This window comes from Theropithecus gelada, chromosome 3 (assembly GCF_003255815.1).
Source record: "Theropithecus gelada isolate Dixy chromosome 3, Tgel_1.0, whole genome shotgun sequence".
Lineage (NCBI taxonomy): Eukaryota > Metazoa > Chordata > Mammalia > Primates > Cercopithecidae > Theropithecus > Theropithecus gelada.
This window is the reverse complement of record NC_037670.1, coordinates 134,328,878-134,400,966: the sequence shown is the minus strand read 5'-3', so window position 1 is coordinate 134,400,966 and position 72,089 is coordinate 134,328,878. Positions and strand designations below refer to the sequence as shown.

The following is a 72,089-nucleotide window of genomic DNA, read 5'->3' as shown; positions in this document are numbered from 1 at the left end:
TAAAGAGTAGGAGTAGCTATACTTAGCCGAAATATATTTCAAGACATAAACTATGAGAAGATACAAAGACGGTCATTATATAATGATAAAGTGGTCAATTCAGCAAGAGGATATTACAATTTTAAACATATATGCACCCAACACTGGAGCATCCAGATATATAAAGCAAGTATTATTAGAGTTAAAGAGACAGACTCTAACACAATAATAGCGGCGACATCGATTTCAGCATTGGATAGATCATCCAGACAGAAAATTAACAAAGAAACAGACTTAGTCTGCACTATAGACTAAATGGACCTAATAGATATACACAGAACATTTCATCCAATGGCTACAGAATACACATTCTTCTCCTTAGGACATGGGCTATTCTCAAGGATAGACCATGGGATATATCACAAAACAAGTCTTAAAAAATTCAAAAAACTTGAAATTATATCAAGTATCTTATTCTGTGACCACAATGAAAACTAGAAATCATTAAGAAAAGAAATTTTGGAAACTATACAAAGACATGAAAATTCAGCCATATGCTCCTGAATGGATCAATAAAGTAAGTAAGAAGAAAATTAAAGCATTTTTTGAAGCAAATGATAATGGAAACACAACCTACAAAAACCTTTAAGATACACCAAAAGCAGTACTAAGAGGAAAGTTTATAGGTATAAGAGCCTGTATCAACAAAGTAGAAAAACTTCAAATAAACAACCTAACAATGCATCTTAAAGGACAAAAACAGCAAGAGTAAACAAAATTTAAAATTCATAGGAAAAAAGAAATTATAAATTCGGAAGATAAATAAATGAAATAGAAATGAAAAAGCAATGAAAAAGAAAGCAATGCAGAAATGAATGAAATAGAAATGAAGAAAACAATGCAGAAGATTAATGAACTAAAAGGATGTTTTTGGGAAACATAAACAAAATTGACAAATCTTTAGCCAGACTAACTAATAAAAAAGAGAGAAGGCCCAAATAAATAAATGGAGAGATCATAAAGGAGGTATTACAATTGGTACTACAGAAATTCAAAGGGTCATTGGGGCTACTGAGAAACTATATGCCAATAAATTGGGAAGTCTAGAAGAAATGTACGAATTGCTAGATACATACAACCTACAAAGACTGAACCATGAAAAAAATCCAAAACCTGAACAGAGAAATATAACAAGTAACAAGATCAGAGCTGTAATAAAAAGTCTCCCAGTAAAGAAAAGCCTGGGACCTGATGGCTTCACTGCTGAATTCTGCCTAATATTTAAAGAAAATGAATGCCAATCCTACTCAAATTATTCTGAAAAATAAAGTAGAAAGGAACACTTCCAAAGTCATTCTACAAGGCCAGTGTTACCCTGATACAAAACCAGACAAGGACACATGAAAAAAGAAAACTACAGACCAATATCACTGATGAACATTGATGCAAAAATCGTCAACAAAATACTAGCAAATTGAAGTCAACAACATATTAAAAAGTTCATTCAACATGACCAAGTGGGATTTACTCGAGGGATGCAAGAAAGTTTCAACATATGCAAATCAATTAATGTGATACATCGTATTAACAGAATGAAAGACAAAAACCATATAATTATTTGAATTGATGCTGAAAAAGCATTTGTTAAAATTCAGCATTCTGTTATGATAACAACTCTAAAAACATGGGTATAGAAAGACCACATCTCAGCACAATAAATGTCATGTATCACAGGCCTGTCATACTGAATGGGAAAAAACTGACAGCCTGTCCTTTACGACCTGGAACATAACAAGGATGCCCACTTTCAACACTGTTATTCAACATAGTACTGGAAGACAAGAAAAAAAATAAAGGGCATCAAAATTAGGAAAGAGAAAGTCAAATTATCTTTGTTTGCAGACAACGTGATCTTATATTTAAAAAAATACCTAGAGACTGCACGAACAATTATAAGATTTGACAAAGGAAGCCAGTAAATTTGCAGGTACAAAATCAGCATACTAAAATCAGGAGCATTTCTATATGCCAACAGTGAACAATCTGAAAAAGAAATCAAGAAAGTGATTCCATTTTATAATAGCTACAAATAAAGTAAAATACCTGGGAATTAACTTATGCAAAGATATGAAAGATCTCTACAAGAAAAATTATAAAATATAGAAAAGGACAAAAAAATTGAAAGATATTTCTTGATCATAAATTGGAAAAATAAATATTGTAAAAATGTCTGTACTAAAGATTCAATGCAGTCTCTATTAAAATACCAATGATGTTCTTCATAAAATATAGTAAAACACAATTCTAAAATGTATACGGAATCACAAAAGACTCAGAATACCCAAAACTATTTTAAACTATAAAGAAAAAAAAAACTGGAGGAATCACATTATACTTCAAATTATACTTCAGAGATATAGTAACCAAAATAGCATGATGCTGGCATAAAACCAGACCCTTAGATCAGTGGAACAGAATAGAAAACCCAGGAACAAATCCATACACCTACAATGAACTGATTTTTTATAAAGTTGCCATGAACATACAGTGGTGAAAAGACAGTCTCTTCAATAAATGGTGCTGGGAAAACTGGATATGCATATGCAGAAGAATGAACCTAGACTCTTATCTCTTGCTTGTAAAGATCAAATCATAAAGAATTAAGGACTTAAATTTAAAACCTCAAACTATGTAACAACTACAAGAAAACATGGGAGAAATTCTTCAGGACATTGGTCTGGGCAAAGATTTCTTGAGCAATATCCCAGAAGCGCAGTCAACTAAAGTAAAAATGGACAAATAGGATTACATCAAGTTAAAAAGTATCTGTATAATGAAAGAAACAATCAACAAAGTAAAGAGACAGCCCACAGAATGGGAGAAAATATTTGCAAGCTATCTGTCTGGCAAGGGATTAATAACAGAATATGTAAGGAGCTCAAACAAATCAATAAGAGAAAATCTAATAATCTGATTTAAATTGGGCAAAGATTTGAATAGGCATTTCTGAAAAGAAGATGTACAAATGACAAACAGGTATATGGAAATGTGCTCAACATCATTGATCATCAAAGAAATGCAAATCAAAACTACAACGAGATAGCATTTCACTCCAATTGAAATGACTTTTATCCAAAAGACAGGCAATAGTAAATGCTGGAGAGGATATTATATAAAAGGAGTCCTTGTACCCTGTTGGTGGGAATGCAAATCAGTACAAACAATATGGAGAACAGTTTGGAGGTTCATCAGAAAACTAAAAATACTGCTGCCATATGCTCCAGCATCCCACTGCTAGGTAGATATATAAAAGAAAGGAAATCAGCATATTGAAGATATATCTGCACTCCTGAGCTTGTTGCAGTACTGTTTACAATAGCCAAGATTGAAAGCAACCTAAACATCCATCAACAGTTAAATGGATAAAGAAAATATAGTACATATATACAATGAAGTACTATTCAGCCATAAAAAAAAAAAAAATATTAGGTCCTGTCATTTGCAACAACATGGAGGGAGCTAGAGGTCATTATGTTAATTGAAATAAGCCAGGCACAGAAATACAAACTTCACACATTCTCACTTATTTGTGGGAGCTAAAAATTAAAACTATTGAACTCATGAAGATAGAGAGAAGGATGGTGTACCAGAGGCTGGGAAGGTAGTGAGGGAGGTGGGAGAAAAGTAGGAATGATTAATGAGTACATTAATATACTCACATAGAATGAATAAGATCTAGTAGTTGATAGCATAACAGTGTGACTACAGTCAACAATATTTTATTGTACATTTTAAAATAACCAAGAGTTGTAATTAGATTGTTTATAACACAAAAATGGATAAGTACTTGAGGTGATGGATACCCCATTTACCCTTATGTGATGATTACACATTATATGCCTGTATCAAAATATCTCACATACCCCATAAATATATATACCTTTTATGTACCCACAAAAATTAAAAGTAAAAAAATTAAATATACTAAAAAACTAAAGTGATTAAAAGAGTATGGAACTGACATAAAGACAGTCACAGTGACCAGTGAAAGAAAACAGGGAAAGAAAAAGTAAACTCATGTGTATACAGTCAAGTGATCTTTGATGGAATTGCCAAGAATACACAATGGGGAAAGGATATTCTTTTCAACAGATGGTACTGGGAAATTGAATGTCTCCATGCCAAAAAAAAAAAAAAAAAAAAAAAAGAAATTGGACCCGTAACTTGCACCACACAAACAAATCAACTCAAAATGGACTAAAGACTTAAAAGTAAGACCTGAATCCATAAAACTCTTTGAGAAAAAGATGGGGGAAGTGCTTCTTGACATTTGTCTTGGTAATAACACCAGAAGCATAAAAGACATTTGTCTTGGGCATAACACCAGAAGCATAAAAAAAAGCAAATCTAGACAAGTAAAATTATATCAAATGAAGAAGCTTCTGCACAGCAAAGAAAACAGTCCAAGTGAAAAGGCAGCCTACAGAATGGGAAAATATTGTAAGTTCATGTATCTGATAAGGGGTTATATCTAAAATACATAAAGGACTGCAACACTCAATAGCAAATATGTGTGTCAAAAGATAAGTGATGGTGAGGATGTGAAAAAAATTGAAACCCTTGTACATGGTGGGAATATAAAATGGTGCAGCTACTATGTAAAACAGTGTGGTGGTTCCTCAAAAAATTAAAAACAAAACTACTATATGATTTGACAATTCCATATCCAAAGGAAATGGAGTCAGTATCTTGAAGAGATATCTGTGCTCCCACATTCATAGCAACATTATTCACAATAGCCAAGATATGAAAACAACAAAATGTCCATGGGCAAATGAACAAAATAAATATACACTTTGGGAGGCCGAGGCGGGCGGATCACAAGGTCAGGAGATCGAGACCATGGTGAAACCCCGTCTCTACTAAAAATAGAAAAAATTAGCCGGGCGCAGTGGCGGGCGCCTGTAGTCCCAGCTACTCGGGAGGCTGAGGCAGGAGAATGGCGTGAACCCGGGAGGCGGAGCTTGCAGTGAGCCGAGATTGCGCCACTGCACTCCAGCCTGGGCGACAGAGCAAGACTCCGTCTCAAAAAAAAAAAAAAAAAATATATATATATATATATATATATATAGTATATGCATACAATGGAATATTATTCTGCCTTAGAAGAAAATCCTGCCATTTGCAATAGAGTGGATGAACCTGGAGGATATTATACTAGTGATATGCTATCCACAGAAAGTCAAATACTGCATGATCCCATTTATATGAGTCATCTAAAATTGTCAAACTCATAGAAACAGAGGTTAGAATGGTTAGAAAGGGCTAAAGGGGAGGGAGAAATGGGGAGTTGTTCAATGGGTGTAAAGTTTTAGTTATGTAAGATGTATACATTCTAGAGATCTGTAGTACATTGTATTGCCAGTACTTTAACATTGCTGTATTGTACACTTAAAAATGTGTGAAGCAAGTAGATTTCAAGTATTCTTACACACACACACACACACACACACACACAAATTAAACAACCAAAAAAAAAAAGATGCATGAGAAAAATTTTGGAAGTGAGGGATGTATATTGCCTTTATTGTGGTGATGGTTTCATGGGTGTATGCATATGTTCAAATCCACTAAATTGAATACATTAAATATATGGAGTTTTATTTTACAACAACTACACATTAAATAAAGCTGTTTTTTTTAAAAAAAAAAACTCAACTGTAAAAATTTCAGTTAGATATGGACAAAAGATAAAAGAGACATTTCAGTGAAGAAACATTTCAAATGGCAAATAAAAGAAGGGAAGATTCTCCATCATTAACCACTAGGGAAATGTAAATTAATACCACAATGACAGATCACTATCTATGTATTAAAATGACTGAAATTTAAAAAAATATATAGTAACAAAACCAAATACTCGTGAAGATGTGGAGGAAATGGATTACTCTTACCATGTTTGTGGAAATGTAAAATTGTATAGGCACTTTGGGTAGCATTTTGGCAGCTTCTTTAAAAACTAAACATTCAACTACTATATAACTGAGCAGCTGTAAGCCTGGGTATTTATATCAGGGATATGAACACTTATGCTTCTACAAAAACTTGTAGAGAAATATTTACTGCAATTTCCCTCATAATAGCCAAAATGTGGAAACATTAATGTGTGAATAGACTTTGGTTCACTCATATCATAAAATATCACTGGGTAATAAAAAGTAATGACCTATGGTTGTACAAACAAGCCTAGATGAATCTCTAGAGAACTAAGCTAAGTGTGAAAAGGCAATCTCAAAAAATTACAGATTGTTTGATTTTATTTATATAACGTTCTTGAAATGACAAAATCATAGAGCTGGATAACATAGTAGTCATTGCCAGGGATTAAGGGTGTTGGACAAGGAGGTAGATACGGCTATAAAAGGGAGGGATTCTTGTATAGCTGAAAGTGCTTTGTATTTTAACCATAAAAATGTCAGTATACTGGCTGTATATAAAAACTGCATTACAGTTTTTCAAGTTGTTGCCATTGGGGGAAATTGGTTGAAGGATACAAATGTTCTCTTTGCTTCATTTCTTCAACTGTATTTTAAAATAAAGCTAACTCAACATATAAAGCTTAATTTCAAAACAATTTTAAAAACAACTGCTCATCAAAATATACCATAAAGAAAGTTATGAAACAAAACTCTATCTGGGATAAGTTGCTTGCAATGGTAATAACTGACAAAGTATTGTACTCCAAGTATATAAAATATTTCTACTAATCAATCAGTAAAAGGCAAATGACAATAGGAAATTGACATAGGCACAAATAGTCAAGTCACTAAGGAAACATGAAAGTCTCATAAAATAAATCGATGCCCGGGCTTATTGATAGTAAGGATGCTATTTAGTAATAAAAGCTTTGACTTTACCTCATCAGATTGTCAAAGCAATGTTTTTCATTGTTAAATGTTGGTGAGGATATAAAGAAAGAAAGATTCACATACACTGAAGGTAGGAGTACAGTTTGCTAGCAACACGACAGAAAACAAATTTGTATTACCTGATAAATTTAAATATGCACACACCCTCCAAGTCCAAAATTCCACTCCATAGATACTCTAGAGAAACTTTTGCACATGTCAGAAAATATAGACATGTTTATAGCATCACTGTAAGTAAAAAGAAAATTAAAAACCAAAAAAATCAAACAATTCATACCTATTGACAGTAAAACTAAGAATAAATTGCAATACATTCTTACAATTGAGTGCTGTATGACACTGAAAATCATTGAACTGTACAAGACCTGGATGGATCTCAAAAAAATAATGTTGATTAAAATAAAAGTACCAGAAGTATATACACTGTATGATTTCATTTTTAAAAATCAGGCTAAACTAAATGATACACTGTTTAGGAGCACACACAGGTACAGTAAAATTATAAAGAGAAGCCAGATAATAACTTATACAAAATTCAGAAAGGAGAGGACAATCATGAGGAAAAAAAATTGGCATTTTTAATACTTAGTTTCACCATTATTTCTTAAACTTTCTCAATTATTAAAGTTTTTGAACATTTGTAAAATTATAAATTATAATCATCTTGTTTAAATGGGTGCAGACTATTATAACTTGACATTTCTTGTATCTTTTAATATTTTTGCTGTTTGTTTTATTTAGAATTCTCAACAAATCATTTTTCTGTAGCCATGTGTGCATTTCTATTAATCAAAAGTTCATCCTCTTTTAACAATCTGTCATTTCTTTTTTGACTACAACAGATGAAATATGTTCTGACTGAATCACAGTAGTGGAATGCTCTCTGTGTGAAAATCTAACATATTTTATATGGGGCTGTAATTCATTATCTAAAAAACAACTTTATGATACGTGGAGTGGAGAAGTACAATAAATGCCGATATTATCTTGGAAGATTTGAAACATTAATATACTCTTTCAGAACTTTGATTTATTTTAATTTATGCCAAATCATATCATAAAATCAAAATTTCAAGGACCAATGCATTAACCAGAACTTAGAAGAGTATTGTCCACAGGATATAAAATAGATAAGCCTAGAAAAAGAAGGAGTGTTTTGGGGGTATGTTTGTGTGTGGCTTTGTGTGTATTTCTGTTAATTTTGTTTTGTTTGCTTATTTGTTTTGTGGTTTTCTTGTCCATTGGTGTACAGGATTCTTAGTAAATATATTGCTTGGTTTATTTGGTTTATTTCTTGGATCACTCTAAAATGTTTCTTTTTGTGAATAATGTCAACAGCGAAGTAGGAGATTTGAAATATGTTTACTTACTTGTTTTTAATTAGGAAATTGCATATTGTCACTCTGATCCTTCTAAAGTCTTTAAAAAAATACCTCTCTCAATGGTAGCTGCAAATCAGCATAAATATTAAATCCAGATTCTGTGATTACCTCCTCCAGCTTATAAGAAATTAGCCCAAGCTCATGTAGTGTTAATAAACAGTAGTGACAGGGAGGAGTGGGAGCCTTGTTTAATGTGCTTTTTCTCTCTAAGAATAGAAAAGAACATGTGGATTGGAGATACGAATTTTCATTTGCTCTTTTAGGTACACATTTTATATTCTTTGTGTTGAGATTTGTTAGACATTGTAAAAACCCTGAGAGAAAGCCCAACTCACTCTATTTTTGTCTAATAGGTTGCATGTTCACTAAACTTTTACATTCCTTAAAAAGAGTTTAACTTTATTACTTTAAAGTATGCCCATACATTTCTTGCATTATTTCTGACTTAAATCCAAACTATACTCATCCTTCAAAGTAAAAGTTTTAACAATGATTATTCTCCTGTCAGCCTCTTAATTGTAACATTTCTAAACACTCCTCTGTTCTCAAGTGTTGTTGATTTGCATAACTTCAAGTAGTAGTTTTTAACCTTCTTCTTATCTATGCAAGTATTTGATTATTAAGATTTTTCTAACCTCCCAGAAGTGACTGTTGTCTCTCTCTGAGCCTCTATATCAACTTTGGAAAGATAAGGAGGTGCTCAGACTTCTGCACAATTTGATATGGCCCTTACTCCTGCTCCTCTACCCCAATATTCACAGTCTTACCAGAATTACAACCTTGCAGTCATCAAAACTAACATGATTCGTTGTTTACTCATCTTTCTATCAGTCATCTCAAGAAGACAAGGATTCCCAGGTCATCTTCATCTCCCACAATCCCATTTCTAGAAGGTTTCATGTTCAGGGAGGAATCTCCCACCCCCATCACCCTCCTCTCTCTGAGCACTCCCTGGGTTATTTTTCCCCTATCATGTATCACTCTCTGGCATACAATTATTTATCTCCCGACTGGACCCCCTCCTGGAGTGTAAGCTCCCTTAATCCAGAGATCTTTTTTTCCCCTTCTCTCTCACCTAAGACAATTCCAAACAAACTTAGATACTAAATAACTATTTGTTAGATGAAGGCATAATGAATGAATGTATGAACTAGAAAAAAAATACTGTGCTGCTTTGGCACAGATTTGGAATTAGAATTTCTTTTATTTTAGCCTATTATTTTATCATGAGAAGACAATTTTCATTTTGTTATCTTTGTTAGGATGTTTAATGCTATTAGTTTGCTCCCTGATTATGAGAATACTTACAGCTTTGATTAGATGAGTTCTTTGTAACTATCTTTTACCAATTGGAATTTTCTTTAGACAATTCTAATAACTATACAAAGATTGGTGGAACAGAAACTCACTGTTCCTACTGAATTAGGTCTTCTCGATTGCCCTTCTCCTGAAGCATATTGTGTGTGTACTTCCCCAGCTTTGAACACCAATGAAGTTAATCTTACGATTAAACTTGTTTCCAAGTATTTTGGTGGGCTGAGTGTAAAGGCTCACTCACCCTTGTTATATATTACATAGCTATTATTATCATCTTTATTTTACTAATGGGGGAATTGGAGTTTGGGGCATATATTCTAGGCACCTTCATCTGGAAATAATGAGCATGGGTAAAAGAGGAATGTATATGCATAGAAAGTGACAAGATTCACGTTGAATTTGTAGTGCTGTATTCCAAAAGGGACTGTTGAACTCTTCTTACATTAAACAAAAATAAAAATAAACTTTAACAAAAATTAAGAAAAACAATAATCATTTCTACAATTTGTATGTTGTGAGTGCTTTATAATTGGATGATGATGGTGATGATGAAATGACATAAGGCTGTGGAATGCAGTAACTCAAATATGCATATGGGTTTATATCTAGGTATGATGTATAATTATGTATTTTATTTATCATCTATCTATCTATCTATCTATCATCTATATAGTTATATATAGTTATTTATGATACTGAATCAGACTACTGTCTTTAAAGCTTAGACTGAAGGACTCAGGCTAGAAACTTATTGTAACAGAGGCAATGTAAATGGTTTAATACTTGTGTAGTATGTGTCAATTTGACAGAAACAAGAGTTCTTTCTTTGAAAATATCAATATACAAAGACCATATTTTCAGGCATTTATTTCTATCTATTCCGTATATGCAGTGGCAGTGTTAGGTTGTATGCCGAAAGAAACTATTAGAATAATCCCAGTGAGAAACGTTTTATTATTAGTAACCTCACAGGTATTCTGTGGCTTACTTATGAAAGTAAAAATTAAGAGAAGATTTTGAATGTAAGACTTATTCAGTGTGAAAATTATAGGCCATCTAACATATTTGGATTTATAGCTCAAAAGGAAAAGAAGAATAACCCAGTATGTTGCCATCCTAGTAATCAATAGAAATTAGCCTAAATTTGACTCAGATTTTGTCATGCCGTGTTGAACCTGAGTAATAAGTCAGATAATTAGGGAGCTTCATTAATTTTCTTTAAGACTCAGGTATCATTTTGCTATTTTTAAATAATAACCCGATGCTTAAATCTTATTTTAGATGAGAAAGACTTTGCTTACTTATTAGCCAAAAGAGCTGAGAAATAATTAAGATAAATATCCCTCAGTATTCTCATGCCATTATTATCCCACTTGATTTTCTCCATTAGAAGAACTCTAAGTATAAGACATTCCACAATAAATCGCAGAAAATATGTATACTGTACATATAGCCAGTGAAATTTTGTTTAACTAACTTATTCTGGACAAAAGAGAAGTGGATGATTTGAGCAGTTTGGTCTAACAAAATTAAGTTAGAGAAAGTGGATGATTTGAGCAGTTTGGTCTAACAAAATTAAGTTAGAGAATGGATGATTTGAGCAGTTTGGTCTAACAAAATTAAGTTAGAGAATGAAATAGATCTAGACTTAAGTTTCAGCATGCACACTTATTACTTAGGTGGAGTCTGGGCCGATTATATTCTCTCACCCTTAATTGTTTTTCCCAGAAATGAGGTTAAATATATCTAATATTTAGGATTTTTTAAGGACAATGAATATATCCTAATTATAATCCTCAAAACTCAGGGAGATTGTTATTAGATGTATGTATGATTATAAATTAGATTTTGATTTACTTTACATATCAGTCTTATTCATTGCTAATACACAGTTTTAAATGGTTTATGAATTTTTCTATGTTGGGTCCCATACATTCTGTACATTTCAATGACAACAAATGGTATTTATGAGAGACTAAATGAACAAAGCCAGTCTCATTTGGTAATTAATAGATGGACCCCAAATCAACTAATCATCTTCAAGTGATTGAGTTTAAGTAGATAATCATGACCAAATGAGCCTTAGCTGTGCTATTCTCTTCATTTTCAACTTCTGTATAGTGGACATTTTGTGACAAACTTAACTTCCACTAATAGCTGTCCAAATGTAGCTCAATAAATCAATCTCTTTGTGCTGAACAGATGTTATGATAAATGATTTACATACTTTATCTCATTAATTCTCACCAAGAAAAACCTTGTGAAATAGACATAGCAAGATAAAATCTTGACATATTTATCTTCATGTTTGCTTATTTACAGAATTTCTACCCTCTTCCAGACTTGTCTCCAGAGGGGTTGTTATCTCAGAATACAATGAAAAAGAAACTGTTGGTGCTCATGTTTTTAAAAAATTCGAATTGGGTTCTTAAGAACCAAAAAGTAGTACACAGATGAAGTTGGTTAAGAAAATTGAAAATAAAATTCAATAGAGAACATGATGACAACCCTCATTTTCCCATCCGCTCCCTCAAGCTATAGAAAATGAGGGTTGAAATACTAGAATAGTTAGGAGAAATAAGTATGAAGAACCCTGGAAGTTCGTTTTCTTTCTCTTTTAGAATCTTAGTAAAAATCCACCTCAGCAGGTTTGAGTTAGCTCAGTGGGAGCACTGACAGATTCTAGTTGCTTGTTTCAGAGGCTCCACCTTTCAAATGAGAACAGTTCCTCAACCAGAAAAATTCTGTTATTACATAGTCTTCCAGGTGTTCCCTTCACTTGTGCTTATCAATATGTAGAACATTAATATAGTTAGAATCCTACCCCAGGATTCTTTTTCATGGTATGACTATTACAGATGAATCTCACTGAGGCACACTTTTCTTTTTGAAACCAAGAATGAGAGTGATGGTTAGTACGTGGCTACTTTTCTACTTTTACACTTTTCTCCAGTACCCTCTATTTTCTATTAATTCCACATAGCTATAAACATTTGTCTGTGTGCTTTTTGCTCAACAGAGAGGGAAAGAAAAATAGCGTAACTTTGGAGAAGATAATGTTGGGAAAAGGATCTAAATAATTGGAGTGTTATTAAGCACAATAGAGGGAATCACCTACAAGAGGTGTCTAGGGAGTTCTTAGAAACCAGTCAACTGTCTAAATAGCAGCCCTTGTTCTTTGAACCTACCTGATTGAGCTGTTCTCATTCTCAGGCTGGGACATTCTAGAGTCACCAGTATATCAGGTGGGCCTATGTGTCAGTACTTTGCTGAGCTCAAGTCTGAATTGTTCAGTGTTCACATATACTCCATGTCTAAATTGAGCTCCTTGATCCTCAGAGAGTAGTAATGATGTGTGGAATGGAAAAGATTCCAACATAGTGGCTTTGGTGGTCACACACAGTATGGAAATCTACCCCCCATTGCTTATTACTTAACTAGTGTAACTATTCCTTTTTTAACCAAAAACAAGCAAACAAACAAAAGACAACAAAGAAAGAAATAGAAGGTTGGGAAGATAAAATAACTTGGCTATAGGCTTGTCCATAGGATTCATCAGATATAGTATTTAAATTTGCCTCTCTGGAGTTTGAAGAAATAATTAAAAGCAAAATGCATTTAAAAAAATAGCAACGCACATAGACTGAATGTTTCCTAAAGAAAATTGTAAACCTAAAACTTCTTCATTTAGTGAAATAACACCCTCTTTACCTTTGGTGTTTTTCTATCATATCATGGATTATAATATACAATAGTACAAAGTTGTCTTTTACAATATATATTTAACAGAGGCTTACTTATCTATGAGCTTCCTAGATAGTTTGATGGATCACTAGGCTTATGCAATACATCATTAGATGTAATTAGCTAAAGTCGACAGCAAGAAGTTGTCCTTACATATAACATTCCAAGGTAGCATGATTTCACACAAAAAAGGTTGTTCAAAATTCTGTTGTCAGTAAAATGTAGGGAAAAGGCCATAAAAAAAACTTCATTATATATGGAGAGACTATGATTATTAATATAAAATTAAGCAAAATGTATTAGTTACAAAACTTGCTGAGACCAGCTTGGTTGGGGAGACCCTAACCCAGCGGCGCTAGAGGAATTAAAGAGACACACAAAAATATAGAGTGTGGAGTGGGAAATCAGGGGTCTCACAGCCTTCAGAGCTGAGAGCCCCGAACAGAGATTTACCCACATATTTATTAATAGCAAACCAGTCATTAGCATTGTTTCTACAGATATTAAATTAACTAAAAGTGTCCCTTATGGGAAACTAAGGGATGGACCGAATTAAAGGAATAGGTTGGGCTAGTTAACTGCAGTAAGAACATGCCCTTAAGGCATAAATCGCTCATGCTATTGTTTGTGGCTTAAGAATGCCTTTAAGCGGTTTTCTGCCCTGGGCGGGCCAGGTGTTCCTTGCCCTCATTCCCATAAACCCACAACCTTCCAGCTTGGGCATTAGAGCCATTATGAACATGTCACAGTGCTGCAAAGATTTTGTTTATGGCCAGTTTTGCGGCCAGTTTATGGCCAGACTTTTGGGGGGCTTGCTCCCAACATGTCTCCCTTCTTTGATTTGTAAAGAGATAAAAGCAAGGGCAGCTTTGTCACGGTGAGCTACTTCTCGCAGGAGTCGGGATCCGCATCTGCAGACTATACAAAGACAAACAACATAGATTAAAAGCATAGTCATCATTGAAATCACAGAGTTTCCAAGTGTTTTTATCCATTTACATGGGTTACTAGCTGCTAATTTGTCTGCAGCTCCTTTAAGCACTCCAGTTCCTGGCATTAAGTTCAGGTGTGCCTGGGATGCTTTAAATATTGGTTCTTTTAATTTTGCTATATCCAAAGACAAGTTTGTAGAGTGTCCTTCTAGATGCCTTTTTATTCTTTCCCAAATTTTGATCTTATTAAGAGCATTTAATAGTTTCCACAAATCCTTATGTTTAGCTCCTAGAGTGGGCCATATCATTGGAGGTTGAGGTGCCACTATACCGCCATGGTTCCAGATAATAGGGACTTTTGTCATACTTCTTATTATTTCTACCATCTGACTGTTTTGTTCAGATCATCTGAACATAGTGTGACTGTGGCACACAGACTGAGAGGTGCAATTCAAACTAAACATCTCCTTAGGGGACCAATTAATAATGATTCCATAGGAATCATTTTGCAGCACCTCTGCCTGTTCTGCAATGCAATCTTCCTAAACAAGTACGTTCATTTTTTCTAACCAGGTCCAATCCTGTTTACAAACAGGTTTTTGAGGGCGGTATGCCTCAATTATAGGAGTAGATTTGTTATGGTAAATACTGAGATCAGAAAGCATGTGTAACTGTGTCATAGAGTGATTGCATCCAGGCATTATTGCCAGCCCTTATTGAAGGAATACTCACGGCAGTGGTGATAACCACTATCATAGCTACCATTAAATTATTTATTGTGACTGGTTGTCCCGCTTTCCTCGGGTTTTCTTCTGCTGTCTGTGACAACTTCTTGATCTGTCCCCAGGTGGGTGGCTGTGTTTGATGGGTGTTGCTCTTGACAGTTGGGGTCCTCCACAGCATCAGTCTCGACATGGTTGCAACCGGGGGTCCTCGGGATCCTCCCGGAGTCTCTTCTTTGACATCCGGCTCATGGTAAGGTTTCAGGTGTCTTGATGGTATCCAAATCGGTTGTTGATTTTGGCCTGGAGAAATACAAGCATAACCTCTACCCCAAGTTATTATTCTACCTATTTCCCCACTTTTTGTTATTAGATCTCTCCATCAAATCAGTTGTTCTGTTTCTGTCTTTGCAGCTGGTTTCTGTAGATGCTGTTCAGCTGCTGATAACATCTAGCCTTTGGGCAGGCTCAAAAAAATTAAAGTTAATAATGCTAGACTCACTTGTGTATGGGCTGTCCTGTAATCTCTATTTTTCCTCCTTTTTTGTTTTTGTCATCAGTTGTTCATCTGTACGAAATCGTAACTGAGCATTTTCAATTAACTGTGTGGAATGAAGCACATATGAAGAATCAGAAATCACATTAATAGGCATATCAAAAGCAGTCAATACCTCAATTACAGCTAAAGCTCCGCTTTTTGAGCTGAAGTATAGGGCATCTGGAAAACTTTACTTTTTGAGCCAAAATAAGAAGCTTTACCATTACTAGACCCATCTGTGAAACAGTGAAAACGCTTAGCAGGCTGCAGGTTGTTTACTGCAGGAATTGTAAATGCAAACCATTCACAGTCTTGCTCAGCTAAAGGGATAGTAAAGAAACAATTTTTTAAATATATGACTATTAAAGGCCAATTTTTTGGAATTATAGCAGAAGAAGGCAATCCTGGCTGTAATGCTCCCATAGGTTGTATAACTGACTTTAGTCGGTTAACATTCTCCATTTACCTGATTTTTTTCTTAATTATGAAAACTGGAGAATTCCAAGGGGAAAATGTTGGAGCTATGTGCCCATTTTCTAACTGTTCAGCAACTAATTTCTCTAAAGCCTCCAGTTTTTCTTTACTTAGTGGCCATTGTTCTATCCAAATTGGCTTATCTGTTAACCATTTTAAAGGTATAGTTTCTGGAGGCTTAACAATGGACACCATCAAAAATTGTTTTCTCATCTTTGGTGGGAACTTTGTTTTTCCGCTTGAAGCGGTTCTTTCAAACCTTGCAAATTCTTTTCCAGTCCCACACCAGGCACATACCCCATTTCATGCATTGTATGTTGATTTTGAGGGCTATATAATTGTTCTGGAATTAGAACTTGTGCTCCCCATTGTTGTAATAAGTCTCTTCCCCATAAATATATAGGTACAGAAGTTATAATTGGTTGAATAGTCCCAGGTTGTCCACTGGGCCCCTCACAATGCAAAATATAACTACTCTGATATACTTCAGCAGCTTTACCAACTCCAACTATGTTAAATTGAGCGGGTTGAATTGGCCACGTGCTGTAGAGAAATGATTGAAACGTCTGCTCCTGTATCTACCAAACCTTTAAATTTCTTTCCTTGAATAGTTATTTCACAGGTAGGATGTTTATCACTAATATGATTTACCCAGTGAGCTGCTTTGCCTTGTTTATTTGTGCTTCCAAATCCTTCTGTTCGTTTAATTTCACTTTTTCACATTCCCACATACGGCACAATCAGGAGCTGTGCTATGTGCTCTCCTGGCTCTGCTTTCCAGGGAACAGAAGTAGATATAACAATTTGAATTTCCCCATTGTAATCGGAATCAATGACTCCTGTATGTATTTGTATACCTTTTAAACTCAAAACTAGACCTTCCTAAAAGTAATCCTATTGTCCCTCCTGGCAAGGGTCCACAGACTCCTATTGGGACCTTTTGCAGGAGTTCCCCAGGCCGAAGGCTCACAGCTTTTGTGCAGCATAATCTACTGTAGCACTACTGGCTGTGGCGGGGGACAGACATTGTGCAGGGGTGAGGAAATGGCCTGAGCTGGAAATGCCCCAGTTTAGAACAGGGCCATTTCCCGAAATCGGGTTCCCATCTTTATCAAACTTAAAGTGACACTGACTAGCCCAGTGTTTTCCTTTTTTACATTTTGGACATATTTCAGGTTCAACAATTTTCTTTTTTCCCCTGTCTAGTGGCCTGACTCGCTGATATTTTCTACATTCTTTTTAAGTATTATCATGCTTCCCACAGTTAAAACAAGCCCCAGGAAATGGAGTATTTCCTTTATCCACTCTGGGTCCTGCCATTGCCTATGCCAACAAGGTAGCTTTATGCAGATTACCTCCGATACCATCACAGGCCTTGATATAATCAACTAAATGTGCTTTCCCTCTGATAGGTCACAGAGCAGCCTGGCAATTGGGATTAGCATTGTCTAAAGCTAATAACTGCAACACTATATCCTGAGCAGTCAAATCTGCAATCATCTTTTTAAGAGACTCCTGTAACCAAGCTACAAAATCAACATATGGTTCCCTTGGTCCCTGTTTTACAGCACTAAAAGAAGGGTATTGTTCCCCACCTGAAGTGATTTTTTCCCAAGCTCTAACACACACTCCTCTAAGCTGTTCTATGGCATCATCCTGCATGACCAGTTGTGCATCTAAACCAGTGCAGCTGCCAACCCCCAAAAGTTGGTCTGCAGTTATATTAATTTGAGGTTGGGCCTGGGCATTGCGAGCAGTCTGAATGGAAGCTTCATCTGCCCACCAAGTTTTAAATTGTAAGAACTGAGCAGGAGTTAGATTAGCTGGAGTAAGAGCATCCCAGTCAGTAGGAATCTTCCAACTGGAAACAGTAACATTCTTTAGCAGTCCCATTACAAAAGGAGAACCTGGTCTGTACTGATTTATGGCTTATTTTAATTCTTTGAGTAATTTAAAAGGAAAAGGCTCAAATGTAGCTATAGTATTTCCCTGCTGATCTGCGGGGTGTATTCTAACAGGGAACTGCCAAGCTTCTAAATCACCCTGTCATCTAGCTTGCTGAATTCCTGCCTGAATAGAACTAAGAGTGGTCGCTGGAGGCACTGCTCGCACAGTCACTGGGGCAACTACTTTTCGCCTAGTGCCCTATGGAAAAGAAAGATCTGGGGGGTCATTTTCTTCAAAATAATAAGGAGAGGGTGCAGAAGGGTAAGGATGAACCTCTCCTTCCTTTGCCGCTTAAGCTTCAGCTGGCAAATAAACATGCTCTGTAACCTCTTCTGTTACTTCGCTATACTCTTGTTCCTCCTCGTCATCAGTGTGAAAAAGTTCCAAGGTGAAACGAACCAAACTCATATTCATCCCATTGTTACCCTGATGCCTCTGAGCTCCCCCTTCTTACTCACCATGGGGATTGCTTTAAGAGTACTTGGGTGTCCTCCAGCTAGTTTTCCGATCCAACCGTCACTCCGGCGACCCTTCGACCTGGATTTGAGCCCCCACAAATGGACACCACTTGCCAAGACCAGCTCGGTTGGGGAGACCCTAACCCAGTGGTGCTAGAGGAATTAAAGACACACACACAGAAATATAGAGGTGTAAAGTGGGAAATCAGGGGTCTCACAGCCTTCAGAGCTGAGAGCCCCGAACAGAGATTTACCCACATATTTATTAACAGCAAACCAGTCATTAGCATTGTTTCTACAGCTATTAAATTAACTAAAAGTATCCCTTATGGGAAACGAAGGGATGGACCGAATTAAAGGAATAGGTTGGGCTAGTTAACTGCAGCAGGAACATACCCTTAAGGCATAAATCGCTCATGCTATTGTTTGTGGCTTAAGAATGCCTTTAAGCAGTTTTCCAGCCTGGGTGGGCCAGGTGTTCCTTGCCCTCATTCCCATAAACCCACAACCTTCCAGCTTGGGTGTTAGGGTCATTATGAACATGTCACAGTGCTGCAGAGATTTTTTTATGGCTAGTTTTGCGGCCAGTTTATGGCCAGATTTTGGGGGGCTTGCTCCCAACAAAACTTTTTTTTTTTTCTTTTTGAAACAGAGTTTTACTCTGCCGCTCAGGCTGGAGCTCAGTGGTGCCATCTCAGCTCGCTGCAACCTTCCCCTTCAGGGTTCAAGTGATTCTCCTGCCTTAGCCTCCTGAGTACCTGAGATTACAGGCGTGCTTCACCAAGCCAAGCTACTTGACCTCCCAAAGTGCTAGGATTATAGGTGTAAGCCACTGTACCCGGCCTACTACCATTTTTTAAAAGATTGGCCAAGCTTATGAGTATCATTGGCTGTTAACTGGCAGGTCTAAAGTGGAAACCAGAGATGAGGGCATAAAGAGAAATGGAGGTTTTGTTTGTTGTTGTTAAAGGGAAAGAAATCGAGAGAATTCACAGCAGAGAATGAGAAAAAGAAAGCAAAAACTGACAATGCACAGGTACATTCACTGTGGTTACTTATAGGTACATACCTCTCTGAGAGCTAAGACTATGTATCTAACCTTATACTTCTACTCTACAAGGGCTGGGGAGAAAAAGTTATTCAAGATTGTCCTTTCCATTGTATCTGAACACAGCAAAAATCTGGCAGTAGGGTTACTGTGTGTAGTAAGTATGTAAGAAAGCCTAGGCAACTGTTTAAGGCTTCATGTACATATCACCAAAACAATGAATCATTTTGGCAATTGAGAATGCAAAACATCAAATCAATTATAGGGTGCTGTGGTGATTGAACAAGTACTTTTTAACTCTATAAAATATATTCTTTATAAAATCTGGGACATTCTCTAACAGATGCGGTACCTAGCTTCAACTAGCTATAATGCAGTGGCATAGGAATCAAAAGCTAGAAGCTAGAACATCACTCATAGCATTGTTGATTCCTCTTCTTGCAATTTGGGGTTCTGTTAGTTTAAACATCAGTTTAAAATAGGGACTTCGACTCAGTTCAAGAGAAGAATGCTTTCATAGTTACATAAAAATATTTTCTCTGAATTGGAAATTGAGAAAGCCAACAGCCATTTTGGACTTCTCCTACCATTGAGTCAATAGACAAGGAAGAAATTCTACTAAACGTTGTGGTAAATTCAGATTACCAAGAGGAAATTCAATGACTGATCTACAATGAAGGCAGATGTCTGGGACTAAGTCAGTCCTCTGAGATTCTCTTTAGTTTTTCTATATTCAAATGTCAAAATTAATGAAAGCAAATGCAACCCTACTAAAGTCAAGACCACTCAGTATTTATCTCCTCTTGTTAGAAAAGCTTGAATCAGACCATCAACTAAAGAAACCTAAACAACTGTGGTGCCAGAGGAGGGCAATAAGAACATAGAATAAAAAAGGAAAAACATGAATGTAAAAAGAAAACCTATAGATTTGTGACCAATTACAGAAACAGGATTTTTTGTTTTTGTAACAGGTCTGCATATTTTCTTCAATAATCATTAAAAATATATGTATATATAATATATATGATGTAACAAAATAAATCTATGATATTAACAAATCTTAACCAAAGTTCAGTTAGACAAGGGGAATAGTTCAATAGGTCTATTGTAAATCATGACTACAGTTAATAGCAATATATTGTAATATTTGACAATTGCCAAGATAATAGATTTTAAAAGTTCTTACCACACATGAAAAATGTTAAGTATGTGAGGGAAAGCATATGTTAAATAGTTTGATATAGCCATTCCATACTGTGCATGTACATGTATGTAAATATTTTTATATAATTTTGACATATATAACATATATATTTGATATATATTGTTGATTACATATACATATATAATATATTTTTTGTATATTAATGTTTTGTCCCTTTGTTTCTCTGTTATTTAGTATAAAAATTGTTGTTAGTAGTTAATTTTACAATTTGGCTTTATGTTACAGAATAAAAAGGACAGTGAATGAATATGAAAAATAATTTATTTCCTAGAGACAGTTATGATGAGACTTTGTATTTCTTCATTTTGATGCAAGAGTGAGAGTGACTTTGCACTAAATGTAATTGTGTCTTGTTAGAGATAAGAATTTGTTTTTCTTGTGTGGAAGTTCTAACGTGTGTGGAAGAATGCATGTGAATGCTGGGTAGCCAAAAGGGTGACTGTGCCAATTATTTACCTGTTGTCTCTTAACTCCAAATATACTCTTCCATCTTCTGTTGTGTGGTAGTGGGGCTGGCAGTCTACAAACTTCACTTCCCCAACTCTTTGGCCACCTGCTGGTTTGTACAGTTATACCAATAGGACATATTAGAGGGATGCTGGAAGGTAGGATGAAGGGAGAGAGTGTTTTCTACCTGTTTTCCAGGCACCATCAACATCACTTTAGTAGCAGCCATGGCCCCAGCCAGCAGCTTCCATCAGTATCTCAGCATCAGTGTCATCAGGGCTCCTCAGAGGCAGCGGCAGTAATTGAGCAGACTCATCTGTGGTCTAAGTACCAGGTTTCAGGGCACCAAGCTTCTAATTTATGGTAAATATTCCTCTTCCTATTTTTCCCTCAGTCCTAGTACATAGCTGCTACCTACGATTAAATTTTTTTGTATAGTAAACACAAAAAATAACATTTTTTTTTCTCTTTAAGATCTCTGGTGTTGATGGTAATAATTCTGATTTCAAATCTCCACTGGTTAAAATATTTAGCTTCCTGATGGATATAGAACAATAAAGTCTCTCTCTCTCTCTGTATGTGTGCCTGTATGTGTGTGTGTGAGTGTGTGCGTGTGCATGTATCTTCACATGTACTCTCCCCTAAATGCATGATTGTACTCAAATGAAAACTTGCAGAAAGCTTGGTCCTAGACAAGTATCCATGTATCTTGTGAAGTAAAGTGACTGACACATTGGGGAGACAGTGTAAATATGAAGTAACCAATATAGACCCATCATCACCTTTTACTGATCACCCATTATTTATCCAAAGAGTATTTTCTGACATAAATTAGAGCTACTGTCCTTACCTTAACAGAGCTTATTGTTTTACTTTTTATATTCATCTGGGCATGTTTGTAAAAGGAACAGATGTAAGAATGTTATTTTAATAAAATTAATTGTTATAATTCCATAAAATAAGTAAGTTATGTGAAAAATAAAAAATCGGTTTTAGTACTATGTATATTCATGTTCCATTTTGTTACAAAAAATATTTAATTCTTTTCCAAAGCCGTAATGTCTGTATCAATGGATGGCAGAAACATCACTTTAGAATTCCACAGAAGCTGTTAGAATAGTAGGGCTTCAGATATGGTATTTATTCCTGCTATGGGATGTACCAATTACTGAAGAATTATTTTCTATATATAGGATTTCACATTACTATAAAATTCAAGACCAAGTATATTTCCCTCAAGAGTAATATTGAGGGAATATTCTCCAAACAATCATTTCTATCTATTTTATTCTATTTCTAAAAGGTAAAATAATATCTGTGATAAACTTTAAATTATTGTATTGGAAGGAAGAGGTAGGCAGTAAAATGGCTAAACATCTATGGGTTTACTTATCTTCCCAGAGAAAGACTGACAGAAGCTTGGGAAGGGCAAGGATCTTGAAATCAGTTGACTTGGCAGATCAGTTATCTTGGAAAAGTAATATTTCTAAATAATTAATGAAATAACATTAAATAATCAATAATAAAATACAAGCCGTATTTTACATCATTATGAAGATCAAATGAGATGACTTATTTGAAAGTATTTTACAAATGGCCATGTATTCCCAATCTTCTGTTAATTAGTTTTATTTCCATCTCAAAAATGTATCTTTATTGTATATATTTAAGGTATAGAGTATGTTTTGATAAATATATATACACATAGACATGCTTACTACAGTCAAGAAAACTAAACTATATACTTCCATAGTTGCCATTTTTTTTGTATGTGTGGTAAGACCACCTAAAATCTACTCTCTCAGAAAAATTTCAGTATAAAATATGGTATTATTAATGATACTCTTCAGGATACATATTAGATTGCTATATTTATTCATCTTACATAACTGCAAGTCTGTACTCTTTGACCTCCTTCTCATTTCCTACTAACGCAATGCCTCTGGCAACCACCATTCTACTCTATTTCTACATATTCAATATTTTTTTAGATTCCACAGATAAGATCGTGTAGTATTTTACTTTCTCTGTCTGGCTTATTTCACTTAGCCTAATGACCTCCAGGTTCAACCATGTTACTGCCTTACTACTGATAGTGATATACAGATTCAATGCAATCCTTATGAAAATTACAATGGCATTTTTTACAGAAATAGAAAAAAATTCTAAACTTTGTGTAGAACAACAAATGATCCTGAATAGCTAATCTTGAGAAAGAAAAATTGTAATGGAAAGCATTACAATTTCTGATTTCAAAATAAATTACAAAGTTATAGTCATCAGCAGAGTATGACACTGGCATAAAAATAGACACCGGCCAATGGAATAGAATAGTGAGCCCAGAAATAAACTCAAGCATATACAATCAACAGATCTTTGGCAAGGTTATCAAGAAGACATAGTAGGAAAAAATAGTCTCTTCAATAAATGCTGTTGGGAAAACTAAATATCCGTGAGCATAATAATGAAAGTGGACCGTTACCTTACATCATATGCAAAAATCAACTCAAAATGAATTATGACTTAGATATAAGAACTGAACCAGCAAAACTCCTAAAGGAAAACATAAAGAAAAAAATCCTTGATATTGGCCTTGGCAATGGTTTTTGATATCATGTCAAAAACTCAGACAACACACAGAAAAAGTAATAAGTGGAACTATATCAAACTGAATAGCTTCTGCACAGCAAAGGAAACAAACAACAAAATAGTAAACAACAAAATGATGAGACAGCTTCCCGAGTGACAGAAAATCTTTCCCCAAAACTCTGATAAGTGGTTAATATCCACAAATATATAAGGAACTCCAACAACTCAACAGCAAAAAACAAAGAAACAAACCCCCCCCAAAAAATAAATACCCCAGTTAAGTAGGCAAAGGACATAAATAGACACTTTTTCAAAGAAGACTCAAAAATGACCAACAAATACATGAAAAACTACTCAATATCATTAATTATCAGAGAAATGCAAATCAAAACTAGAATGAGATATTACCTCACACCTGTTAGGATGGCTGTTATAAAAAAAGTCAAGAGGTAACAAGTGTTGCTGAGAGTGTGGAGAAAAGAGAACTTTGAAGATGGTTGGTGGAAATGTAAACTGGTATGCCCACTATGGAGAACAGAATGGAGGCGTCTCAAAAAAATAAAAAATCAGAACTATGGTATAACCCAGCAACCCTTCTGGGTCTATGCCCAAAATAAATAATATGAGCACCTCATAGAAATATCTGTGGTCCCATGTTCATTGCAGCATTATTCACAGTAATATAGAATCAACCTATGTTTACTAGTAGATGAATGGATAAAGAAATTATATTATATATACATAAACAATGGAATACTACTCCTTTTTTTTTTAAAAAAAAATAGGGGATCCTGCCATTTGTGACAACGTGGAAGGACATTATGCTAAGTGAAATAAGCCCAACACAGAAAAAAAAAATTTTTATCTTAACTCATTTTATTTATTACTATCAAACCTCAAACCATTTCTTTAACAGTTTCTTACCTTTATTATTTCCCTCTTTTCCTTATCTTCTCCCAATCATCTTAACCTTCATATTCTAGCTTGAGCTGGGTATTTTCTATTTGCCTCTCTATTTCTCTACTCTGCCTTCCTTCACCCGGCCCTGTGCCAGAGAGGCTAATGCTTGCAGATTGAATCAGTGATAATCCTTGCTTGCTGGCTCAGGTTAGGTTCTTCTAGAGGAGTCCCAGGCAGCATATAGAAGAACAATGGGATTTTTCCTCTCTTCTTGGGAGATCACTGAGTTGATTGTGTCCCTTTACCAAATGCCAATGTTCCTGGTGCAGCCCTCTCTCTGCTGCTTTCCTGAGTTCCAGTATTGGCAGCATCCCCTCGCTCTTCAGGACTTATGGGTAGCAATCCACCCCTATTTTTGCAAGCTCTGGGTTCCAAACCCTTGGATGATTTTCCTGAACTATGCCTATATCTTTGTAAAAAATGCCTTTATTAAGCTTTCTAGTCTGAATGTGCCATATGCTTTCTGCTTTTTGTCAGGGTCCTCCCGGATTAATGTATTCTTTTTTTAAATCTGTATCTTAAATATTTTTATTTCTCCTCCATCTCTGATTGAAACACATATTAGTCATCACCTCTACTTCTGAAAAAGCTTCCTTGATGACTTTCTTGTCTGTGTTCCTATATTCCGGAAGTCCTTCTACAAACTTCCTGCCACAGTGGCAATTCACATGTTAATGGGTTGTTTGACTTTCCTTTGGGACAGAAAATACCAGTGGTTAAGATAACTTAGAATTTAAAAAATTAATGTTCAGGCTCAGATCTGCTAATAAATGAAGTGGCTTTGGGCCAGTATCTTTTTTTCTAGGTTCTAGTTTTCTGACATAATTTAATACCTATTTTATAGCTCATTTTATGGGAAAAATGGGGAATACATACATACAGCTTAGTTTAGTGCCTGCATCTTGTAAGTGCTTAATAAATGTTAATCTATTTTTATTTTTTATAGAATTCCTTTGTGTCCCCACCATTTACAGAATAAAAGACAAACTCCTTTGTTTGACACGTAAGGCCCTCTGTACTTTGACCCTAATTATTTAGCTTCCCATCTCACTGCTATCTTACACATAGCATGAAGTTCAACTGTTTTGAACTACTAGCAAACTCCTAACATCCTCTTTAACTGGCACATCCCTCTAACCTTTGTGCATATCATTCACTTTCTTGTAATGCCCTTAACAGTTCCAAGCCATGCACACTTCAATTTACCTGATATTACACTCACTCTCCAAACATCAGTCTAAATACTACCTCTATTAGAAAACTCTCCTTGATTTCCCAAGGTAGGTGAAAAACCTTGCCTGTCCACCTTGCCGACTCCTGAGTTAGTATTTATGCCCACAGTATGATTCCCTGGTAGTCGTTAGACAGTGAGCTCTGTTGAGAAGAGAGACAGTGATATTTCAACTTCGATTTATGAGCATTGTGGATAGGGCTGGGCACCTAGTAGATGTTTGATAAACATTTGTTTAATGAATGTATTCTGCTCCAAATATAATTTTGTACTGTTCATAATTTAAGTCATCTTCAGATGATTTGGAAGTAATATTTAACTTAAAATTCAGAGCCTCTTATCTTGCTTTGCATCTGTTATGCAGTTTCACAGCATAGCTAATGTGTTACCATATTGTATCACAGTATCACCAATATGATGCCCCCATCAACTCTGTTTGTGTTAATACCTGGGAGCTGATCTAGAAGCTGAATCTGCCAAGAAAACTGACATGCATATATATATTCAGTGCCTTAATTTATCATAACCTCTAAAAATACACATTGAGAAAATTCTTGCTGACTAAATATTAACATCAAGTAGTGTCAGTTGGAGTAAATTAAAGTGAAAAACATGACAACAAAAAAATGCATATAGCAAGAAGCTAGAAAATATCATTTCTGTAGGAGAGATTAAATCATTGAGTTTACCTTCTTCAAGCAGCTATCATCATGGAAAGGAAGAGGAGAATTATAATAAATCATTTTTTAAATTTATTTTTATTTTTTATTTTTTATTTTGTTTTTGAGACGGAGTCTCGCTCTGTCACCCAGGCTGGAGTGCAGTGGCCGGATCTCAGCTCACTGCAAGCTCCGCCTCCCGGGTTTATGCCATTCTCCTGCCTCAGCCTACTGAGAGTAGCTGGGACTACAGGCGCCCGCCACCTCGCCCAGCTAGTTTTTTTTTTTTTTTTTTTTTTTTTAGTAGAGACGGGGTTTCACTGTGTTAGCCAGGATGGTCTCCATCTTCTGACCTTGTGATCCGCCCGTCTCGGCCTCCCAAAGTAAATCATTTTTAATATGTATTAAATCTTACACTCTTAAACTATAATAAGCACTTAAGGATAATTTACTTTCTTTGGGAAGTTGCAATAATTCTTTCAATTTATCACTGAGTGCAATAAAGCAATAATTAAGTGGCAACTTATTTAATATACCCAAATTATCTGATATTTTATTAGTAGTAACGTTTTTAGAAGCAAACCCTAATTCTTAGTAAACTCTTCACTGTCACCTCAAATGATATAAACACCATAATTATTTTGAAATGTATGTTTTAATCTATAGATATCTCTTTGAATTTAAGGTTATTTAGTGGAAATATTTAAAATTGGTTGTGTTTAGCTTTAAAACAGTACTTATGAATGAAATACTTTTTAATATTTTTCTATAGATCAGGAAATTTAGTGTTGTTTCAATAGCTGCTTTTGTTATTCTAATGCATTTTAATAAATGTTTTAATTGTACTTATACTCTTAAGAAAGTATCATAGAGGATATTCTTAGAAAAAAACAAACAGGATATAAAATTGTAGAAACATTTCTAGTAATATGTTTTTCTTACAGAAATTTTCCACTAACATGCTTTTATTAGGAACTCAGTTTAAAGAACAATGGTGATACCTTTGGTTTAATACCATATAGTTATTTCAGTAGAGGGCTACAAAATCCAATGAGTAGCAAAGGTAGGGAGCAGGGGTAGTCTAAGTGGGTGGTAACAGAGGCAAGGATAGAGCTGCAAAGTGAATGGGGTCCATGTATGAGCAGATGAGGTTGCTGTTATTCCCCAGAGGAGACAGCCAGGGACTCAACCAGATTATGAAAGGAGACAAGGGAAGCATTGCCTCAGGATGTTCATCTTCTCACATTGTTATGTCAAATTATCACCTGGCTCTTTTATAACTCTTTTTCCTTCTAGTGTGCTCTGAGCTCTCCTGCTAGCTTCAGTGGTTTTTCTGTGTGCACACTTCAGTTTGTTAATTTATTTAACACAAATAAACTGAGAACACCTAACATGTCAGACATTAAGCCAGATTCTAGAGGTGCATACGCAGAAAAGAAGCATTCTCGTCCCTCAGGGCAGCTATAGTTCAAAGGGGAACAAGTGCCTAACTAGATAACGATAGTGTAATGTTAACATTGCCATAATTGAAAATGATCGATTAAAACAGAGGCTAATACATAGTGTACACATACTATGTGCTTGCTATTATACTAATTAAATATATTGCTTCTTGTTTCACCTTCACAGGATGAGACATTTACACTATTTTTATCTCTACTAAAGAGCTAAAAACAAATATCTAGTATTAGAATAAAATGAAACTGAGCTCATCAGGTGATTGAAACAATATGGTATTTATCAAAGTATAGTTGCACTCAGCTGCATCCAAATTATCAGAGTTCTTAAAATGTGGATTCCTGGGCTCCAACAGGCAATCTACTGAGTTCACATTTCTGAGGAAGGGTCTAGGGAATTTGTTTCTTCTTATACCATTTTGTTTTCCTTTAATGAGAGCAATTTTCAAAGCTATGGTAGAAATTTTACTAGACAATTTAAACTCTCTCTCTAGCAATGTATGTGTGTATGTGTATACATATAAAGACTGAAAACTACTGAAATAGGTGATTATATGTACCATTTAATATATAATAGCGGGTTTCTTAAAAATGTCTTTTCTATGCTTCTAAAATATAATTTAAAACTAAATATAATAGAATCCAGATCTAAATGAGATTAAGTCATAACCACTAGATTGATTCTATTATTAAATAATCTACACTGCATTATATCTTGTCCCAGTTATTAAGTTATTATCTCAGATTTAGAGTTAGTATTTTCACCCTTCCCTGATAACTACCTTTTAAAGATACTCTTGATTCTTATATTCCATTTTCAATTAAAATTTCCATCTTTCATTAAATATAATTTTATGGAAGGATACATGAAAAATCCAGCTGAATTCTCTATCAAGCTCTCATGTCTTTTCATGTATATAAATATATATACAAGGGTTTATGCATCAATTCCTGTTTTCTCTCAAAGTTTTAAGACAAGTTAAGGCTTATGAAATAAAATAGATGAAATAAGCAAAAATTGATAACAAAAATGAGGTCAATAAAATATTATACAGAGTGTTAACACAGAACTAGGAGTGAGGTTCCTTCAGTCAAGAATAATATAACAAAATTAAAAACAGGTTATAGAGAGATATACACAACATACATATGAGGCTAAAGAGGAAAATCAATGTCAATAGAAAATGAATATCTCTAATAACTCTTCAAGTATTTATGATAAACTTCAGGCTGATTTATTTCAATTATCTGATGCACACTTGTTTTTTCCCATATTACAGGATTATTTGATAGATTTAATGATTCTGTAAAAGACTGTATTTGTACAAGTACAAGACATTTTCAAAATGAAAAAATATCCAATGTCCAATGTTTTCTGGCTGAGTTTTTAGATATAAAGATGGTTGGGGCATGGAGATATATATATATATATATATATATATATATATATATATATATATGAACATGCATATGTGTGTGTATACATACATATATATGAATGTTTTCCCCTTCTTCCTACCATGTGCCAAGAAAATTTCAGCACTTTGAACTCACTGACTGTGGATCATCACTGCATCCAGACTATAGCTAGATGAACTTTCAGATTACTAAAAAATATAAAAGACACAATGGATTAGTAAAGACAAAGAAAAACTAACTATAAGCTGTTTACATGAAACATATTTAAGGTAAAGTGCTACAGACTGAGACTGAAAACAAGTTAACAAAGAGTTTCCAGATACATTCATATAGGAGGAATGTGGGAGTTGATGTATTACTACCAGAGAAGGTAGTTTTCAAGGTTAATAGAACTAAACAGAATTCTAGAAAGCACTAGATTATGATAAAAGATAGAAATATATATACATCCAAATTCTGCAAGTCATACACAATTTAGCAGGAAAATAACAGGACAAAACCTATTAGAAATGCAAGGACTTAATGAAAGTACAATTATCCTAGGAGACTTCAGTATACTTCTTTTGCATTTGGATGTGACTGCTAGAGAAAAACATAAGTGAGAAGACAAAGGAGCTGCATAATACATGAATAAAATTGATTCTCTGGATACATTTAGAGCCTCTTTTACCAACAGAGAGTAGGACTATTTTATGATGTCTGTGTAACTATTGAGTATCAATAGTTAAATGTTGATTAACTATATGGCAACCTAAATAATCTTTTTAAAGTAGATGTTTTCCAAGATATATATGTCTATCATAATGTAAGAAAATAAATATAAATAATAAATATTGTAACTAAATGCAGGCCTGGCTACTCACCACTTACAGAATCCAGTGACAACAGTGAGGTATGGTAGAAAGAAAGTGACTTTATTAACCGACACTAGTAATGGAGAAACAGCCAGATTCTCTTCCAAAGCAACCACTTCACACTTTAGGCTGGGCAGGAGAGCTTAAAAAGGGGAACTTGCAATGGGAGGCATGCTGGCAGACTGCTGAGTACAAGGTGGGAGTGTCTTGTTCTGGTGGTTATCTCAAGCCATGGTCCACCTGGAGTGTGGGCTGCTGTAATCTCAACAATGGCTGGGTTGTTGACTAACTGTCTTGAAGTAATCTTTGGATTTTTGTAGCTGGGTTTCTACGCTAGGTCTGTTTCAATATTAGTTCCTGGAACTTCTAAGTAAGCATATAATTACATAGAAGCATACAGTTAGACAAATGTTCGTAGTGTAAGGGAGTGTATGGTGACAAAGGTAGGGAAATGGTGTTTTGAAGAAAGTACATTTCAAGGCTATATTTTAAGACTAAGGAAAAGAAAAAAGGTTTCTGCTGTAAGCTTCAAGGTTACATCTTGAGACTAGGGAAAAAAGAAAAAAAGTTTTAAATTGTATTTTCAGGCTAGACTGTTCAGTTACACAAGGGTATTTCAGTATCAGGAAATCTGTATAATTCATTATATCACCAGATTGAAAGATGTAAATAACATATGATTATATCGATAAACAATGAAAATGAATCTGGTAAAATTCAGAAGCCATTTAAAAAATAAATATACATATATCATGCCATTTCAATTAGGATACAAATTAGATTTTGAAATAAAACTGGGCAAATTATATACAAATTATATAAAATTATAAATTGCCAAAAATAACTAAGAAAGTTTCTCAAATAATATAGAAGAGAGATATAACAACAGAAAATATCACAAAAAAACTGTAAAGCCACTGTAATGAAATCAATAGAGTATTGGCTTAGGATTAGAGATACAGAAAGGAAAATTCAGAAATACGTCCCAGAACATACAAATTTACTAAATGACAAGGCAAGCATTTCAGCTGAGTAGGAAAATAAGAGATTATTTCATAAAGAGTGTTAGAACAACTAGAAATCTTGAAATAAACTCATATCTGAGAATTAAAAAGTACTATAAAATATAAAATAAAAAACAAACATTGGCAATTTTGCAAGAACATGTGGGAAATTCGATATACAATATAGAGATAAGATGATTCTGGGTTTAGAACTGAAAATTTAAAATGTAATGGCAAAAGAAAAACACATTTGATGACATCTTCTTTAGGAAGTCATAAGAGCACTTACAATGTGTCAGTTATTCATTTTTAAAAAGTGCGTTACCTATATAAATTCTTATAAAAATTGCCGTAAGGTAGTTATTATCATCTTTGTTTTATAGACAAGGATATTAATACATAGGTCACCCTATAGCTAGGAACTTCTAACTAGGAACTTCTATGAAGCAAAAAATAAAAATAAAAACAAAAAAAATTAGCAAAGTCGGTAGACTAATCACAGATTTGTGGGACATTGCTCACACCACAAAAAACAGATAGAGGGTTATTATATGTGTAATACAAAAAGCTTGTACACGTTGTGAAACTTTTAAAAAGGTGGGGAAAACAAGTAGCACAATAGACATAAAGGACATAAATATGCACTACACAGAATAACAAATCCAAGTGGCCAGCTAATGTAAACAGAAATGCTTGAATCTGTAAGTAATAGGGGATTTGCCAGTTAACAATGAAATATCAATTATATCTACCCAAATGTTCAATGTTAATAAGATTTTTTTCCAGAGTTGAGTTTTCCAAAAGTCAGACCTCGTATTTGTTTACCATTAATAAATTCATACAGAGAAATATACGCGTGCAGAATACTCAATAGAAAACTATTGTATAAATACATCTGGTGTATGTTTACATATATTTGAAAACGCTACCTGAAAAAAATCAATGTAGGTAGTAATTCCACAACTATTTGTAGCAGCTTTCTTACTCTGCCAGGTACTACCCCAGTCACTTTACACTCACTTTGTCATTTCATCTTCTCCATAGCCTTTCCAGGTAGCTACTGTTATAGCTCCCATTTTTTCTATGGTAAAACTGAAGTAGAGAGATGTCAATGAAGTCATCCAATGTCACACAGCTCATAAGTAGAGGACTTAGGATTTGAACCTTGTTCCCTCTGACTTCGAAATGCCCAGTTATACTTCATGTTGTGATGTAAACTGCCTAAAAGTATTCTTTTTTAAACATCGTACTCCTATGTAATCTATTTTTTCCTGTTATTAGTAAAGTTTTTATCATATGTGGAATGTCAAAAAATAATTGTTTACTTTAATAAAAAGAATAATCACTCTCTTTAAAATTGTCATTTCTACAGTGTAGATGAATATTAATTCTAAAGAGAGATTTCCCAATGATATCTATTATTTGGCTGTCTTTAAAAAAATATTCCTTCCAAAGAGACTTCAGAAAATCAATAATAAAACAAGGTTTGATGTCTTTAGGTAGAATTTAAGATAATATCAAGAAGATAAAGAGTATAAAATGACTGTAGCAGTTTCTACACTTAGTAAAACCAGAGTATAGTTTTCAAAGTGACTAGCATTGACACAATTTTGAGAATAATTCGATAACTCAGAAAAAACTGTTTTAATTATAGTTTTAAAATGTTTAGTTTGCCAGAATAAAGTATCTTGGCTGATCACAGCAATTTTGGAAAGCCTGAATTTCCAAAATACTCAAAATATAACATTTCTTAATTTGGGCTAAATCATGTGTTTGAACAAAAGTTTCCTTAGGCTAACTAAAAAAAAAAAAAAAAAGTGGTGAGGACAAGGGCAAACAGATGAAGTCTGCACTGGAAGCAGCCTGTTCAAATGAAGAATGCCAGAGTGGCAAAATAGTCACCAAGCAATTATTTAAGAGGGACATGTTTATTAGTTGTTTTTAAAATGCAGATCCAGTAATAATTTCAAACTGTCTCCAATAAAGCTTAAACTCAATAAAAATACATTATAATTTTCAAAATGCTATGTTTTAAATAAATGCAAAAGTCACAAAGAAGAGCCCCAGGCTAAGCGTAAAAGTTACAGCTGTAGAAATTAATTTACATGAAAGAGCCATCATGCTTCCTTTAGAAATAACTTGCTAGGGGAAAACACAGCACAAGCCGAATATTCATAAAGAAACTCAAGAATTCAGGCAGGAGGCACTGACAGCTGCAATCATTTATTTTTCAAACTCCTGGACATGTTATAGCATGCCTGCTAGATATGAGGTAGGATAGTAAAAGCAAAACAAAAGTTGATGAAAGAAACAGCCAGAAGGCCTTTAACACCTTTTCAGAAACCTACTGTTCAGATGTTCTTAAATTTTAAATCAAAATCATATCAATGGAAATTAATTTTATGCCATTAAATTCTCTGAATAAATATTTCCTGTGGTGTAGCTACATCACCCAATAAAACCGTTACAAAGAGAATTTTAAAGTTTTAATTAATTATTAAAAAGAAAGAATGGATTTCATGATACATTTGCAAAAACGCTATAAAGTGTGACTACCTTCGCCCCAGTTCTTTAATTCTATTTAGAAGTTATTAACTGAGATCCTACTTTTTTTTTAGGGCTCTAATTGAATGTCTAATTAGAGTAAACTGTAGTCCACACCTCAAATTTTTCGATTTTGTCTTCATTATTTTACTTCAGTGAAACATGACATTCACTTAAAGGAATTGGCTCTTCTGCTAAGAACCTGACAACTCTCTCTAGAAGAGCTTCCTTTAAGGGCAGGCAGGTTAACCTAGGAAGCCATGTCGAATGTGTCCTTAGGTCCAAAGAGTCCCACTTTTACATTTCAGGAATATTTTGATGAGTATCTTTTGAAAATTTATATTACTTCTTATACTCACATGGTGATAGATGTCATTTAATTTTTTATTAATTTTTCATATTTCTCTTAAAAGCCCTGAAGGTATTGATATGACATACTCACAAATATACATGTAAAACATATTTATATATGCACACATACATATATACACACATATATATTTTCTTACACATATTTCTATATGTTTAAAAAGTTTCAGTACTTATGAGTGTTTTATTTTCCTGGTGTTTCTATATTCTTAAAACCTGGATTTCAGGTAATCTTTATTTGTTCTGAAATTTCAAGCGATATATTCAGCAAAGTATCTGGGTGACAGATATTCTAAGGCATTGCATATATGAGAATACATTTTGTCTTCATTCATGAATAACAACTTGGCTACATATAGAGAATTTTGTGAAAAACAAAGAAAACTTTTCTTGGCTTACCCATATTTATTATTATTTCTTCTTCTCTTCATTGTTAAGTTTCTTAAATGCACGTGATGTACATACCTCCCTCTCCCTTCTTATTGCCCCAGATCTGCTTTGTTTTTTACTCTTTCATGGAGCCTGCAATCTTGATCATCACAAATGATCTCTCATTAGCAAATTTCCTTCCTGTTTGTTCAGGCATCATTATACATACGTATCTCAAGTTTTATGTCTTCATATTTCAATAATCATATCCATTTGGATGATCCACTATTACCCCAAATTGAACTTGTATAATGGAGATATCCTTACTTCTCAAAACAAATATCCTTTTCTCTATTAATGATATAAGCACCTTTCAATTACCCAGGATTAAACCTGAATTATTCTATGCTTTATGCCCCATCACAACAAATCCTTTATCAAGACCTGCCCATTCTTCAAAAAGCCATCTTTTGAAAGTGTTCATTCCCTCCTGTTCCAATAATATATAGGTCAGGCTCTAAATCACATCTGGCGCAGAGTTTGAAAAAGTCCCTGAGCAAGTGTTTTATCTCCAGTTTCTTTCTCTCTAATACTCTGATATGAATTCATCTATGACTAAATCTCATAAAATTGTATTCAAAATAATTTATTTTGGGAAAAACCTACCATGGCTTCTAATTTTCTATAAAACAATACAGTCAAAGATTCCTTATTTGGAAACAAAAAACTTCAGAATCTGAGTTTAACTTACCTCACCAAATGGATCTTTCAGTTCTTCCCTTTCCCACAAGTCTAGTCTATTCTTGTCACTTCAAAGCATCTTAGACACACTATACGTTAGCCTATTTATTATGCTATTTTTTAGATCTACTAAAGTTCTAAATTTATTTGAAGTTTCTTGACTTTTAACACGATATGATTTGGCTCTGTGTCCTCACCCAAATCTCATCTCAAATTATAATCCCCATAATGTCCACATGTCCAGGGAGGAACGAGGTGGGAGGTGACTGGATCATGGAGGCAGTTTCCCCCATGCTGTTCTCTTGATGGTGAGTGAGTTCTGGCGAGAGCTGATGGTTTTATAAGGCAGTTTTCCCTGCTCTTGCTCTCATTCTGTGTCTGGCCTGCTGCCATGTAAGACGTGCCTGCTTCCCCTTCCACCATAATTGTAAGTTTCCTGAGGCCTCTTGAGCCATGCAGAACTGTGAGTCAATTAAATCTCTTTGTTGATAAATCACCCAGTCTCAGGTAGGATCTTTATAGCAGTGTGAGAACGGACTAATACAACACACAATTGAATTCCCACATCGCTTATAAAGCTTTTCCTAACCACTTCACTTTAAGGTGAAAAATCTGACATACTATATTGCATTCGTGATTATTCTATTTATTTGGTGCTCAAAACACAGATTTTTGTGATTGTAGTATCATATCTGTGTATGTATTAATACATTGGTGATATATACATTGCACATATTATTACATTGTTTCATATAATTTAACATAATAAACATGTTTTAAGCTCCTTTAGGAAAGCGCTATGTATCAAATGTATGTATAGCTATCGTTTTCATTAGAACAGAGCCTTGTCCATAGTTGATGCTAAATAAATGCCTGCTAATAAATATATTAAAATACATAAAAAAGGAAAACTTTAGGCTATCAGACAGTAGGGTTGATAAATTTAAAAGAAGAATGGTTTACTGAATGGGCCTGTAAGATGCAAGAATAACACATAAGGAAGAAATTTCCTTGAATTTCTATCAATATAAATCCTAATCTTATGGAAAATCTATACCAGAAAGATTAGGGTTTTTTTTTTCTTTTATATGGACTAATTTCAGTAGGAGGAATAGTTTCTAAATTCCCTTGTGTGAATTTGAAAAAATAAATTAAGTTGTTTTTTGAGGCATTGATTCTAGCTTCAAGAAATAAAAATGATTTTAAAAGTTATGCTGATGATTCTTGGAATTGTGATTGTCAGTACAAGTCCTTAGAGTGGCCTCTTTCAAGGTCACTGAGAGAATTGCCATTATTGCTGGAGCTTCTGTCTCGGGGGGTAATTTTGAAACTACTATGTACACACACACACAAACACACACATATATATACACACACACACACATATACATATAAATATAATGTGCATATACTACGAAAATTTAGACCTGGAAAGAGCCTCACAGATCACATATTCTAGTACATACAATATCAAGGAACATCACTTTCAATGGAAATTTAAGTTCTATTTGCTTATCAGGTTATATTTTAACAAAACTTTTTGAGACTTAACAGATTTGCTGAAATAAACCAGGTCATTGATGGATGAAGAAGAGCAGGCATCTAAACTTCACTCTTAAGTGTATCTGCCTCGCACTGCCACCTATAGAAATAAGGTGCTACATGTTTTTAAGGTGCTTCCTATTGCACAGGATATGCTATAATGTAGAGTACTCCCAATAATTATGTTCTAGTAAAACAAGATTCTCAAGACTGCTGCATCCAGATTTGTTCACTTTTCCCACCTGCATTAGTCAGGGAAAGTCCACTCAGTATGAAACATTTTCTATAAAAATTATTGAAGGGCTTCTTTAGTCGAGGGTTATAAGTCAAGAGCAACACATTTAAAAAAAATTTTTTTTAACTATTATTTTTGACTCAGGAGTACATGTGCAGATTTGTTATATAGGCAAATTGCATGTCATGAGGGCTTGGTGTACAGATTGTTTTATCAGCCAGGTAATAAGCATGTTACCCAATGGATAGTTTTTCTATCCTCATCCTCCTCCTTCCCTCCACCCTCAGGTAGGCCCTGGTGTCTGCTGTTCCCTTCTTTGTGTCCATGAGCATTTACTGTTTAGCTCCCACTTATAAGTGAGAACATGCAGTATTTGGTTTTCTGTTACTGCATTAGTTTGCTTAGGATAATGGCCTCTGAACTCCAACTATGCTGCTGCAAAGGGCATGATCTCATTTTTTTCTATGGTTGTGTAGTATTGCTTGGTGTTTTAGTACCACATGTTCTTTATCCAGTCTACCATTGATGGGAATTTAGGTTGATAATAACAAAACAAATTTTCATAAAAGAAAACAAATTGAGTGTGTGTGTGTGTGTGTATACATATACATAAACTCTTTCTTTCTTTCTCTTTCTCCTTTCTTTCTTTCCTTCTTTCTTTCCTTTCTTCTTTCCTTCCTTGCTTCCTTCTTTCTCTTCTTTCTTTCTTTCTTTCTTTCTTTCTTTCTTTCTTTCTTTCTTTCTTTCTTTCTTTCTTTCTTTCTCTTTCTTTCTTTCTTTCTTTCTTTTCTTCATCTTGCTCTGTCACTCAGGCTGGAGTGCAGTGGGGCAATCTCAGCTCACTACAACCTCCACCTCCTGAGTTCAAGTGATTATCCTGCGTCAGTCTCCCAAGTAGCTGGAACTACAGGTGCGTGCCACCACACACAGCTATTTTTTTTTTTTTTTGTATTTTTAGTAGAGATCGGGTTTCACTGTGTTAGCCAGGATAGTATCAATTTTCTGACCTCATGATCCACCTGCCTTGGCCTCCCAAAGTGCTGGGATTACAGGTGTGACCCATCGCACCTGGCCTACATGCTTAATGATAAATGATATATAAACTTCTATGCCTCCACACTAATGAACTCTTGAAATGTTTTTAAATAAGTAGTCTTTATTCTTACCTGGTTCATATTGCTCTTCTATTTCTGTGGGAACAAGTATATACCAAGTGATATTCTGGCATTCTCTCTCTCTCTCTCTCTGTCTCTCTCTCTCTGTCTCTCTCTGTCTCTCTCTCTCTCTCTCTCTCTCACATACACACACACACACACACACACACACACACTTATTTTATGCAAAGTTTATTTTTGTTTATACAGTTTCTTAGTGTTCATTCTGAGTCCTGAAATTTTATCCATGTTTTGGCACATATCCCTTTCTTATTTCCAATTGATAGAAAAATGCTTCCTGTCTGATTGACTTACTATTATTCAGAATTATTTGTCTCTATATTTAGAAGAAAATGGAGTTTCTTCTTTTCTCTCTTATTAGAACTCAGTGTTATGGTCTGTAAACTGCAGTATGCATTCTCCAATCTGTCCTGAATCTTTCGTTGGGAAAGATAACTTCCTGATTAAGATCTCACTTAAAAACTGATCTCCTTTTCTCCCATCTTGTTGAGAGATTACTGGCTTCTGTAACTAAATGTGCCATTGAGCATCCTATTTGGCTGTAGCTTTAGACTATTAGACATAAGATTTGACCATTGTGTTCCTAATGTCAGGAAGGCTATGAACAATTGTTCAACTGTAGTCTCCCAAGCTCTCCAGACTTCAAAGACTTTAAAACATACGGGATGCTTTCAAGATGAGCTTAGATACCTATGAGTCTACAAACATGATATTTATAGCCCTCAGGTTGTGATCTCAGGTTGTTTTGAATATATAGGTGGATAGATGTATTCAAACCAAATAAAGGCAAACAGTGTGTGTTTAAAGAACCTCAATGAAAAGTTTTATGTAGAAAGAAGAAACAGAACACAGGGGCTACACAGTGCTGTGTTAACATGATAACATCTCATCTGACAGGCTGCTTCTGTTGTATACAGAAGTCAAAAGGCTTTGTTTAAACATGAATCAACTAATATTTGGTCTTTCTGGGTCACTGCTGAATAGTAGTGTGAATTTCTCCAAGCCATGGGCTTAGGCAGTAGCTCTGGTTGCTCCATACTGAGGTTGCCCCCCAGTGATGCTGGTAATTGTATTTGTCGGTATGAAAAGATGGGAGCCTTAGATACTGATGAGACTAAGAGCCACATATGCCATAGCCCACAGCCACATGCTTGGAAACATTTAGTGTTCTAGGCATGGTGCCAGGCATCAGAGATACAAGATGGATGACACCAGGCCTCAACCCCAGAGGATTTTAGAGGTTATTGGAGAAGAAAGGTGTATAACAAGAAAATGGAAAGGAAAGCACTAAATGTTATGAACTAGATATAAACAAATCACCAAAACAGAGGATAAAGCTATTATCTTTGCCTGATGATAGTAAAATTGTGAAATTATTTTCTGAATCAGTGAGCAGATATAGGGAACCCAATCACTTTATGCATAATCAGCTGTTTACAAATAATGGGTATAAAAAAGGTGTTAGGGACTGTGAATAATGCTTTTGAGGAAGTTCCACCAAACTTACACCTTCAGGGTGTGGAAAATATGTACTAGATGGATGATCTCGATGGGAGCTACTAATAGGGTTCCTACTACATGAATGAAATAAATGATAACTAACTAGTTGGTATAAACATATGAGCTGGCTGAAGTTATAGGTTTTATAAAATATACACAAATTTTTGTCTATATTTCTCTATACCTTTTTTCTTTAATCAATTTTAATTTCTGGTTAATTGTAGATTAAAAGCCTGTAATTCTCTCTTTGTTTTAGGGTGTTCATTTTCCATGTAAAATATTAGCTGTTTCTAACAGTAATAATCATGGGGAAACAAGAACTCAGGTAGTAAAGCTTACTGAAATTAAACGATAAGAATGGGGAGGTCATCATGGAGGAGTGGAAAAAAAAAGACTTAGTCCTTTGCATTCCCTTCATGGTAAAAATGAAGTTATTTCGTTAACATGTACTCAGATAATTTTACATTCTTATAGTGCATATTTAAATTTGGATTAAAAAAACAACCTACATCATAAGATTTTACATCATCTGAAAGAATATTTTAATTGGTCCATCTGGCATTTGAAATAATGCGGTACTTATTATAAAGCAGGTGTTAGACACTTCTGAATATTCTGTCCTTAATTAAAGCTTAAAGAAAATAAGATTACATTTTCTATTTTAAACTTTAAAAATCTAAAGTTAGTAGACATGAATAACAAAATGTATGGAATCATATGATTTTAAACATTCAATAACTAATGATTAGATATTATTTATTGAACTTTAATTCCTGACATACTTTTGTTTTGAATTTGAGAAATGTAACAATGGGTGTCAATATTTGGAAATTATTTATGTTCAAACTTTGTTTATTCGCCCTAATTGAGAAAATTTGGTATACTCTTGAGTGTCATAGTTCAGCAAACACTTTAGAAATAAAAATATATTTGACTGTGGTTTTTAGGTATCTTTATTCAGAAGAAAATGAAACTATTGTTTGATACCTCAAAGTTAAAATGTATTCAAAATATGTGGCCTGAATTAATAAACACATTTATAAAAGATTATCTTGGGTTCCTTTAAACTATATTCTTTTATAGTTTGAAAGAATTTTTCAGAGAATTTGGTGACCATTTAGAGTCCATACGATCTCTCTGCAAAAATAAACATCAACTTAGTGAGTCCTCTTTATAATCCACACATAGAAAATCATAAAATTTAAGAAAGATAATAGTACTGTTATTTAGGTGTGCAACAGGTTAAGAAGCAATACATAAAGAATGTCTGTGAATCACATCAAGGAAGATTTAAATCTCCAGTGAAAGAATCTAGGGTTACTTTTGGCCAACTGAATTCAAAACTTCTATTAATGTTTAGTTAAATAAATGGAAGAGTAGTTCAACCAGAATATAGTTCTAATATTGAAGAGCGATGTAAGCCTCCCAGATCCACTTGCATGTATGGATTTTCTCTGCAAATAGGTACTGCAAGTGGCAACAAACATCAAAAGGAAGCAATCAATAAGCAAAATTCTATGCAAGAATATAGGCAAATTTAATTATATTGATATGGCTTCTATTTTCTAGGATTTTATAATCCCAAAAAGCAACCGGAAGCTTACGTCAGTATATTTAGATGCCAGGAGAGCAATAAAAAATTAGTGCTCTGAGAAATAAAATAAACCATATATTTGTATTTTCCAGTTATATCTACAACTGACAAAATTAATCGAGACAGATGATACAATTATGATTTACAATTATGACCAGCGGGATGTGACAGTGTGCTGTCTCATTGGAAGTTCACTGTTCCTTGGCACAGGTCTCTAGGCTTCCTGCCTTGGAAACACAGCAGCAGGCTTCATGGGAAGGTGAAGAGCTTCCCTGAGGATGAACCTTCCAAGCCATTCCACCTCACAGCCTTCCTGGGATGCAAGGCTGGCATGGCCTACATCATGTGAGAAGCTGACAGCCCAGGATCCAAGGTGAACAAGAAGGAAGTGGTAGAGGCTGTGACCATTGTGGAGACACTGCCCATGGTAGTTGTGGGCATTGTGGGTATATGCAAACCCCTCAAGGCCTCCAGACCTTCAAGACTGTCTTTGCTGAGCACATCAGCAATGAGTGCAAAGGTGCTTCTATAAGGACTGGCATAATCTATAAAGATGACCTTTACCAGCTACCGTAAGAAATGGCAGAATGAGGATGGCAACAAGCAGCTGGAGAAGGAATTCAACAGCATGAAAATGTACTGCCAAATCATCTCTATCATTGCCCATACTCAGATGTGCCTGCTTCCTCTGTGCCAGAGAAGGCACCCCTGATGGAGATCCAGGCGAACTGAGGCACTGTGGCTGAGAAACTGGACTGGGCCCATGAGAGGCTAGAGCAGCAGGTACCTGTGAACCAATTGTTTGGGAAGGACAGGGTAATTGATGTCATTGAGGTGACCAAGTACAAAGGCTACAAAAGGGGTCACCAGTCATTGGCACACAAAGAAGCTGCCCCACAAGACCCACCAAAGGCTGTGTAACGCTGCTTGTATTGGGACATGGCATCCTGTCTGTGTGGCCTTCTCTGTGGCATGTGCTGAGCAGAAAAGCTACCATCACTGCACGAGAATAACAAGATCTATAAAATTGGTCAGGGCTACCTTATGAAGGATGAAAAATGGATCAAGAACAATGCCTCCACTGATGACAACTTGTCTGACAAGAGCATCAACCCTCTGGGTAGCTTGGTCCACTATAATGAAGTGACCAATGACTTTGTCATGCTGAAGGGCTGTGTGGTGGGAATCAAGAAGTGAGTGCTCACCTCCGCAAGCCTTTGATGGTGCAGACCAAGCGTCCTGCTCTGGAGAAGACTGACTTTAAGTTCATCAACACTGTTTCCAGGTTTGGCTGTGGCCACTTCCAGACCATGTAGGAGAAGAAAGTGTTCATGGAACCGCTAAAAAAGACCAGATTGCAAAGCAAGAAGGAGCTTAATGCCAGGAACAGATTTTGCAGCTGATGGGGTCTCAATAAAAGTTATTTTCCACTGGAAAAAAAAAAAATAGATAGGCTTTCAAAACTTAACAGACAAGACTAGATTCTGAATAATGATGGCAAAAATATAGAATTTGGAAAGAAGTAGTTTGAAAGAAACCTTTATATATAATTTCTAGAGAGTTTAGGCTGATTTGATTGGTTCAAAATAATTTAAAAAGTAGTTATTGATAAGTAAAGCACTGTGTTAAGTGTCTCCAGAAACACAAAGATGAGAATGCACTAATCCTGTGTTTAAGGTATCTGCCTAAGTGGGAACAGATTTATATGCACAAATATTCTTAAGTAAAATACATGACATCTGCCATGGATTGAATGAAGCAAAAATAAATAAATCAGTAAAGTCATATGACAAAGTGAATTCTACTTTGGGAGAATTTCTCACAAAAATGTTAGCTTTTGAGATGCAACTGAGAAGGGAAAAAAGAAGTATTTTAAACATTAAATATAAAAGCAAGGTTGCTCTAGACCAGTGGTGTCTGATAGAACTTTCTGCTATGAGAGAAATGTTATTTATCTGTCGTGTCTGATAGAATAGCCATGAGCCACTTGTGGCTATTAAAAACTTGAAACTTTAAAACTGAATTCTAAAGCTTATTTAATTTAAATTTAATGGTTACTATATTGAACAACACAGTTTTAGGCAGAGGAACCAGCTTGAGTAGAAGTAGTGAAGCTTGAGAGAGCATGGGATGCTATGTTTACAGGCAGCCACCTCTCTGCTCTCACTAGAGTAGAGTTGGGTGACAAAGTGAAAAGCAAGGTTGAAAGCAAATATCCAGGCAAAATTTTGGAAGCTTTTGCATATTGGGCCATTAGAGAGTAGGCAATGAAAATTTTTGAATAGGTTTGAGTCAAGCTCAACCTTGGGATTTAGGAAGAAAACCAGTGACTGTGAATCAGAGTCGAGATCAGGTGAGAAGTTACCGTAACAATTCAAACAAGAGAATGTGAGATATTATATTAAGACAAAGAAAGGAAAATCATATATGCAAAGGAAAATTCAGGGAGACATTTATCATATTGGCTTAATGTGGTTTCCCCAAACTAAGGAGAAAATTTCGAGTAAAACTTACAAATATAAGCAGCATTTTTTTTTTTCAGAGTTTCTGGGAAAAGGCAGAAAATGACACAGGGAAAGGGTGGCAGCCAATACTGTGTGAGTGACCTAGCCAGCAATCAACATGGGTGACTGGAGTTCATTTTTACAGGGAAACACTGGAGGATGGTATAACGCATGTACTTCAAAATTATCCCAATGAAAGATCAAGAGAGCTGAGACATTACCATCGATCACCAGTTTAAAGACTGTTTCCAGGGGATGCAGGACTTCTGGCCTGTTGTATGCTGGGATAGATTACCCTTCCATAGCTTCAGAAAAAAAACCCAAAAACCTGAGAAGTAGAAACACAGAGAATAGGATTCAAAAGCCCTCAGGTAGACATAGAAATGGCAGCATGCAAAGGCTTAATCAGAGTTCTATCAGTGTCTGCTTCATACATGTAACATGTAATATAGCACCAGGTATGCCAAATGTCTTATACAATCAAATTAAAATATGTATAAACATACTAACAGGCTAACTGCTTATATAATAAGAGAGATGGTAAATAATTTAAAAAATAAGAATAATAAAAAATACATTCATATTGAAAAACCAAAAATATGTCTATAGAGTATTACCACTTTCAAATTTAGCTGCAAGAACAGATGAGATTGTATGTTTTTGGTGCTAGTGGTTCTCAGAAGGTTTTCCAGGCCACTTTGGTGGCCTGCCAAGTCTTCATGGGTGTGCACTATTTTTGATAAATACATAAAGCCTATTGTGCTATAATTGAGTACTGTATCTTTTCTGTTGTGACAATATCTGACAAGCTAAAAAGCGAGAGATGAGACATAGCACACTATGAAGCCAGACACGTCTAAATGTGTTTATTAAAACATGTGATAATTTTTTTGGTGAAAAGAAATATTTTTACTGAATTCTGACACCATAAAAGATGAGCAAGTTTATTAACTAGGCAACCTGGGATACTTGCATAGGCACCAGGAGATATTGTGGCACTGTAATAATGATAGTATTTTAGTTATTGCTGACATTTCTATGTGGTTTGAATCCCTTCATCACTTTATGTTTGTTACCAGAACTAATAATATCCTAAATTGCACAAGTTTGAAAGGAAAGTTTGGTAAACGTTAGCCAAGGTAAGGAATGTGTTATGATAATTCATCGTTAAGTTACTGCAATTTGTGAATAATGTTGAAAATGTATTCATTATTATTGAACGCACGGTAAGTAAAGAAGACATTTTCTTAACTTGCTTACTATTGAATATACCAATAGACACTGAGATGTCAATAAGACATACTCATTACAAATTAATTGTACAATTAAAGCCATATAGGACTTAACAGTATCAAAAAAGTGCTGTAAATTTAAGAGAGTCTCTTTTAACGTTCAAAATAATTTTAGTAGATTTTTTTTTTTTCTGGTGAGGTTATTTGGACAAAGAAATGGTCCAAATTCTCAAAGTCAAATGAGCCAGTGTTTTCTCTTCACATATTCTTTTCTTTTTCTTCAGCAATTGATCCCCCTAAGCATAGCTGTATGTGTGGTTACACAGTATAGAATCTGTATTTCCAGCCTCCCTTGAACTAGATTTTCTATTTGTTCTGATCAATGGTATATAAACAGAAGAAAAGGTGCATTTAACTTCTAGGAAATACACTTAAAAGGAGGAGAAATGTCCTTCTTCTGTCTTTTCTTCCTTCTGGCTATAAGGCAGATGTGACAGCTGCAGCTGGAAAAGCTAGTCTGGGCTATAAGGTAGATGCCATCATTTAAAGAAAGCAGACAAATCAGAAAAATAATATAGGCCTCGCTTATTGATAATTGTGAAGAATAGACACCAACTCTTTTTTCATATAATTATGTATTAAAAAAGCATTTATTCTTAGACAATAGTATTTTGGTTTTTTTGTGACTAAGTTAAGTCAAGCTTAATTTTAAGAGGAAAAACTACATTTTCATTTTTGCAATTATTTTCTACACGTAGTTGTATTCTTGCGATGGTGGCATAAACTTGCCTTAAAGAAGATGGTTAGATTTTGGAAACAAATTACATCTGTAATATAAATACATGTCAAGGCCCATCCTTTCCACGAGAGTGGTCATGTAGAGTCAAGATTTCAAGTAAGAAATCAAAAAGATCTCCTTTCAACTTGAATAGATACATCAGAACATTTCCCATGGAAAACCAAAGAATTTAGTATGAAAGAATAGTTGTTCACTGTTGGTGCCCATTTGTCTCCAAAGCAAAGAAATAGGTTTAAAAGAAATTCTAAATTCTAGACTTAAACTCAACACTTGATCAATTGGACCTAATAGACATCTACAGACCATCCAATAATCACAGAATATACATCCTTCTCATTGGTGCATAGAACATATTGATTGGTCAAAAAGCAAGTATCAATAGATTCAGAAAAACTAAAATCATACCAAGTATACTCTTGGACCACAGTGCAATTAAAATAGAAATCAGTTTCAAGAAGAACTCTCAAACCTGCACACATTTATGGAAATCAAACAACCTGCTCCTGAATAACTCATGGGTAAACTCAAAATTAAGGTAGAAGCTTAAAAAATGAAATTAATGAAAATGCAGACATGGCTTACACAAATCTGAGATGTAGCTAACGTGGTGTTTAGAGCAAAGTTTATAGCCTAAAACCCTTTATCGAGAAGTCAGAAAGATCTCAAATAAACAATCTAATTTTGCACTTAAAAGAATTAGAGGCCGGGCGCGGTGGCTCAAGCCTGTAATCCCAGCACTTTGGGAGGCCGAGACGGGCGGATCATGAGGTCAGGATATCGAGACCATCCTGGCTAACACGGTGAAACCCCGTCTTTATTAAAAAATACAAAAAACTAGCCCGGCGAAGTAGCGGGCGCCTGTAGTCTCAGCTACTCAGGAGGCTGAGGCAGGAGAATGGCATAAACTCGGGAGGCGGAGCTTGCAGTGAGCTGAGATCCGGCCACTGCTCTCCAGCCTGGGCGACAGAGCGAGACTCCGTCTCAAAAAACAAAACAAAACAAAAGAATTAGAATAAAAAGAATAAAACAACCCCAATACTAGCAGAAGAAAATAAATAACTAGAATTTTAGAAGAACTCAATGAAATTGAGATGCAGAAATCTATTAAAAAATCAATGAAACCAATAGTTTGTTCTTTGCAAAAACAAGATTGATAGACTGCTAGCTAGATTAATAAAGAAAAAAGAGAAAATAAAAATAAGTAAATCAGAAATTATAAACATAATATTACAACTGATCCCACATAAATACAAAGATCCTCAGAAAATACTATGAACAACTCTGTGCATGCAAATTAGAAAATATAGAGGAAATGGATAAATTCCTGGAAACACACAGTCTCCCCATATTGAATCAATAAGAGGTTGAAACCCCAAATAGACCAATATCGAGCTCTGAAATTGATTCAGTAATAAAACACCTACCAACAACAACAACAAAATTTCCCTGGACCAGATGGATTCATAGCTGAATTTTATCAGATGTACAAATAAGAACTGGTACCCAATCCTACTGAACGTGTTCCAAAAAAGTTGAGGAGGAGGGGCTCCTCCTTAACTCATTCTATGAGACTAGCATCAACCACATACCAAAATCTGGCAGAGACACAACACAGAAAAGAAAACTTCACGTCAATATCCCTGATGAACATAGATGCAAAAATCCTCAGTAAAATACTAGCAAATTGAATATAGCGGCACATCAAAAAGTTAATATACCATGATTAACTAGGCTTTATTTGTGGGATGGAAGGCTGGTTCCACACACAAATCAATAATTGTGATTAACCCCTTAAACAGAATTAAAAATAAAACCATATGATCACTCAATAGATGCAGAAAAAGCTTCCAATAAAATCCAACATTTCTTCATAATTAAAATTTTCAAAAAACAAGGCATCAAAGGAATATACCTCAAAATAATGAGCCATCTATGACAAACCCATAGCCAACATCATGCTAAACAGGCAAAAGTTCCCTTTGAGAACTGGAACAAGAAAGGATACCCACTTTCACCACTCTTATTCAACATAGTACTGGAAGTCCTAGCCAGGGCAGTCAGGCTAAAGGAAGAAATAAAAAGCATCCAAAGAGAAAAGAAAAAATCAAACTATCTCTGTTCACTGATAATATAATTCTATACCTATAAAACCCTAAATTATCTACCAACAGACTCCTAGAGCTGATAAACAATTTTAGTAAGGTTTCAGGATACAAATTAATGTACAAAAATCAGTAGCATTTCTATATATCAATAATGCCCAGGATGAGAGTCAAGTCAAAAACACAATCCCACTGACAATAGCAACAAAGAAAATGAAATACCTAGGAATACAGCCACCCAAGGAGGTGAAAGATCTCTACAAGGAGAACTAAAAAACACTGCTGAAAGAAATCAGAGTTAACTCAAATAAGTAGAAAAACATAGCATGGCTCATGTATTGGAAGAATCAACATTATTAAAGTAGCCATACTGCCCAAAGCAATTTACAGATGCAACACTACTTTTATCAAACTACCAATGTCATTCTTGACAGAATTAGAAAAAAGTTATTCTAAGTTTCATATGGGCCTTAGAGCTCAAATAGTCAAAGCAATTCTAAGCAAAAAGAACAAAGCTGGAGGCATCACAATACCCAACTTCAAACTTCATTATAAGGCAATAGTAACCAAAACAGCACAGTACTGGTACAAAAACAGACCCATAGACTAATGAAACAGAATAAGAAACTCAGAAATAAATCTTCACACTTGTAAACATCTGATCTTTGATAAGGCTAACAAAAACAAGCAAAGGGGCAAGGATTCCCTATTCAATAAATGGTGCTGGGATAGCTGGCTAGTCATATGCAGAAGAATGAAACCGGGCCCTCACCTTTTACCACATAGAAGTGTTAATTTGAGATGGGTTAAATATTTAAATATAAGACCTCAAACTGTAAATGTTCTAGAAGAAAGCCTAGGAAACACTACTGTTAATATGGACTTGGGCAAAAAAAAAAAAAAAAAAAATTGGCTAAGTCTCCAAAAGCAAAATTTGACAAGTAGGGGATAATAAAACTAAGGAGCTTCTACACAGGAAAAGATACCATCGAAGTAAACAGAAAACCTAGAGAATGGGAGAAAATATTTACTATGTATCTGACAAAGGTATATATAACATTCAGAATCTATAAGAAACTTAATAAATGAACAAACAGAAAACAAATAACCCCATTAAAAAATGGACAAAGGACATGAACAGACACTTCTGAAAAGAAGACATAGTCGAGCGGTAGAGGGATAGGGGAGCGATAACATTAGGAGAAGTACTTAATGAAGGTGACGGGTTGATGGGTGCAGCAAACCACCATGGCACATGTATACCTGTGTAACAAAACTGCATGTTCTGCACATGTAACCCAGAACTTAAAGTATAATTTTAAAAAAGAAAACAAATGGCAAACACTGTTGAAAACATCTTTATCTTCCCTAATCATTGGAAAAATGCAAATCGAAACCACAAGACAACATTTCACACCAGTCAGAATGACTATTATTAAAACATCAAAAAGCAGCAGATACTAGCAAAGCTGCAAAGAAAAGGGAACACCTATACACTGTTGGTAGGAATGTAAATTAGTTCAGGACTGTGGAAAGCACTTTGGAGATTTCTCAAAGAACTACCATTCAGAGTTCTCATTCAATCCAGCAATCCCGTCACTGTGTATATACCCAAAGGGAAATAGATATTTGTACTAAAAAGACACATACATTCCTATGTTTATCACCACACTATTCACCATAACAAAGACATGGAATCAACCTAGGTGCCCATCAATGGAGGACTGGGTAAAGTAAATGTGTACGTTTATACCATAGCATACTATGGAGACAAAGAAAAAATAGAGTGAAATCATAACCTGTTCAGCAACATGTATACAACTGGAGTCCATAATCCCAAGCTAATTAATGCAGGAACAGAAAATCAAATACTACGTCTTCTGACTTTTAAGTAGAAGCTATACATTGAGCACCTATGGACATGGACATAAACATGAGAACAATGGACACTGTGGACTACTAGAGAGGAGAGGAATGCAGGGGGGAATGGATCAAAAAACTATGTATTGGGGACTATACTCGCTACCTGGGTACAATATAACTATGTAACAAACCTGCACATGTACCCCCTGTGTCTAAAATAAAACTTGAAATAAATGTGTATATAAATATAAATGTGTATGTAACTATATATCATACTACTATATTAATATAACAAAATATATATTTTAAAATCTATAAATCTAAATGTATGTATATTTAATCTATATGTTTTAAATATATATTTAAAATTAATACATCTAAAACAGTTATTTCTAAAATATCTTAAAACTTCTATTATAAATGAAATAGAAATACAAATTATACCATCAAACTTTAAAAATAAGGTTATATAAGTAAAGAAAAAAATAAATGGGTTGAACATTCAAGAGCCATCTTTTTGTGTTTATGGGAATTTTATCAGTTTTAATACATATTGATTTGTTTCTATGGATTTTTATAGATTCACATGCAAGAGCTTAAATATTTGGTATTACTCATCTTATTAAAATAATAGTGGCTTTATAATAAATATTTATTGCCCAACAAATCATTTTCAGGCTATACTATTATCTTCATGATACTATCAATATACTAGTTTGCTGACATACTGAGTATAACCAAGATGCATTATACCATAATTCAGAAAAAAATTAACATTACATGAGATAATATAATATTTTTGGAGTTTTGTGACCAAGAAGGCTTTCTCTCAGTCTTCCCCCATAGGCTCCCGCATGCTAAGATTTTTCTCTGGTTCACTCTTTCGAATCAGATGTAGTGACAAACAACCTGCTCAGTGACTTAGAGCAGAGTTAAATTCTCGCACACTCTAAGTGTCTATCATGTCTTTTTCACTTGAGACCAAGGAAGGTAGAGTAACCTTTACCTGGGACATTGCTATATTCTTAGCAGAGTGGAAAAAAAGCATATCACAAGCTGGATCTTTAAACTTTGCTCAGATATGCTTCACTTTCATCCCCACTTTATTGGCCAAAGCAAGGCACATTGACAGTTCTGAATTCAGTGAAATAGGAAAATATAATCTCACAAAAAACAGCATAAATATTGAGGAAGGTGCTAAAATGTCTAGTCTGTCATTAATTACTCTGTTCACCAAGTGGAGGTACCCAGTCATATCTCCTTGACAACATCATAACTAGACCTCTGGGTAAATACATGAACAATATTTACTAAGAGTGGAGTCCTTATCTAGAGAAAGTTTGTAATGGGATGCCCTTCATTAAGGATGGTTTATAGAAAATAAAACCAGAATCTATAGATTTAGGAGGAAAATATCCCTGGAAAATACAATAACCAGCTAATGATAAATGGGAGATGTTTCATAAACAAAATACTCCCTGATGTCTGGAGTAATAACTTACGTACCTCGTTTAGAGACTTATGTATTCTTGACCAGGAACACATGTCTGATATGGGAAGGAAGCACCTAGGGAGCTGCTCAGCATGTCCTTGACCTCTCTCTGCTTTACCTGAGCCCCTTTAATGTTTGTATCTTTGAAATTACTACTAGAACTTAATATTGGGTATGATGTCTGACTTATTTGAGTTTGACTTGACAATTTAATCCTTTGTGTTATTCATCAAATAATATGGCCAAGGCCAACGTCAGTGGGAAGGGGAAGAAAATATTTTGAGCAATAATGTGATCTACCACATTTACTGTGTTTATGGGTATATTTAGACTTATTCCCGGTCTCTTATTCTGTGATTTTTAAAATGCCTTTTCTTTGTGCCTTTTTTCTTTTTCTTTTTTGATTTCTATTTGATCAGTTATGCTCTTTGGTTTTTCCTGTTATTTGTGCATTGGCTAAAATTTTATTTTTACTTTTTAGTAATTCTAGTTACATTTTTAACATGTTTCCTTGACATGTGTAAGTGTAGTCAATGTCTTTGTGTAGTCAATGTGACAAAGTCTAAGTGTAGTCAATGTCTTTGAACTCTAATACCACCAGTCTAGTTTTTCATGTCAACATTTTCGGAAGTTTAGGTTTCCGTTTTTTAACAACTCGTTCCCTCAAATTAAGTCATGGTGAATCTTATTTAGTTTTACTAGTTTAATTTCTTTTTACTCAAACATTGTATTTAATTCTAGCAGCAGAAGATTCTGAGTAGTTAATTCATTCCTTGTATCTTTTTAAAATTTAATTTAATTAATGTATTTATTTTGAGACGGAGTCTTGCTCTGTCGCACAGGCTGGAGTGCAGTGGTGCAATCTCGGCTCACTGCAAGCTCCCCCTTCCGGGTTCACACCATTCTCCTGCCTCTGCCTCCCAAGTGGCTGGGACTACAGGTGCCCGCCACCTCGCCCGGCTAATTTTTTTTTTTTTTTTTTTTTTTTTTTGGTATTTTTAGTAGAGACAGTGTTTCATCGTGTTAAACAGGATGGTCTCCATCACCTCATGATCTGCCCACCTTGGCCTCCCAAAGTGCTGGTATTACAGGCGTGAGTCACCGCAGCCGGCCATTTTCTTGTGTCTTTTAAAATATCATTAATTCATCCTGGAACCATAAGTGATCATTTTAGTTATAGAATGTTTAGGCTGACTAGAATTTATTATCTCTCAATCTTTTAAAAATTATTCAATTATCTTTGGCATTTATTCTTGCTAATGTGATCTTGCTTTCAGTTTATTTCAGTGTAGCTCCTCTGTTTTATCTTTCTCTCATTTTTAGTATGATCCTCCACTATCAGTAATCAGAGCCTCCACAATAGAAAATGCCTACCATTATCTTGGCAACAATATCTCACTTCTATATTATTGATACTCTCCATATGTGAATGTAACTAAGCATAGAATGATCTTTAATATTCTACCCTTCAGCTCTTACATCTCTTCATACATGTGTGCTTCATTCTGAGTACTGAGTAACTTTCTCGCCTATTTTACTGTTTACTAAGTCTGTTTTAATCTATACCTCATAACCTGTTTAACCTATTCATTGAGGATATCATTGTACTTTTTTGATATCACATGCAGAGAATAAAGTTCATTTTATTCCTAAATTAATGGCACAATATAAACTTCATTTTATATGAGCCATTCTTCAGTTCAAATTAATTCTTTTAATTAATAGACAATATATTTAAAGTTTACAGAAGAATTTAACAAAATATATAAATAGTTCTCATATAACCTCACTTCTCTCCCCCAACACACAAAGTTTCTTATATTATTAATGTTTTTTCATTAGTGTGGTATGTTTGTTACAATTAGTGAGTAAATATACATACCTTGTTATTAGCTAAAGTTCATAGTTTACATGAGGTATCATTTTTGTGTTACACATTCTATAGGTTTTGACAAGTGTGTAATGACATGTATTCATTATTACTGTCTCATGCGGAAGAGTAGCATTGCCCTAGAAATCACCTACTCATGCCTCTCACTCTCCCCAGCCAGAACCCCTGCTAGCCACTAATCTTTTCATGTCTTTGCCTGTTCCTGAATGCCGTACACATTTGCAGTCATACAGTAGGTAGCATTTTTAGATTGGCTTCTTTCTTGTAGCATTACACATAGCACATTTCTTTTCATCACTGACAATATTCCATTATGTGGTTTAACCACCGTTTATCTGTTCACCTGTTGAAGGATATTTGGGTTTCTTCTGAGTTTTGCCAATTATGAATAAAGCTGCTGTAAACAATCATTTTCAGGTCTTTGTGTGAACATAAAGTTTTGAACTCATTTAAATAAATAACAAGGAGTATGATGGTGAGATCATATGAAAAGAGTACATTTAGTTTTATAAGAAACTGTCAAAATGTGTTTCTATGTCGCAGTATTGTGCACTGTTGACAGCAATAAATAAGAGCTGCTGCTTCCCCTACTTGCTAGTGTTTGCTGTTGCCAGTGTTTGTTGTTGCCAGTGTTTTAGATTGTAGCTATTTTAATAGGTAGATAGTGGTCATCGTTAGTTCAATTTGCAGTTCCTTAATGGCACAAGATGTTGAATGTCTTTTCATGTGCTTATTTGCCATTAGTATATATTTTTGGTGGGATGTCTATGCAGATCTTTTCTACATTTTTTAATTGGGTTGTTTATTTTCTTATTGTTGATTTTAAAAAAATTTGTATGTTTTGGATACCAGTCTTTTATCAAATATTTGTTTTGCAAAGGTTTTCTTTCTGCCTATGAGTTATCTTTTTATTCTCTTAATAGTGTCTTTGTAGAACAGGAAGTTTTTAATTTAATGAGATCCAACTTTTCATGGATTGTGCTTTTGGCGTTATGTTTAAAACATCTTCAACAAACTAAGTCATCCATATTTTCTCCTACGTTATCTTATAGGAATTTTATAGGTTTCCATTTGACTTTAGGTCTACAATCCTTTTGGAATTAATTTCTGTGAAATTTGTAAGGTTTGTGTTTAGAATCTTTGTGTGTGTGTGTGTGTGTGCGCGCATGCTTATGGATTCTCAGTTTTCCCAGCATTATTCATCGATTCACCGAAAAGACTACTGTCTTAGTCAGCTAGGGCTGCCATAACAAAATACCACAGACTGGGTAGCTTAAACAAGAGATGTTTGTTTTCCTCATAGTTCTAGAGGCTGGAATTCCAAGTTTACGGTGCCAGCATGGTTGGTTTCAGGTCAGGCCTCATTTCCTGTAAGTTACCAGCTCTTGCCGTGTGTTCACATGACCTCTTCTCTGCACGTACTGAGAGGCAGAGAGAGAGAAAGAGAGAGAGCATGCAAACTCCCTGGTGTCTTTTCTTATAAGAAAAGGAATCTCATCCTATCAGAACTCTACCCTTATGACCTTATGTGACTTTAAATTGCCTCCTTAAAGGTCTTATTACCAATAGAGTCACATGGGCAGTTAGGGCTTCAACGTACGCATTTAGGTTGGACACAGTTCGATCAAAGCAACTATCCATTCTTCATTGAATTGTCTTTTCTCTTTTGTAAAAGATTAGTGGCTAATTTGTGGGAGTCTTTTTCTGGGCTCCCTAATCAGTTCTATTGATCCATGTGTCTATTCTTAAACCAGTATCACACTATCTTCAATATTGCTACTGAATTGTAAGACTTGAAGTAGGTAATATCAGTCTTTGAATTTGTTCTCCTTTAATATTATGCTGGTTACTTAGAGTCTTTTGGTTTTTTACATATTCTTTAGAATCAGGTTTTCAATGTGCACAAAATAACCTGCTTGGGTTTTCATTGGGACTGTGTTAAATCTATAGATCAAGTTGTGAAGAACTGACATGTTGACAACATCAAATTTTCCTATTTATGTATCTTTTTCTCCATTTACTTTGATCTTTGATTTCTTACATCAGAGTTTTGTAGTTTTTTCTCAGATACATCCTGTATATATTTGTTAAATTTATACCTAATTATTTTATTTTATTGAAGCTAATGTAAAGGGTATTGTGCTTTTAATTCCAAATTCCAATTCATTGCTGGAATATAAGAAAGTAATTGAGTTACTATTTTGTGCATGTTGACAAACTGATTCTAAAGCATATATGGAAAAGAAAAAGAACCTAAATAGCCAGCATAGTATTAAAGGAGAACAAATTCAAAGGACTGATACTACCTGCTTCAGGTCTTACAATTAATTAGCATTATTGAAGGTAGTGTGATACTGGTGAAAGAATAGACACAGATCAATTTTATTTTTCTTATCAACTAAGAATTAGAAAAATAAAAGATTTTATCTTACCTTCATTTATTCTTTCTTAGACCATTTGGGCTGCTATAACAAAATATCATAGGCTGAGAGGCTTATAAAGAGTAGAAATGTATTTCTTACAGTTCTGGAGGTTGGGGAGTCCAAGATCAAAGTATAGGCAGATTGACTGTCTGATGAGGTCCTGCCTTCTCGCAGTCTTCTTCTCACTCTAACCTCACATGGTAGAAGGGGCAAAGGGTCTCTCTTGGGCCTCTTTGTTAAGGGCACTGATTCCACTTTTTGAGAACTCAAACCTCACAATCTACCTACCAAAGGCCCCATCTCTGAATACTACGACCTTGGAGGTAAAAATTTCAGCTTGTGAATTTTGGGAAAAAATAAAATCACACTATTGAATGTTAACTAACATTTTTCTTTTCATGGTTTGATAATTTTAAAATAATTGTCATACCTGAGTCTGAGTCAGATGCTTGCTCTGTCTCTTTTTTGTTTTTGAATATGTCTTGTAGTTCTGTTTTTTATGAAAGCAGGGCATGATGTGCTGGGTAGAAGGAACTGAGGTACAAGTCTGAGGTTTTATGTATATCTGGCTAGAAGTTTTTATTTCTTTCTCTATCTCTGCCCTTTTCCTCTTTCTCCTTTTCCCTTTTCTTCTTACTTTTATTTTTTGTTTCTGTTGCTCTCCTTCCAGATTTTTGTCGTTGTTGTTGTTATTTATTTATTAATTTATTTTGAGACAGAGTTTTGCTCTTGTTTCCCAGACTGGAGTGCAATGGAGCTATCTCAGCTCACTGCAATCTTTGCCTCCCAGGTTCAAACAATCCTCTTGCCTCAGCTTCCCAAGTAGCTGGGATTACAGGCATGTGCTACCACGCCCAGTTAATTTTGTATTTTTAGTCATGATGGGTTTTCACCATGTTGGTCAGGCTGGTGTCAAACTCCTAACCTCAAGTGATCAATCTGCCTTGGCCTCCCAAATTGCTAGGATTACAAGTGTGAGTCACAGTGCCCAGCTTTTTTCTAGATTCTTAAATTGAACAGTAAGTTCATTTGTTTCATTCTTTATATTCTGATATATCTATTAGAAAGTATGAAGTTTTCTCCATGCATTTCTTTAACTCTGACTCACAAGTTTAGTGTGTTAGTCATTTTACTGTGACTCAGTTTAAAATATTTCTTATTTCTTTCATTATTTTTGTACAAATAGGTTAATGTATAGCTTTTAAATTTCGAGGACTTTTTACTTTCTTCAGTTTTGTTTTTATCATTTGTTTTATTTTTATAACATTCTGCATAATGCTGCTTTATTAAAATTATTTTGGATCCTTTGATTGCCTTTATTCATCATGACTTTTGTGAATGTGTGTGTTTATATGTACATGTATAGTTCATAACATGTATAAACACCATAAAATACATGTATGCATAAGTATATTAGTGCTCATGGTATTTGCTTTCTATTTCTTTATTGCTTATTGATTTTGTTATTTCTATGTTGTTTACTAATTTTTCTTAATATATCAGGTTTCCAGATTAATGTAAATTTTTCGTTTAAAATTATTGGTTTGTCTGTTTCAATATATCAGTATTTTTAAATAACTCAAGGCTGTAATGTTAGTTGCAAATGTATTTATAATTATTATAACTTCTTAAAATTGTTCTTTTTTAGCAAATAGACTATCTTCATCTATTGTATTTTTAATTTTGCCGTATATTTTTATTGATACTAAATTCTCCTTTACACTATTATATTCTCTCCACATGAGCACAACCCATCTACTTTTTATTATTTTAAGTGTTTCTTATAGTTTTTATGTTAAAATAGGACTCCTCAAATTTCCTCTAGTTTTTCTTTTCTTTTCCTTTTTTTTTTTTTTTGCTTTGCAGGATTGGACTTAGGAAAGGGAGACAAAAGATCCTATAAAATGTTATTATCCTAACAGATGCTAGAGAAAATAATTCAGTAATTCTGTTTTTGCTTATCTAATCTATTTTACAAACTATCATGCATTTTTCTTCAAAATTTAATGACAATAAGCATGTGTCTCTGTACATCTATAATTTCCAGAAGCTATAATTGGGTTCTTTCTAATCTGTCTTTTCTTTCTGCTTCATACTGTGTAATCTGGCATTATTTTTATAAATGAGATTTTATTACTTAAGCATTGTAAGCATACTTATTTTAAACTGTCTTTTAAAATGTTTATACATATTATTATCATACTAATCGTTCTTAAATGCATCTGTTCTCCCTTATGATGGTGTGATACTTTTCTGTTGTTAAATTTTAAATTGTCAGGTCATTTTAAGAACGATTTGTTTTCTGAAAGAATACTATGTTTTGGGATTGTGAAATATTTTTAAATAAATTTACGTTTGCCTCTTCTCATGCCCTATTGGTTTTGCTGTTTCTAGAACAAATTTTATGTTTAGCCTTTACTTAGAGTTGTTGCTGCATTCTCACATTCATAACTGATACCTTCTTATGTTTATCATCTCATGAGTTATTCTTTTACTCTTAGAATCCTGTGAAGGTGACAGTACTTTTTGTGATGCTTTTGTTCAAGTACATAATTATTTTTGTCTTACTTTCATGTAGGGAGCAGTCCTTTGATGCTGTTGACTTTACAAAGTGGATTTCATGATGGAAATTCCATTCATGACATCGGCTTTAAATTGTTTATTTTTTCGGAGCACCTAAAAATGAGCTTGCTTTCTTCAATGGCAGTTATACATGTAAATACTTTTACTTTTATGTTTTATCCAACACTCCTGTGTGTTTGCTGTGGGGAAGTGGCACATATATGTCAGGTCAGTCTAGCATATGCACCTGGTTACACAGAATAAAATGTTGCTTTTGTTCTTTTTCTGTTTTTTGATTTTTTACCATGAACTTAGTGCATTGCTTTTTTAGGACTAGAGTTGAGCTGAGTTTATATTAGATTTTTTTCAATTTTTAAGTAAAAGTAACTGTTACTATTATTAAATGCCTAATGCTTATTACAGTTTTATTACATGCCAGTTACTTTAAAATATATTGAATTATTTCCTCCTTTTATCAGTGCAGTAAAATAATTACATATATAGATAAAAACAATGAAATATAGAGACTTTAATTAATCAGTTCATGTCATTGTAGAAACTATGGAGAATCTATAAAGTTTCTCTCTGGATTTTGATGCCTTAAACAGTAAGATAAAGCAATACTGAACTAACATATTCTTACCCTCCCCCCCAAAAAAAAATTGTAATATGAGTTGTTAAAATTCTAGAAACAGCAGAATACCAGAAGGTTCAATGGCATACAAATAATCATAGTTGCTAAAATAGGCAACTGACATTCATAATTGCTTAAATAAAATTCATGTTTTGATGGGTTCTTATCCGTTGTACAGATAAAGCCAATTTACTGAGACAGTGTTCTTGCAATTGTGAAAGAGTTTAATAAACACAGAGCTGGCTAAACAGAAGACCTGAGTTTTATACTCAAATCACTCTCCCTGAAAATTAGGAGGCTAGGGTTTTTTTAAGGGCAGTTTGGCAGGCAGGGGACTACAGAATGAGAAATGCTGATTGGTTGGGTTGGGGATGAAATCATAGAGTGTCAGAGCTTGTCTCCTTGTCCTGAGTTAGTTCCTGGGTAAGGACCAAACACCAGATAACCCAGTTTACCAATCTGGGTGGTGCCAGCTGGTCCATAAGAATGCAGGGTCTGAAAAATACTTCAAACATCCATCTGACATTTTACAACAGGAATTTTATCTATAGGAGCAATTGGGGAGATTATAAATGTTGTGACCTCTGGCTATGTGACTCCTGAGCCATAATTTCTAATCTTGTGGCTAATTTATTAGTTTTACAAAGGCAGTCTGGTCTCCAGGGTAGGAGGGTTTTTGTTTCAGGAAGAAGTTATTATCATCTTTGTTTCAAAGTTAAACAATAAACTAAATTCCTCCTATAATTACATTGGCCACTGCCGAGAAATGAACAAGGGAAGCTTGGAATTAAAAGCAAGATGGAGGTTAGGTCATATTTATTTCACCATCATAATCTTCTATGTCAGATTTTTCTCACTGTTATAATTTTTGCAAAAGCAGTTTCTTTCATATAGGGTTAATTGTAGCTTAAATTGGTACAATATAGTGCACATATTTTGGATAATCTAATTTAGTGTATATATATTCAATAAAAGATAACCTAAAACCAAAACAAAACAATAGCAGAAACTTCCTCTTACTTAAAACTAACTTCCTTCCTTCCTTCCTTCCTTCCTTCCTTCCTTCCTTCCTTCCTTCCTTCCTTCCTTCCTTTCTTTCTTTCTTTCTTTCTTTCTTTCTTTCTTTCTTTCTTTCTTTCTTTCTTTCTTTCTTTCTTCTTTCTTTCTTTCTTTCTTTGACAGAATCTTGCTCTGTTGCTCAGGCTGGAGTGCAGTGGTGCAATCTCGGCTCACTGGACCAAGCTCCGCCTCCCGGGTTCACGCCATTCTCCTGCCTCAGCCTCCCAAGTAGCTGGGACTACAGGCTCCCACCACCACACCTGGCTAATTTTTTTTTATTTTTTTATTTTTAGTAGAGACAGGGTTTCACTGTGTTAGCCAGGATGGTCTCCATCTCCTGACCTCGTGATCCGCCCGCCTTGGCCTCCCAAAGTGCTGGGATTACAGGTGTGAGTCATCGCGCCTGGCCTGGAAACTCTTTCTTAATCAAAGAGTGATATTTTAATAGTAAACCCTAAATGATATCCTACAGAATGAAAACCTGAGTAGATAATTTAGACCGAGAATATCTGAAATCAAATAAGTAATCTTTTTAAGAAAATACTTGAAATATGTCATCACTATTTAATTTTAAATGTGTTACAGAGTTATCACAATGTTAATGGAGGTTTTTTTGATAGTATATAACAAAAAGCTAACATCTTTCAGGAAATACATATTTTTATAACTACTCAACATTTTGAAATATAGTCATTGATATATTCACAATGTAGACCTTATCATATGATGATATGAGTTTCATTTAGGTACGTGCTCATATTTGTCCATCTGTGGGCTCCACAATGATGGTTTCTAAAAGAGGCTTTCCCTGCGTGTAGTTTTTTTTTTTTTAACTAATTCCAGGAGATTTAAATTGTATAAATTACCAACTAATGAAAAAGCTTTTTATTACATCTTATCAAGAAACCAGAGTCTCTCAAGTTTAATTCAGGTGCCTAGGACTGAATTTTAACTAATTTGAAGTACACCATAATGTAAGAGGTAGTGTTGTAATGTGAAATGTGAAGGCAATTTGGCAAGATATAGCAGCACAACTCCAGGGAAGGCCATTTACTTAGATTTTGATGCAAATGGAAGCCATTGAAATTATATATATCAAACTATGCAGTCACTCAAGGCCACCCTTTATGAAGAGAAAGCTTGCTCACATAACCAAAAAGAAGGAAAGAAAAGAATGAATGTAAATATGGATCAGCAAAGCTGGTGGTTATGACACGGTGCTTCAGGAGGAGTATCCCCATTTATTTATTAGGTAATATTAGAAGAGCAGGGGAGCTATCCAGACCGAACATTTTCTTTCTATCCAGTTGTAGACTGCTTTAATATTCCCTATTCTCAAATTCCTTCTGGGACAGACGTTAGGACTTCCCTTACTATGTAAGTGGTATTCAGTTTGAGACTTTTGCAGTTGACTTAGATTGTTGAATCTATGCTAAGTGACTTGCACATCTTTTCTCATGTGATTGTCATGACAAGCTTATGAAGCACATATTATTAGTGTTATATATTTGCTGAGAAAGCTGAAACGTAGGGACCTTAAGGAACTTGCTCAGATTGAAAAGTCCAGGTTAGTCCCAGTATCTGTTCCCTCTGTTATGCTTCCTCCTGTACATGTGTGAGCACGTAAGAATTAACAGGTTTCACTTTCACCTAATGTGCTAACAAAAAGCATAATGTAAACATTTAATAATTAAAATTGACATTTCTTTAAGAATGGTCATCTTTTGTACTAAAATTATGTTTATTTCAGTTTTTACTTAAGTCGTTGCTTTTTCAAACTCACCATTTTATAAAATTCACCTCTAAACGCCAGAGCATTCTACAATTGTCAGAACCATTTTCTCTCCACCCCCTTCTTATTCCTGAAATATGATTTCTACTTCCAATTATTTCCTCAAATAGTGATCTTTTCTTCAATCTTATTTATTTGACTTTTCTGTAGAATTGAACTTATTGATCATTCACTGCAGTTTTAACTCTATTTGATGACCCTGAAGAGTTCCTATAATTGTCAAATGCCCTTTCGTTCACTGACTGCCCATGCATTCCCTAGCCTGCATCTTGCTTGGTTTGGCTTTACTGACCCCACTCTCTTCCATCATCTTCTCACTTTATTCCAAAGCTTATTGTGATTATTATTTTAGAGACAGATCTCTGTTACCTAAGCTGAAGTGCAGTGGCACAAATGTGGCTCACTGCAGCTTGGAACTCCTTGGCTCGGGTGATTCTCCCCACCTCAGCCTCCCAAGCAGATGGGATTACAGGCATGAGCCATTGCACCCAGAAAAACTTAATTTTAAGCAATAAATTCTTCTCTCTTTTCTATGTGCTTCAGTTACATTATCACTTCAGTGATCTTCATTGAATTAGTTCTGTGTTAACAATCTTATTAATTTCCTATTGCTGCCTTAACAAATTACTACAAATTTAGGGGATTAAAATAACACAATTTTATTGTCTCAGAGTTCTGTAGGTCAGGAATCTAAGCATAATGTGGATCAGCTTGTTCTTTGCTCTTGACTTCACAAAATCAATGTGTCAGCATCGTTGTTTTTTTCCTGGAAGCTCTGGGATAAAACAGCTTCTAAGCATATTTAGTTTGTTGTCAGAATTCAGTTCCATGCAATTGTAGGACTGAGGTTCTCATTTCCATACTAGCTGTTGGGTAGGGTCACTTTCATCTTTTAGAGGCCTTTCTTATTCTTTGTAATATGATCTTCTTCCTTCATATTCAAAGTCAGCAACAGTAGATTTAGTCATTCTAATGGCTCAAATCTTTCTGACCTCCCCTTGTGCCTCAACTCTCCTCTCCCTCTCTCTTCAGTTAAATTTCTATAACTCTTCTGACTTCTGCTTTTAGTAGCTCATGTAATTATGCTAGGTCTACTGGGGTAATCCAGAATATTCTTCCTATCTCAAGATGAAACTGAGCAGCAACCTTCATTCTGTCTTCAAAACTCTTTACTACAATACCTAGATCACCATTTCATTAAATAACCAGGGAACAGGAATCTTATAGGGAAGTGTAGGGGAGCACATATTTTGAATTTTGCTATGACAGCTATGTGTATCTTTAGCCCAACATCCAAGAGCAGTCAAATATTTTTAGTTCTCAATGGAATATTGCCACCTGAATATTCCCCCTAAAATCAATAATTCTAAGCCAAATTAATTATCTTCTGTATAAAGTTGGCTCTTTCTTGAACTGGTTTTCCTATTCTGAGAACATAACCACTCTAAGAGATAGTCTCTTGGGCTCTTAAGCTAGATTTCAAGTTTTTTCTTTTTCTTTTTCTTTTTTTTTTTTTTTTTTTGAGACAGAGTCTCACTCTGTCGCCCAGTCTAGAGTGCAGTGGAACCATTTCAGCCAACTGTAACCTCCACCTCGCAGGTTCAAGCTATTCTTCTGCTTCAGCCTTCCAAGTAGCTGAGACTATAGGCACGCACCACTATGCCTGGCTAATTTTTTGTGTTTTTAGTAGAGACGGGGTTTCTCCTGTTAGCCAGGATGGTCTCGATTTCCTGACCTTGTGATCTGCCCGCCTCAGCCTCCCAAAGTGCTGGGATTACAGGTGTGAGCCACCACGCCTGGCCTCTTATTTTATTTTTTTTCCGTCTCTCTCACTTCAATCTCATGCATGCATCAGAACTAGCTAAATTTTTTGTGTGTGTTAGCTTTAAGCTTAGCTCCACCTTCTTAATGTGTGATATCACTTTTTTTATGTTGTTATAACATTGATTGCCTAAATAAATTTTTTGCAAATACAGTCATCAAAGCTCAATTTGTTATCATATGCTAGCAAATATCTGCAAGAAGTGCCCTTAAATAGCTACTGTTTGATTCTTGGGAACATTAGCACAAGATTGATTTTATAACCATAATGCTAGCCATGTTTTTAACTTCACTGAGCACACACATTCTTATACTTAATTCCTTTGAAAATCTGGCTCAGTGTCTTTTCAGCCACCCATAAGCTTTATGTGCTTAATCATGATCAGCTTTTTCCATTGTACATTCCAAAAAACAAACAAATTAATATGTTTTTGCTTCTGACAGATGAGCAGTCCCTAAAGGTAACAGAGCCTTGATCTTCTCTTGAATTGGCCTACACATTGATGATTAACTTAATGTAAATAATCTTTCTTTCTTTTCATAAAACAGGTACTAATTTAGGACTAGGGATAAGACAATAATCAACTCTGAAAAGTCCTAGTTTTTGTGGAGATTGTAGTCAATTCATGGAGATCAATGGTAAAACTAATTAAAAATATCAACAAGCAAAACAAACTATAACAACACACACATGGCTTTTTAGGCTTATAATGGCAGAGGCTGGATTTTATTCTGTGTGTAATAAGAAGTAACTGAGGAGTTACTAAAAAGAATATGTGGATGATGAGTAAAGCACATGAGGAAGTGTCTAAGTAAAAAAATATTGCCAAAGATTGTCTATATATTCCCAATACACATGCTTCTGATTTGTTATAGCAGTTGGGGTATTGATACATAGAGATGACAACACAAAGGAAGCCGTTGCTTTTGACAAGATGTTACTTAGTTGATTGTATTACCTCAGAGCCCAGGATCTAATCCTCTGCTCACACAAAATGATCCTAAACTGCAGCTTTGACTGAAGGCAACAACACTAACTTGTAACTTATTAAAATTATAATTCTAGCTTATTAATTTGTAGTGATTAATTTTCCTCTCTTGAAAACCAAGAAATACCAAAGGGCACTTCCATATAGAGGGAAAAATTTGAACCAAGATAAAAATGTACAAACTTATATAGTGAGCAAATAACAAGCATACATGGAATTAGGAGTATTAAAGGGACAATTTGTGTGTTTTATGTTTTTATATGACTGAAGATGCCATGCTATTTATTTTCTATTTATCCAATTGTAATTTAATAAGCAAAGTGAAACACTAGGATATAATGGAAGGTAATAATAAAGGAAATGTAAAAGTATTAAACTGGTGAGGGAGAGTAGATATAGTTACAGATAGTACTGTAAGTGAACAAACATTGAGGTGAGGGTTAGTGTTTTAGTGGAAAATGAATACCAAGGGCTATTTGAAATTGTAGTTATTAAACAAATGTCTGCCCTTTTCCTTATTACAGACATTATATATATACACATATGGTTGGCAAACATTTTCAGGTATCATTTCAAATGTTTAATTTCTTGTGCATTTTGTTGGCATAACAATTGTGAATCCTATCAGTCAGAAATAAAACAGAAGTTAAACCTGTATAAGTTATATTCAGGTTAATTGTGTGTGACTGCCAAGCTGAGAATAAGTTTCCTGTGAGTCAAATGTAGTGTGCCACCTTGCTAGAATTATGGAAGTCCTAGTTAGAACTTACAACATTCTGAGGAACACAAGCAGCATTTACTACTTGATGACCCTTGAGAACAATAAAGATAAAAGGCTCATAAAAGCTATGTATGTGAGTCATAATAGCACTTAATACAACAGAAAATTCTTTTTCCCTACCTGATAGCTCAATGCTTTGATTGGAGCACATAGCTGATGCTCTTAGCAAGTTTGAGTTGAATAACTGCATAGGTGATTCGTGTTTTGTACTAACTGTCCAGATTGTCTGAATGATTTAGTTGATGAAAATGTGGTATATTTCTTGTCTGTGTATATGAAGATAATGTTTAACAACTTTTACTTTCATATGGAAGCACAAAAGAGCCCATATAGCCAAGAAAATCCTAAGCAAAAAGAACAAATCGAGAGGCATCATGCTACCTGACTTCAACTATACTGCAAGGCTACAGTAATCAAAACAGCATGGTACTGGTACCAAAACAGATATATAGACCAGTGGAACACTACAGAGGCCTCAGAAATAACACCACACATCTACAACCATCTGATCTTTGACAAACCTGACAAAAACAAGCAATGGGGAAAGGATTCCCTATTTAATAAATGGTGTTGGGAAAACTAGCTAGCCATATGCAGAAAACTGAAACTGGACCCCTTCCTTACACCTAATACAAAAATTAACTCAAGATGGATTAAAGACTTAAACATAAGACCTAAAACCATAAAAACCTTAGAAGAAAACCTAGGCAATACCATTCAGGACATAGGCATAGGCAAAGACTTCATGACTAAAACACCAAAAGCAATGGCAACAAAAGCCAACATTGACAAATGAGATCTAATTAAACTAAAGAACTTGGGCACAGCAAAAGAAACTATCATCAGAGTGAACAGGCAGCCTACAGAATGGAAGAAAAATGTTGCAATCTATCCATCTGACAAAGGGCTAATATCCAGAATCTACAAAAAAACTTAAACAAATTTACAATAAAAAAAACAACCCCATCAAGAAGTGGGCAAAGGATATGAACAGACACTTTTCAAAAGAAGACATTTATGCAGCAAACATATGAAAAATATCTCATCATCACTGGTAATTAGAGAAATGCAAATCAGAAACACAATGAGATACCATCTCACACCAGTTGGAATAGTGATCATTAAAAAGTCAGGAAACAACAGATCCTGGAGAGGATGTGGAGAAATAGGAATGCTTTTACACTTTTGGTGGGAATGCAAATTAATTCAACCATTGTGGAAGACAGTGTGGCAATTCTTCAAGGATCTAGAACTAGTAATACCATTTGACCCAGCCATCCCATTACTGGGTATATACCCAAAGGATTATAAATTATTCTAATATAAAGACACATGCACACACATGTTTATTGCAGCATGACTTGCAATATCAAAGACTTGGAATCAACTCAAATTCCCATAAATGATAGACTGGATAAAGAAAATGTGGCTCATATACACTATGGTATACTATGTAGCCATAGTGAAGGATGAGTTCATGTCCTTTGCAGGGACATGGATGAAACTGGAAACCATCATTCTCAGCAAACTAACACGGGAACAGAAACACTGCATGTTCTCACTCATAATTGGGAGATGAACAATGAGAACATATGGGCATAGGGAGGGGAACATCACACACTGGGGCCTGGTGGGGGGTTGGGAGAAAGGGGAGGGATAGCATTAGGATAAATACCTAATGTTGATGACGGGTTGATGGGTGCAAAAAACCACCATAGCACATGTATACCTATGTAACAAATCTGCACGTTCTGCACATGTATCCCAGAACTTAAAGTATAATAATTAAAAAAAAAAAAAAAAAAAACTTTTACTAAGTGAAATAATCAATTCAAGGAAAATAGTGAATACTAAATTGATAAATGATGGATGATGGTTAGAGAGTTAGATGGATAGATAGATAACAATATGGATATAAATACAGATATTACTTTGCAGTACCATTTTTTGAGAATAATAAACCTCTCATTAAAAACAAATATACCATAAACACCTCTGAGAGGATATATTTTTAAAAATTAATTATCAAATTATCAGTTTTCTAGAAGTGTCTTTGTCATACATAGGGTGACCATATAATTTGTTGAGACTGCAACAGGGCACTATGAGTAATCATTTCCAGGAGCACAGGTGTGTGGCAATCTTAAACCATGGTTCCCAAATACTTTAACACATCTACAGATCGGTAAAGGCTGTGTCCCATTCCCTTTAATTCAGGTGTGCTTGTGACTGTTTCAAACAATAGAGTGTAGTAAAAGTGATGTGGGACTTTTGTGGCTGGATCAAAACAGGTGATGCGCCTTCTGCGTTGATTCCTGTAATATTCACAATTGGAGCCCTGAACTGCTATGTCAGAAGTCTTACTACTCTTAGGACACCAGGCTGTGAAGAAGCCAAGCCATATAAAAGTACTACATGCAGGTCTTCTGAACAGCAGTCTTGGTGTCCCTGTTATCCCAGCCAAGGTGCCAGACATGTAAGTGAATGAACTTCAGATCTTTCTAGCCTCAGCCACTGAGTGACTCACAATGTTAGACTCTTTCTGGCTGAAACCCCTGCTACCAGGGAGCATAGATAAAACACTCCCTTTATGCCCTGTCGGAGTTCCTGACCTACGGAATCTAAGGATACAATATAATGGGTTGTTTCAAGCTACTACATTGTGGAGTCATTTGGTACACAATAAAACTAAGAAAACTAGGTATAACAAAAATCATTTCCTTTTTTTTCATGAATCACTGTGAATATGTTATTGCAATTTAGGGTGTATTTTCATACTAATTTGTGTTTATAAAGAAATTCATCAAATAAAGAATAAAAGTAAAATGCATGTATTAGAGAGTTTATTAGAATATTTTAAATATCTTTAAAATATGAAAATATTTATTAAAATATTTCTTTATAACTGATTTTGCCTCTTGAGCCATGAATATTTCACATAATTATCTGATATTTTTCTTTATTTTCCGAAGGAGCTAAAGTATAGTGCAAGGCACGTGATAGAAGTTCAGTGCATATTTGAGGATCTTTTTATCTTTAACAGCTTTTTTAATTCACATGGTAGATGCACCGAAATAGTCAGAAATGAAGACGTGAGGCTTACAGAAAAATAGTGTCTACATTTGGAAATGATTTGGAAACCCTTTTAGTGAAATAGATAATTAATTTTTCCAGGTATTAAATAAAATAATAGCTACATCTCTCCATACCACAAAAGTGTCACTGAACTATAATTGCACTGATTGCCTACCTTCATTGGCAAATCAGGAGCAGAGCCCTATACTATCTGAAAGGATATCAACTATGAGGATATTAACCTAATAAAGGAAAAACATTTCTGAGTGCTTTATATTTGGAAAAGAAAGTAAATTATACTTTAAGGATTAGTTGAATTCGTATACAAGGTTATAATGCAATAAAGAGAAAGATGATTCAGTCTCTTTAAATATTGTATTTTTTTCTTTGACAGTATTTTTTATATCATGCTTGTTTGTTAGAGTATATTAGCAGTACTCAAAGTATTGTAGACAGGCTTATTTAAAGGTGACAGTGTCCTTAATTGAGAAACTTTTGTTCAAACTCCTAGTTAATATTTGAATCACCTTGAAACTATTTTAGGTATTTTTTTTTCTTTTTCATGAATAACTGTGACTGTGTTACAGCAGTGGGTGAATAGGTTAAACTGTGGAAAATGTTGCTTTTATTGTATTTATGGATAAGCTCAAATTATAATAGTCAATTAATGGGTCAAGCGCCATTATTTCTGACCATTCAACTTCCAAGCTAAAAGCCTGCAATTAGAGATGGTTCGCCTATGTTTAATAAGGTCAGTCAGGGTTGCAAATATGCTAAAGGTGGAGCTGGACAGAACACCTCCACATCTCCTCTTGTTTATTCTAAGATAAATTGTAGAAGCTAATTGACCAGCAATTGCACAATTACCAACATATACTCAAGAGAGTCAACTTTTGATTGTTAAAGTGACAACATGATGAATCCTAGTATGAAATGTCAGTCACATCTCATTACTTTAGTTCATTCTTTTGTCCATCTTTTGGAAGGCAGTCTTTCTCTGCATGCATTTAGTAATTTGACAGCTTACCTTTATGCCAAATTTTAAGGACTAATCATCTTTCCTAGTCTCTCAGAAATAGTGCTTACGCCATAAAGCATGTAGCAAATTAACTTCTTGGAATGCCAGTGCTATTCCCTTTTTTCCCCAAATACTCAAACATATTTAAATAACGAGTGTTTGTGCCAGTGTGCCAGTACACTCAAAGATGTTTGTTTCTTTTCTTAGTGATTTGGATAATGAGGAGGGATAGGTAACTAAAAAATATCTTTAGTGAAAGACTTCTTAGGTTTTTTTTAATTTTTAAATGACACATTGTAATTATACATATTTATGGGTACAATCTAATGTTTCCATACATGTGTATGTTACATAATAATCGAGTCAGGGTAATTAGTGTATTCATTACCTCATGCATTTATCATTTATTTGTGGTGAGAACATTCAAAAACCTATCTTCTAGTTATTTTGTGAAGTACAATACTTTACTGTTAACCTTAGTTGCCCTACTGTACAATAGAACACCAGAAATTATTCCTTCCATCTAATTTTAGCTTTGTACACATTGACCAACATCTCCCCATTCTCCCATTCTCCCTTCTCTCCCCAGTCTCTGGTAACTACTATTCAAATCTTTACTTCTATGATATAAACTTTTTTTACATGCCATATACGAGTGAGATTATGTGGTCTTTGTATTTCCTTGTTTAGCTTATTTCATGTTACCTGATATCCTCCATGTTCATCCATATTGTCACAAATAACAGAGTTTTATTTTTATGGCTAAATAGCATTCCATAGTGTATATATACTACATTTTCTTTATCCACTCACCCATCATTGAACACTTAAGTCGATTCCATATCTTGGCTGTTGTATACAGTGCTACAATAAACATGTAAATGAAGATAACTCTTCAATATACTGATTTCATTTCCTTTGAATATATACCTAATATGGGATTGCCAGATTATATGGTAGTTCTATTCCTAATTTTTTGAGGAACTTTGGTACTGGTTTCCATAATGGCTATACTGCTTCACAGTTTCATCAACAGTGTGTATGTGTTCCTTTTTCTCCACATTTCTGCCAACAGTTGTTTTCTTTCATCTTTTTTTTTTTTTTCTAATAGGAATTCTAACTAGATTGAGGTAGTATATCATTGCGGTCTTGATTTGCATTTCCCTGATGATTAGTAATGTTGAGCATTTTAATATATTAATACCTGTTTGCCATTTGTATTTATTTGAGAAATGCCTTTTAAGATTTTTTTAAACCAATTTTAAAATCAGGTTATGTGTTTTTTTGATGCTAAGTTTCTTACATATTCTAAACATTAATTCCATGTCAGATATATAGTTTGTAAACAATTTCTCCCATTCTGTAGGTTGTCTCATCACTCTGTTAATTGTTTCCCTTGCTGTGGAAAAGTTTTTAAGTTTGACGTAATTCTATTTGTCTATTTTTACTGTTGCCTGTGCTTTTGAGGTCTTAAAAGATCCTTCTCTGGCTCAACATTGTGAAGCATTTTCCTGTAGTAGTTTCATAATTTTGGGTTTTACATTTAAATTTTCATCCATTTTCAGTTGATTTTTGTATATGGTGAGAGGTAGGGATTGGATCTCATTCATCTGCATGTGAATATTTGATTTCCCAGCGCTCCTTATTGAAGAGACTATCTTTCCCCCCCATGTGTGTTCTCTTAGCACCTTTATTGAAAATCAGTTGGATGTAGGTGTGAGAATTTATTTCTTGGCTCTCATTTCCATTCCATTGGTTTATGCCTCTGTTTCTATGCCAGTACCATGCTGTTTTGGTTACTATAGCTTTATAGTGTAGCATATTTTAAAGTCAGGTAGTGTGATGCCGATGCCTCCAGCTTTTTACTCGAGATTTCTTTGGCTATTTGGAGTCCTTTGTTGTTTCATATAAATTTTAAGGTATTTTGTTTCTATTTATATAAATAATTGTGTTGGTATTTTGAGAGGCATTGCATTGAATCTACAGGTAGCTTTGGGTAGTATGGTTATTTCAACAACATTAATTCTTCCAATTCATCAACACAAAACATCTTTCCATTTTTTGTGTGTGTCCTCTTCTATTTCTTTAGGTTTATTCATAGGTATCTTTTTTGTAGTTATTGTAAATTGAATTGTTTTCTTGATTTCTTTTTCAGATAGTTCACTATGAGCATATAGAAATGATATAAAATTTTGTATGTTGATTTTTGTATTCTGAAAATTTACTGAATTCATTTATTTGTTCTAACAGTTTTTTGGTGGAGTTCTTCGTCTTCAAAAGGGCAATTTGAGTTCCTCCTTACCAGTTTAGATGCCTTTCATTTCTTCCTCTTACCTAATTGCTTTGGCTAGAACTTCCAGTGCTATCTTGATTAGAAGTGGTAAAAGTAGGCATCCTTGTATTTTTCCTGATCTTAAATAAAAAGCTTTTTCTTTTTATCATTTAGTATAATGGAGGTAACTGTGGGTTTGTGATACATGGCCTTTATCATGTTGAGGTACATAACTTCTGTATCTAATGTGTTGAGAGTTTCTATCATAAAGGATATTCAGTTTTATTAAATGCCTTTTCTCTGTCTATTGAAATTATCATGTGGCCTTTGTCTTTTTTTCTGTTAATGCGAGGTATCACATTTATTAATTTGTATTTCTTGAACCATCCTTGCATC

General features: G+C 34.6%; 1 pseudogene; it reads left to right on the top strand.

Moving 5' to 3' along the window:
- The first annotated feature begins 39,295 nt into the window (after positions 1 to 39,295).
- Positions 39,296 to 42,762, top strand: LOC112621673 (annotated as a pseudogene).
- Positions 42,763 to 72,089: the final 29,327 nt, after the last annotated feature.